This window comes from Glycine soja, unplaced genomic scaffold (assembly GCF_004193775.1).
Source record: "Glycine soja cultivar W05 unplaced genomic scaffold, ASM419377v2 tig00000120_1_pilon_1_83969, whole genome shotgun sequence".
Classification (NCBI taxonomy): Eukaryota; Viridiplantae; Streptophyta; class Magnoliopsida; order Fabales; family Fabaceae; genus Glycine; species Glycine soja.
Genome location: NW_021143578.1, coordinates 2,356 through 74,184, shown reverse-complemented (window position 1 = coordinate 74,184; position 71,829 = coordinate 2,356). Strand labels below are relative to the sequence as shown.

At 33.8% G+C, this 71,829-nt stretch overlaps 5 protein-coding genes and 1 pseudogene across 13 annotated transcripts; 2 read left to right on the top strand and 4 right to left on the bottom strand.

Moving 5' to 3' along the window:
* Positions 1-4,395: 4,395 nt before the first annotated feature.
* On the bottom strand, positions 4,396-10,990 carry LOC114404122 (splicing factor 3B subunit 4-like). Of its 2 annotated transcripts, none has more exons than XM_028367228.1 (17): positions 10,840-10,985; positions 10,592-10,731; positions 10,448-10,496; positions 10,283-10,371; positions 10,151-10,207; positions 9,394-9,456; positions 9,235-9,300; positions 8,846-8,932; positions 7,999-8,092; positions 7,370-7,896; positions 7,224-7,289; positions 7,086-7,128; positions 6,736-6,790; positions 6,445-6,493; positions 5,653-5,720; positions 5,349-5,457; positions 4,396-4,679 (listed from the first exon to the last, which is right to left on the bottom strand). In XM_028367228.1, the coding sequence occupies exons 2-17, from the start codon at positions 10,694-10,696 to the stop codon at positions 4,566-4,568; spliced, it is 1,641 nt and encodes a 546-aa protein (XP_028223029.1). In that variant the 5' UTR covers positions 10,697-10,731; positions 10,840-10,985; the 3' UTR covers positions 4,396-4,565. The 2 variants fall into 2 exon arrangements, 1 of the variants encoding a protein (XP_028223029.1); XR_003664823.1 differs by having other exon boundaries at positions 4,574-4,679; positions 5,653-5,731; positions 10,840-10,990.
* A 2,235-nt stretch (positions 10,991-13,225) lies between these two features.
* LOC114404120 (60S ribosomal protein L3-like) lies at positions 13,226-16,723 on the bottom strand. Its single transcript, XM_028367224.1, has 6 exons — positions 16,593-16,723; positions 16,382-16,482; positions 14,983-15,093; positions 14,270-14,574; positions 13,770-14,179; positions 13,226-13,689 (listed from the first exon to the last, which is right to left on the bottom strand). Exons 2-6 carry the CDS (start codon positions 16,464-16,466, stop codon positions 13,431-13,433), a joined length of 1,170 nt encoding a protein of 389 aa, XP_028223025.1. The 5' UTR covers positions 16,467-16,482; positions 16,593-16,723; the 3' UTR covers positions 13,226-13,430.
* Positions 16,724-23,508: 6,785 nt separating this feature from the next.
* LOC114404121 (zeaxanthin epoxidase, chloroplastic-like) lies at positions 23,509-32,147 on the bottom strand. Of its 6 annotated transcripts, XR_003664821.1 has the most exons (12): positions 31,530-32,145; positions 30,627-30,789; positions 30,462-30,536; positions 30,265-30,365; positions 30,060-30,175; positions 29,774-29,988; positions 29,405-29,487; positions 29,007-29,121; positions 28,621-28,724; positions 28,449-28,508; positions 24,068-24,181; positions 23,509-23,957 (listed from the first exon to the last, which is right to left on the bottom strand). XR_003664821.1 is itself a non-coding variant. In XM_028367225.1 (10 exons), the coding sequence occupies exons 1-10, from the start codon at positions 31,982-31,984 to the stop codon at positions 28,499-28,501; spliced, it is 1,437 nt and encodes a 478-aa protein (XP_028223026.1). In that variant the 5' UTR covers positions 31,985-32,145; the 3' UTR covers positions 28,262-28,498. The 6 variants fall into 6 exon arrangements, 3 of the variants coding, with proteins under 3 accessions (XP_028223026.1, XP_028223028.1, XP_028223027.1); XR_003664820.1 differs by having other exon boundaries at positions 23,509-24,181; XM_028367225.1 differs by lacking the exons at positions 23,509-23,957; positions 24,068-24,181 and having other exon boundaries at positions 28,262-28,508.
* A 12,036-nt stretch (positions 32,148-44,183) lies between these two features.
* Positions 44,184-51,080, bottom strand: LOC114404117 (protein EMSY-LIKE 3-like). 3 transcript variants are annotated; one of them, XM_028367220.1, is made up of 11 exons: positions 50,878-51,080; positions 49,837-50,051; positions 49,632-49,741; positions 49,250-49,502; positions 48,936-49,142; positions 48,784-48,852; positions 47,202-47,444; positions 46,722-46,790; positions 46,546-46,609; positions 45,945-46,043; positions 44,184-44,607 (listed from the first exon to the last, which is right to left on the bottom strand). In XM_028367220.1, exons 1-11 carry the CDS (start codon positions 50,903-50,905, stop codon positions 44,552-44,554), a joined length of 1,413 nt encoding a protein of 470 aa, XP_028223021.1. In that variant the 5' UTR covers positions 50,906-51,080; the 3' UTR covers positions 44,184-44,551. The 3 variants fall into 3 exon arrangements, with proteins under 3 accessions (XP_028223021.1, XP_028223020.1, XP_028223022.1); XM_028367219.1 differs by lacking the exon at positions 50,878-51,080 and having other exon boundaries at positions 49,837-50,142; XM_028367221.1 differs by lacking the exons at positions 45,945-46,043; positions 50,878-51,080 and having other exon boundaries at positions 49,837-50,142.
* Positions 51,081-51,235: 155 nt separating this feature from the next.
* Positions 51,236-57,962, top strand: LOC114404119 (probable protein arginine N-methyltransferase 6). The gene is made up of 7 exons (XM_028367222.1): positions 51,236-51,639; positions 52,126-52,191; positions 56,510-56,594; positions 56,809-57,005; positions 57,266-57,320; positions 57,351-57,414; positions 57,503-57,962. The coding sequence occupies exons 1-7, from the start codon at positions 51,586-51,588 to the stop codon at positions 57,543-57,545; spliced, it is 564 nt and encodes a 187-aa protein (XP_028223023.1). The 5' UTR covers positions 51,236-51,585; the 3' UTR covers positions 57,546-57,962.
* A 3,206-nt stretch (positions 57,963-61,168) lies between these two features.
* LOC114404116 overlaps positions 61,169-71,829 on the top strand; it is an 11,336-nt pseudogene continuing 675 nt past the window's right edge.

Here is a 71,829-nt window from a genome sequence, read left to right as displayed (position 1 = left end):
AGGTCCTCAACTTCATAGGTCGCTTGGAAATATTAATGCTGAACACGACTACTCATGCCAACATAGTAATATTCCCAAGATCCCTCCATTGAGCGGGGTTATCACATGTGCCACATCCGAAACTCACTCTCGGAAAGACACTATGATTATACCACCATCCTATCTTATGTTTCCCTCAAGTCCGGGTGTAGGACTTATCTCACCACTCACGTAAAAGATAAACACTTAAGCACGTATTTACAGTTTCAAATAATAACAAAGCATAAAGATGAAAAAAACAAGATAGGTTTAACCCACTTAGGAGTGTGGTCCCCAGTGGAGTCGCCATTTTTCTGTCGCGGTGATTTTTGGATATCAAGCTATTGATTAGCATTGACTCGCAATTTTTAAGATCACCACCGATCTTTTATTTTTCCGAAGAAAAGGGAGAAAGCTCGAAAAACCCTATTTTTTAAGAGATCAAAGGTCCGGGGGTTGGTTACGCAAAGGGAAGGTACTAGCACCCTAAACGTCTATAGTACTCTATAGGAACCTCTTGCTTATTTTATCTTTATGCTAAATTGATTATTTGTTTGGAAATAAATGCTTAAGTGTGAAAAGATTAAAGAGATAGGTTTGAAGGAAAAGAGAAGAAATGTTTTTGTTATTTTTATTGATTTGGAAAGACAAAGTCTTTTGCCTACATACCCGAATGGGATCAAAATCATGTAGTTCGGGGTAGAAAGTCGAGTGGTTGGTTTTGATTGATTTTAAAGTTCGAAAAAAGAAGAGTTTAGACAAGGTAAGAGGCCGAAAAGGCATAGAAGAAATAAAAGAAGTGAGTTCGATTGATTTTAAATTAGAAAAAATGTTTTGATTGATTAAAGATTGATTAAAGATTTGATTAAGAAAGAAAGAAAAAGATTGACCCCTTTTTTTGAAATTTTGATTATGGAAAGTTTTTGGTTTTTGACTTTTCTCTCTTTTTTTTTTTTTTTTTTTTTGATCTCTAGTTATGTAAAGATAAGTCTAAACGCGCCGGATCCTTAAAATGACGTTGGATCAAGTGAGGGTCCTTTTCCTCGGATGCGGTTCAAATTACATGATCGTCCTCGGCAGAAAACATAAAAATAAATGTGAGTGTCGGTGCAGATTCTCATTTTTTTTTTTTTTTATTTACATTTACATTGGACCTAGATACATTCTAATTGGCAATAATAAATAAAAATTGCAAATGCATTAAAATAAATATGCTAGAAGAAATAATAAAATGCATGAAATACAAAACAATAAATACATATGGTGCATAAAATAAATAAAGAAAATAAAATGCAAGACATAAAAATAAATATAATGCTGGAAATAAATAAAAAAAGGAAAATAAAAATGCAAGACATAAAATAAACATGATGCTAAAAATAAATAAAAAATGCAAGACATAAAATAAATATGATGCATAAAATAAAAAATAAACAAAATAAAATAAAAAATGCAAGACATAAAATAAGTATGATGCTGAAAATAAAATGGAACGAAAATAAAAATGCAATACAGAAAATAAATATGATGCTAAAAAAGAATGCGAGACATAAAAATAAAAATGCAAGGCAAAAATAAATAGGGTACATAAAATAAAGAAAATAAAAGTGCAAGACAAAAAAATAAATATGATACTGGAAAATAAAATGCAAGACGTAAAATAGATATGGTGCTGGAAAATAAATAAAGAAAATAAAAATGCGAGGCATAAAATTAAATATGATGCGTAAAAATAAAAATGCAAGACATAAAATAAATATGGTGCGTAAAAAAAAGAAAAAAAAAAAAAGGGGGTGCAGTAAGGAAAAGGGGGGGTGAGAGTAGGAATCGGAAAAGAAGAAAAAGAGAAAAAGAAACTGGGCCAGAGAGGAGTCCAACGGGCCAGAGGGGAGAACCGGACCGGTTTGGTTCAAGGGAAAAAACCAAACCGGTCCAGCCTCTATATAAGGGCTAGGGGGCCGGTTTTTTCATTTTTCAAAAGCTTTTTCTCTCTCTTCTCTTTTTCTCTCTTCTCTTTTTCTCTCTTCTCTCTCCTCCTTTCCGAGGTTCTCAGCGGCCTAGAACACCCTCCGGCGCGGCGGCCGCTGGCGGCGCCACCGTGCCGGAGTAGCTCAAGCCCCCCCTTTTTTTACCTCTCGAACCCTCTTCACTCACTCGTTATGAATCTGAGGTTCGTTTTCAAAAAACGCGACACAGCAAGCCTAGATCTAAACTTAAAGCGGGTAGAATCCTACCCTTTTCTTTCGTGTTTGGTTGGGTTGAAACGGTTTTGGGCTGGTAACCGGTGAGTTAGGACCGCGTAGTGTATGGTTCTGGGTTAGTATTATCTTGGTTTATGCCGGTTCGGCTTCCGTGGTCTGTGTGATGATTGGGGTACGAATAGTGTGATTTGTGGTTATGGAATACGAATCTGTGGTGTTGAATGTGTTTCGGATTTCGTTTCTGTTGGTTTTTTTTTATGGTTGATTTGTACGGATTTGTGAAAACGGTGGTGGGTGGTGGCCTGAGGGAGGCTGTGTTGGTGGTTTTCGGTGGCTTGAGGGAGGCTGTGTTGAGTGGTGGCTAGTGGTGGCTTGGCTGTTCCGGCGCTTTGACTGTCCGTATTCACTCCGCTCTCTGACACGCACAGTAATTAATGCAGCATTTAAAGGACATAATTAGGGTAAAAAACGAAGAGCCCCTCTGGGCCTGGACCAAAAAAAGAGACAGAAAAGAAGAAAAAGGAAAAAAAAGGAAAGGAAAAAAAAAAACAAAATATAAAACAGCAAAAATAAAATAAAATAAAATAAAATAAAAATAAAATAAAAACGAAAAAAGGATACTAATAAAGATATTAATAAAAAACGGAAATAATAAAAACACTTAATAAAAGGAAAAAAAAAGAAGAAAATAATAACTAAAAAAATAATAATAATAATAATAATAAAAAAGGTAAATAAATAAATAAAAAAAAGGGCGTCTTCAAAACAAAAATGAGGTATTTTAAAATACCTCCCTGCCGAAATTTCATCTGAAATGATGGAAATTTCCGGCTTAAAAGACGAGAAAAAAAAGAAATAAAACGGGTCAAAAATGGGGTATGACAAGCAGCATCTGACTATACTAATTGGTAAGTTACTTTACCAACAACTATTTTCTTTTTTTACTCAGTTGAAATCAAATGGAAAAGATAATTGAGGAGGAAGAGAAAAACAAGACAGTTAACAATAGTCTTAGATATTTCATCTATACATAGTGGTTTTTCTACAACTGTCAAATCTTAATTTTAAAGTGCATCACATTATTTTTTTTCTTTTGTATTGTGCTGCTAGTGGGTGAGATATAGAAGCATAATATCTTGATGAACTAAACATGGAAGATATCTTCTTTAGGACCTGTTTGTAGGCAATGGATAGTGATTTATGATGACAAAGGGAAAATTGGTGCTATAAAACTCTAGGCTCTCGCCATGACATGGTCGAGCATGGGGTTGAATTCATTATGGATCTATTGTAGACAGTATTACCTTGCATTTGTAAGAGGCTAATTTTGTATGCAAATATGTGACCTCCTAGTCACTTGGCTGCAAATCTAACTATTGTACCAAGGTTTTCTTTCAGTGATTTATGATGATAACGATTTATTTCTATTTTGTTTTAGTAATGTTCAAGAAGTATGCTTTTATTTTTGGATTTGCAAAATTTCAAGTATATAATTATTATTTTTAAATTTTATATACATGACACGTATGTATTTGTTAGATAACCCCATAAGTAGTTAGTGTGTATGGAAAATAGTTGAATCCAACATTATCGGACTTTCAGATGAAAGCTACGACATGGTTGTTTTGACATTTTTTTACTTCGGAAAGTGTATTTTCCAGTTCAACATGTTCCAATGCATATCCAAACACACCCTTAGTACTTCGTAGTTACCTATCTATGAGTTATATTAACAGCGGGTTAGTTGTGTCAGATAGTTTGATTAAGGCATGTTACCAATAAATAAGTATTGGATTGGGTGTTGAGAGGGAGGATATCCTGTCATTTTGTATTGTAACAGGATTGGGGCATTTTGGCTTTAGGGAGGTGTAAACCTGTGAAGTTCCACAAGTTTAAACTTTTTTCTTTCTGCAATTCTGTAGTCCTTTTATTATTCTTTGTCATCCCTTACAATATTTTGCACATATTGAATTCTAAATATTTTAAGAATAGTTTATTGAATTGGATATTGCATCCAATATGTATATTGTATGATTTGTGTGAGCATCATAAGTCTGGTAATTTATAAAATGATATAAAATGTATGGTAAAATCTAGCTATTAATACTTATATTTGTACAAACATTTTTTGCTAATGGAGTATAATTGGTCCAAGCTAGTACAGAAATTACTAATATCATATGTAGAAAATCTGAATATTATTGCTTGCACTGGAATACAATCATGAGTCTGCCTATATAGGCCATTGATAATCAAGAATAACAAGAAATAAAGAATAAAATCTTCCTAATTATTTCCAAATCTTCCTAATTATCATGAGTATTATTGTTTGCACTGAAATACAATTCATTCTCTTTTGATATGTTGTGATCTACCATAAGCAAGAACAAAGCCCAATGATGCAACCAATGCCACCAAATAACCAGCTATTGTCCCATAGCTCACAGAAATGGGCCATTCCTACAAATAATATGAAAACTATGTTAATGCTATAAAACAACACATCAAATGAACTATATCATTTGAAAATCAATTAGAGAAGCAGTCCATTAGTTTATACCACTATAACAATCTAACAGGTTTTGGGTTAGAGAACGAATGTTTTATACTTCAGAAAGATAAACAATGTCAAAACATAAAACAGATGAATCTAATTATCTTAAATTACAATCTTTTCACATTCTAGATTTGTGTATGATCTAACTTTCTGTTAGTAGTTTATACCAAAAACAAAAATGACAATAAAATTAACTAAGGGCAAAGTTCACAGGGCGATAAACAGCTATTGTCTGTCATGCTATTAAGAAAAATTTCCTTTCCAAAAAAAAACCTCAAAAGCATGGTAATGGTGTGAGAGAGGTATACTTCAGAAACATTTGATCATAAACTCATGAAGGAATATAAATTATTGAAACATGATCAGGGATTAATCAAGTAAAATAGGATTGATAAAACGCTAAAAATAATAATAATAATAACAATAATAATAATAACTAGTGAGAAAATGTATTGAGGCTTATGAAATAATAAAACTCTCGTGAGAACTGTTTCCTGTTTGCTCTGAACAATGGTCAATGAAATGAAATGATGAATTCAAAGACAAAGGATTAGAAAAGGGAAATCAATTACCTGCCATGGCCTCTCCCAGTCAAGAGGCATTGGCCAAGCCCCAAACCATGCTCCAATAACTGCTCCATGTGCTGGTAAACAAATCAGGTACTCTATAGATCCTTTTGGCCTAAAATAGTATCACAATAATAACAATATTGTAATTAAAAGTAACTAATTGAAGGTCCAAAATAAATATACAGAGCTATCAAAAAAGTAGTTCAACATACAGCATTAATATATATTTTCCAAAATCCCAATAAAAGAAACTTTACATAACCAAATATGTAATGAATTAAGAAATTATTTGCTAGAAGGATCATACTTTGTTTGTGCAAATATACGTCGCCAGTCAGCCCACGATGAACCAAGAACACATGACGCTGGAATTGTCTGCAATAACACTAGATGTGAATTTATAAAAGTATACATAAACATGGGGTCACAGTTTAAAAAATGTCCGTCCTGACAAAAGTTGTAAACTTGTAAATCATTAAGGAAAAAAAAGGAAGAGAACTGATAAGAAAACTCTGAAAATTAATTTCACAGCTAGAAAATATAGTTGTTAACAATAATTGAAAATGGTGTTTGAACTTTGAATTGACATTGGAAGTCTGAAAGTTATGATGATAAAACTCAATGACTTTCACTTCAACTGGCCGGCCGCTATACTTTTCTGAGGTGAGATGCTTAGGAGCAAGAACAGAAACAAAGGCTAAAATCTGGAACCTTCCACAGTCAAATCAAATGTAAGTTGTACATGATCAAGGGGACTAGCATCTGGCAAATTTATGGGGGTTTCGTTTTACCTTGTAAAAGATTAAGCTAATGCCTTAGTAGCTTATGAGCAAACACGTTTTCAAACAGACATGAAGTCCAAACTATCGTTTTTTAATTTTAACTTTAATAACTAATAAGACAAACATTTGTATAAATGGTCAATTTTTTTTTCAAATAGTAAAAAGTAAAGGAAAAGAATATGCAGACAAAATGCAAAGTATCAATAATCATATAAATCAAGAATATATATGAGAGACAAGTTCAATCAAAAACACCAAAACAATCTCCAAGGAGCTGTAACTATAAGCAAGAGAAGGGCAATGAAATAGTCACTCACTGTGAACACAGACATCATAAGAGCCCAATTTACAGTCTTGGGAAGATACCTGTCCCAAAAAGTCACAACATGCTCTAGTTATTCGTAGACATTTTCAAAGTCAAAACTGAAAATACATATTTGAAGACATAATAGAAGAGGGTAAACAGTTGCAGAAAAGATCACATATATAGCTTAAAAGAACAAATGAACAATAGTAATTACACTTAATCCTTTATCTCATCAACAACAAGCTCCATGTGGAGAGTTCTAAGAAAAAATACTACTCTACAAACAACTGATTTAACATACTGAAATGTAAGAGGCGCCCCTACGGCAACAGCTCCTAAAAAATTCAGTAGTGCCCCTGCAAATTGAAAAATACTACTATGTTTATCAAAATCTTACAAAATGGACTTCTAAGTTCAGGTCGCCAAGTTTGCAAGACTAGATAGATGCAGGTGATTCAATAACAGTCTGATAATGAGTGACCCAATGGGCCTAACAATAATAACTATGATAGACTCTGTTACAATGTAGGTTTGAGTTTAACACAACCAACTTATATTATACTATTTTAGTCATATAACTAGTTGATGTCTCTGTAACAATAAAAAGAAAAGTACCAGAAAATAAATAAATAAAACAATGTTTGAACTCACCAACAGGCACTCCTAGAACCCCTCTCCCAACCGCTCGCAAGTACTACAAAGAATAGAAGTCACACGACAAAAACTTTAGAATAACCCCAGAAATCATATAATTGCTTCATTTCGGAGAAATTAAGGAACACACATTACCGTGCATTGCTTTCGATTTTGTCGATATCGACTGTATAGAAGAATCACAATGGGGAGCTCTATAATCTAAACGACGTGGCAGAATGAGAAAATGAGAAAGGAACTAAGAAAAGTAGAAAACGAAAAGAAAATTGAATTGAGAGTACCCAGATGAAGAAGAGTGTGAGAGAAGAATGAGTAACGAGTTCGATGGAGTAGACAGTGTTCGCAATCCAGAAGGCGAAGGCCAAGCCAAGCGCGCATAATGCATTGACTATAAGGGCTTCTTGGGCTGAGATTGGTGGTGGTTGCAATTCCACGGTTGGTGGTGGAAGAGGCCTGGGAGGATCTTGTGGAGGTGGTGGCATCTGCTGCATACCAGGGTGAGCTGGCCTGAACTGCTGGACTTGAGGTGGAGGTGGCATTGCGGGTGGTAACAATGTTTGACCTGGCTGTTGCTGATGCCACGTTGGTTGTCCAGGAACGGGCATAGGCTGGAATGCAGCAGCTTGAGGGGGTTGTGGACGGAGGGCAGGAATTGCAGGAGGAGCAACCCCATTAGCAAAGGGTCGGGGAGGCACCGGAGCAACGCCATTAGCCTGAGGAACACTCGGAAGTGTTGGAGGTCCACTGGCAAATAAAGTATGAGGTCTGCTCTTCTGTGTAGTTGGGTTACTTGCAGCCAAAACTCTTTCTGCACCATAGAAATATTAGCGGATAGCCAGATAGTACAAAAACAGACTGCATTTATTAATCCCAAAAAGTAGTTAGTACTAGTAGCAAGAAAGGGCCTCACCAGCCGGGGTACCATGCCGTTCCCCCTCAGTGTCTTTCTTGTAAGCATATGACACTGTAATTTGACGATTGCAAAGATATTGTGCATTCATTGCCTACAAAATATAGAAAAATTCAATATATGTGGCGTGGGAATGCTTTTATAATCTATTGTTCCGTATGATTTGGATATCCAGACAACAAAATTGAAACAGATAACAAATTTATTTTCATGCATACATTAATATAAAAATAAAAGGGGCACTTTCATATCCCTGATTTATAACTTTGGTTGAATTTTGCATCCTAATTTATTAAATTCACTCTCTAATTTAACATTAATAATGTTAACTTCACCCCTTCCATCCAATTTAACCTTAAGAGTTAACATGAACAGAACAAAATAAGCATGCTTCCCACCAGTCTTCATTCTTTAGAAGGGGCATTACAGCATTTGAATATACTTTGGGCCATATTAGGCAAAAAAAAAAAAAAACAGAAGGCTCCATTAGCTTGGCTGAATTTTTTTATTGTTTTGGTTTCCTATAGTATTATCCCATGCGGTAAGAGAGACACAAATCTCTCAATGTACAGTCAAGCCCTAGAGGGCGAAACCCTCCCAACAATGCTCTCTATACATATGAATCCAAGACTACATACAACACAAGCTGGTCAATGAGTCTAACATTATATAAATGATTGCCAACCATGTATCCATATATATTTTTATTTGTTCTTGAGTGTTATATATTTTAGTGAGTTAGTTCCAATTCATGATCCACAAGTACTGAATAAGTATAACAAAAGAATGAAAGGTTGGCCTCACACTATATTCCTACAAATGATTCAAACACTAGACTGAGGCATACCTCAATGGCTGAATCAGATGCCTCAAATGAATCATAGCTAATGAAGCCAAAACCACGGGAATTTCCTGTGTCAGGATCTCTCATGATCTGCAACACAAAGCCTTGTATGTTAGATCATATACATAATGTTTGAATAAAATGAATCCTTTCAGGTATGGGGGGGTTGTGTTTAAAGAACAAGAGACTAAAAACAGGTGGTTATTTTAATTGTCATTGGCTTGATACCAAACGTTTTTAAACAAACAAAATGGTAAATGCTAACAAAGAGAGATAAGAAAATTGCAAAACATGAAAAGTATTAGCAACTGCTACTAGCTGGATACTGTTACATAAGTGACACAAACATGATGAAATTAGATATATAATGAAATATATTTGAAGAGAAAAACCTTTGGATTAGTAACAATAACTCCAAATGCACTGAAAGTGTCATACAAGAGCTTCTCATCTACATCCTGCAACAACATTAGGAACACTCATGTATAAGTCTTGAATTCAATGCATAACTGCATGAGTCTGTTTAACACTTCCATAATTTGGTGACTTACAGGATCTAGATTGCCAATGAAAAGATTTGCCCCAACATCCAAGCTGTTTTTATCTTGGGATGCCTGGAACCAAAAAATTGTAAAATCAATCAAGCAGCATGGAAACTAAATATTTTGTTAATCAAGTGACATGGGTGTTAATACAAGGAAGAAATATAGCAGGACTTGAATGGAGAGTACTACAAAGTTCGTACAAATAAAATACAGATATGAAAGAATAATCACTATGTAAAAAATAAGAGATTCAATTATATAGAATGATATCTAGCAATGGCATACAATAAAAGTTCAATACTACCTAGTAGTTAGTACTTAGCACCAAGGTTATCAAAGGCAGAATGCCAGAATTCTGTCACATAAACAGGCCATAGTTGGCCTCCATTCACAAATTGCCAATGGCAGAGGTGTTGAAAAACGCCACTTATAGTGTTATGGTGGCACTATAATGGTTATGTAACAAAATTGTTTAGCAGTTAGCACACATTCTCATTTAAAAGGCTATAAATAAGCCTAGAGTCCTGAGATACAAGAGAACTAACATCCCTCAAGAAGAAGTGGTCATGGAGATTCACGGAAATCCTGAATCAGTTAGTAAATGACTGTTTTTGTTTTGTTATTTGTTTTGCATTAATACTTTCAATCACACATACCAAACATTTTAGAATGGAAGAAAATAAAAACTTGAATTCAGAAGGGAAGCAAGCACAGGAACAAGAACATGAGAGTTGTACCCGTTGGTATAAGTAAGTATTCATACCTTATTGACACGGATGGGTTTTCCATTAAGCTTAATCATGTTAAGCACCTTGATGGCCTGCAATAGAAGAAGAGCATGTTAGGTAGGTTTGGAGAAGTGAGTTGGAAATAACAGAATAGAATAGTTACATACACAGTCAGCATCTTCTTCACTGCGGAATTCAACAAATCCATAACCCTGATGTTCGTTGGTGACTCTATCCTTTGGAACATAGACATTAACTGAAAGGAATGAAAAGGAGAATGAGTTAGAGTTTGTTTAAACCTAAAATTAAGAAAGAAAAGAAAAACATATTACCAACTGGACCAGCCTGAACAAACAATTCCCATAATAACTCCTCACTTATCTGCAGCAGAAAGAAGAAAAGGGATAAATAAACCCTAGAATAGAACTTAGAAGTGGTAATGAGTGAATGGAAGTGTGTGGAGAAAGAATAGTTACCTGCGGATCGAGATTGCCGACATAAACAGTAGCGTCTTGATTTCTCTCGGCCGCGTGTTGACCCAGCAAATTGGCTCCCACACCGGGCGCAATTCGAGTCGTCATCGAATCGAACAACCCTTACAACCCTTCTATTCTATCTGGATGGATAAAGTTACAAAATATAAGATGAAGAAGGACTCTAGTCATTACTAAAGCACGTGAATGAATGTCAAATAGGTTATGAGCAAACAAATAGTTACGCTTACAAATCTTGAGAAGAGAATAAGCACTGGACGGAAGAAGAAGAAGAAGAAGTGGGAGAATTAAGAAGTCAGGTAATAGGGACACCTGCGCTGCCGCAAGTTTATAACTTCGAGCTGGGCCGGAGCAAGATTTTACTTTTAAAAACATGGTTTGATTTCATGCTTCAAAATTGGAAATATTAAACATGTTTCTATTGAATTTTGTAAATTATTAAAATAGTTAGATACAGAATTATATACTTTAATATAATAAATATCAATTAAAATTAACTACGTATTTTGGTATAATAAATATAAATATCAATGACAACAAGAATATATAAGATTTGTTTAGTAATAAAGGAAAAAAAAAAGGAGAGATACTGGGAATTCGAATTTTCTTATTAACAAATCTATATTAATAATTAATATTTATCGATAATATATATATATATATATAATACATTAAAAAATTAATTTATATTTTTTATTAAATAAACTTAAAATAAAGAATGAACTTATTTCAACTTTATAAGCCTAAAAATATGTATTTAAGTTAACAAATAATATATATACACCAATAACACTAAAGACTTTTAGAAGAGTATATTTCTAGTACTCTTCTTTTTAGAATATTATATCATCAGAAATTTTATTATATTATAACCTTTTATTAAAAATGTATGATAAATTTATTAATTTTTATAATAATTATTTTATAAATCTAACTAAATTTTGTTTGAGTTTGGTACAGATTATATTGAAGCACCGGTTGAGGGGGAACGTAACCTTTTATAAAATAATATTTCTATTTATTTAATGCAAATATTATAATTAATTTTGTAAAATATAGAAATTAATATAGATATATGAAATTATCCAAACTAAAAAATAAAATTTCATGCAATTATAAAGACAAAAACATGCACACTTTTTTATCATTAAGTACTCATTTTAATATTTTTTTACAAAATATAATATTAATATAAATTTTATATTAGATAAAATAATGTTATAAAATTAATTTTTTTAATTTATTATATTTTTATAATCTTATATATTATATTTTAAAATATAATATATAAAATTAAAGTCTATTTTCCATATATTAAAATATATATATTTATATAAGTTTTATTTTATTTTATATATTATATTTATCTTTTAAAATAATATTTGTAATTTATTGATAATATTTTTATATCTATATTAAGATATTCGTGTTATTTATTATATTATAGATAAAGAATAATGTCAATAAAAAAAATAAAGTTAAATCATTTTATTTAATTACATATCTTTATTATATAATTTACTTCCTTTAGAAAATTTCTTACCTAATTAAATAAATTTAAATATAAATAAAATAATACTATTATAACAAATAATAAAAATATCTTAATATAGATAAAAAAAATATTATCATTAAATATTATATATAAATATTAAAAAATAATAAAATATTAATATTTTATGAAATTATAATTTATGTAAAAAAATATATTTTATATTATATATTTTTATTTAATAGAAATACATAAGATTATAAATATATATATATATATATATATATATATATATAATAAAACTCAGATAAATATACATATTTTAGTTTATGTGAATATAGAATTTAATCTTATATATTATATTTAAAAGAATAATATATAGAATTAAAAAAATAAAATAAATTAAAAAAATAAAATTTTTATTTATTTTATATAAAATTTATATTAATAAAATATTTTATATTAAATATTTAAATAAATATTTAAGTATAGTGATAAGATAATATATTTCTTATTTCAAATATCAGTTTTATTTTTTCTTTAAACATTAAATAGTAAATTAAAAAATAAAAACAAAAATTAGTAATTAAACCTTTTTTCTATTTGACTAAAGTAAGTGTTTTTTTAGAAGGATTATCCATGTAATTTAACATTTTTTTAAATTTTCGATCCTTAAAAAAATTATTTTAACTTTAGTTGTTGTAAAATATATTTATTTTATTTTTTTGTCCTTGAAGGATTTTAAAAAAATTAAAACAAAAATAAAACATACTAAATCATATAAACTAAAAATGCATTTAATTTTTTTAATCAGAAAATATAAGATATTTGGTTTAAAAATTAAATTATTTGACATTTATAACACTTTAAATGATAAAGCAATTTTAAAATCTATAAACAAATATTAAAATCGGCTTACAATTTAAAATCAATTTTAAAACTAGTTTTAAAAACACTGACTTCATAATGGTTCAAAAAATTTAAACCAATTTAAATAAAGATAAAAATTGGATTTTAAAGCTAAACAAATTTTAATGGTTTGATTGTTTAAATCATGGACACCAATGAAATCCCGTTAAATAGCTGTTACAATCGTACCACTCCACCATTCGACCAAAAAGAAATTTGAAAATTAATACGATATTAAGTACTAACCATAAAAATGTGGCTGATATTATAATAAAATAGGGAAAAAATGCAATTGTTGTTCAAAGCAACTAAAAGAAACAACTCTGAGAATAATAGGTCGGACTCAAATAAATAAAAAGACCACTAAATGTCTTATTTTGCAACAAAATTTTCATCACAAGTTGTCTCCAAAACAAAAATTTATGCCTTCAAGCGACCATAAAACTTTTGTTTCTCCTGAGTGGTCTGGAAGCGGCCATGTCCAGACTTGGACGAGGTGTCGATGAACTTGAGTTTGATCTCTTCCAGAGCCACCCGCGATGTCTGCTTGAGAAGAGACCGACGAAGAGTGATAACCCGCTTCTTCGGTCCAACACAGCATCCCTTCACCATAATATAATCATCCTTCACCACACCATAATGAGGGAACCCACCCATAGGAGTAATATCCTTCTCAGTCCTGTCATTAGGAAACAAGATGATCAAATACTGCACTCTGATATAAATAACCTAAAATAGAAACAAAAAACACAAATGTACCTGTCAAATTCAGTGATGGCTGAATGGGACTCATGATCTGCCTTGGCAACCTTGTAGATCTTTTTATTCAGCTCAGTGCGGTGATGATATCCATTCTGACCGGCCCTGGCAACAGTGAAAGAAACACGAGCAGGGTGCCAGGCACCAATACAAGCAACCTTCCTTAGACCCCTGTGAGTCTTTCGAGGAAGGCGAGTGACGCCCCACCGAGTTACGACACCTTCATAACCTTTACCCTTAGTCACTCCAACGATATCTATCATCTCATCTTTTTGGAAAACAGCATCCACTGGGATTTGCTTCTCGAAGAAGCTATATGCATAGTTCACCTTCTGGTCAACTGTCCCACCATTAACTTGGATCTCCATCAAATGTGCTTTCTTCTGTTTTAGACCCTTCAACTTCCTTATCTTCAGTAAACAAAAAAATACATCACATTACATTAGCCGGTTAAGCTTTCAATATGGAAAAAAACTTGACACAACAACCCATTCTATTACCTGAGTATGAGCCAGAACACGAATGACAGTTGCATACTTCTTCAATTTCTCAAGCTGAGATTCAATATCTTTCTTTCCTTCCTCAGTTTCATATTTTTTTGAATATTTGGTAAAAGCCTTCTTTTTAGATTTGCACCAGTTCTTATAAAATCGTCTCTTGACTTCTTCACTTAGATGCTGAGCCCAAACAGTATTCAGTGTGCGAAGGCCACGAGGTGTCTTCACATATCCCACAACTCCAACAACAACCAATGGAGGAGTTTCGATGATAGTGACAGCTTCACATGTCTCTTTCTTATGAAGCTCTACATTGGCATAAAATGTCATTAGGTACCAAGCAACAAGAAACATACAAGCCACAACGGTAACAAATAACAATACCCCAAAAATTGATCACATGATGATATTAAAAAGAATGTTAAAAACAGAAAATGAACAACTTTCTTATAAAAGGCATCCGGATATTATAGTGAATGATTAAAATCTAAATAGCAAAAACTTTGAGAAAAACCATTATAAGTGTTATCTGCTTCACTTATAACAGAAAAAATACAAAAAATTTAAATACCTTTAACTAGCCTGGTGATTAGACATTTAATGTTGAAGTAGAGCTACATTTGTAAATACTGGTTTTACAATGCTACAGTTTAACAATAAAAAATATTACCCTTCCCACATTCAGAATTTAAAATTAAAAAAAAAGTCACACTTACTTGATCCAGGTTTCTCAACCTCTCTAACAATGTGGGTCATTCCAGCCTTGTAGCCCACAAAAGCAGTCAACCCGCATGGTTGACTAGGATTGTCTTTTGGGAAAGCCTTCACTGCAGTGGCAATTCAAAAGTCATGTCACAAGAATTATCAATTACAACATATTGATGGAAGCTAATATCATGAAAAATAGGGTATACAGACTGAGGAAGTAGACAGCATGAATTTCTTTAAAGTAAAAGCCCATACAAGTACTTACCTTGTACTAATGTACATAAAAACAATGGTGTATTTTAGAGGGATAGTGTACCATCTACCATAAAATAATATTTGTAAAATTTAACAAACCACACCAAAAAAAATCAACAAAAATTATAATTGTTGCAATTACATAAATTTCATAGTAACGATGAATACAAATAAAGAGAACCCACAAACCCAAAACTTGACATACATAATACACAAATTGCAAAACCCTTCTCCAAAAGGAATAAAATCATAACTTGTTGCAATACTCACGGCATGTTTGGCATCTCATTAGATGATCTTGATTTAAGGTATATGTTCAAAAACATTTAATTCCACACTGATTCAACACTCAGATTGATTGAGTTGAATAAAAAAATTTATAGAAATTTTTTTATTACTAACTACTTTTAGAATTAAAACATCCAGCCATAAATCACCACTTGAATCGATTTCAACCAAAACCAATATCGCAAACAAACATCCAAAACTTAAAAACTCAAATCACTAATATCATAAAAAAAAATCTATAGTTTATGAAGTGTACTTAAAACATGTATCAATCCTACTACAAAATTCAATTAAAAATTTTGAACATCAAAATTGTTTATTTTCAACGTGTCAATGCATAAATCATTAACTCAAGTCAAACTAATTCAAAATCAATATTCCAAGCGAACACCGAAAACTCAAAAACCTCACTAATATGAAAAAATATATAGTATATGATGAATACTTCAAACATGTATCCATCCTGCTACAAAACTAAAAAAAATCCTTTTAATTTCTACGTGTCAGTGCCAAATCCCCGTAGTGATGAAGAAATGCTTCCAAACCAAAGGCCTATGGCAAAATGTATGCCAATTCTCGAGCTCATCTGTTTTCCATTCCAAAACCCGTTGACAGGATTTTGGCAAGAGCCGTTTCTGAGACTCCAGCCTTGATTAGTCACTTATTTTACGGAAGCAATTTCATTCACTCATCACAAGGAAGTGGCAATAACACAAATATAAAATAATCCCCTAACACAAACAAAATAATTTCAAACGCTTCAAGTTATTTTAGATCTGAAAACCCTTTGCAACATCATTTATAAATGTCGAGATGAAGAACAGTATCAAACATCCAAAGGTACAAACAAAAAATGTAGATCACCCTTTCCGCGATGACGAGAAGCTCGCTTCCTTGGGAGAAAGCCAAGGGAACCATGTCTCGGGTGCTCGAACTTCCGGTGAGACATCTTTTTCCAAATTCAACTGTCAAATATAAGACTTCATTCATAAGAAAAAACAAAACGGAAGATAAAACACTAACAGATCTATCGTAAACGAACAGAACAGATCGCAGGAAATGGTTGAAAACATACCCGCTGGCTGCGGCGCTACAACGACAAATAGAGAGAACGTTGAATGATGGTCATGCTTATACCCTCTGTCGTAATATATAAGCCACTCGCCGCGCCGCACTGCATTTTTTCGCACCCTAAAACAACTGGGCTTCAAGATGCGAAAACATTTCTTATGGGCTATTGGACTCTCCCTCTAATTGGCCCAAAACTAGTACACTCTTTCTCTTTTACTTTTTCTTATTTTTGAACGGATTAACTTCTTTGTTAATGTTAGGTAATTATTATTTATACCTTTCTTTTTAATAATATACTTTCTTTTATTTTTATTTTTCCAAAGATACCCTTCATCCATTAGAAACTTCCCAACGGCAACAACTTCAAACTACTAGCCTTGAACAAGTTCAAATCATCCACCCCAATATCACAACCTCCCCTCAAACAACTCCATCGACTCCACTCTAAACACAGTTTGCAACAAACAATAACATTGACTTCAACAGCCTGGTGGAAATCTTTGTGAGGAAGATCTTAATAACCATGGTCCAACCATGACATGCAAAATTGAAAATTACAATAAAATTGTGAATTTTCTAAAATATCAAAACTAAAATTGTAGGAAAAAATATAAAACTAAATTAAGAATCAGAAATTAAAATAGGACTAAAGTTACAATTTAGCCTAAATATTAAGATAAAAAAACATGAGTAACAAGGACTTGCAAAAATCATAGCAATGAAGGAACACAATACTTGGCAAAATTTTAGTTTTAAGTTTTTAAAATTTTAAAAGCTAAAATCATTTTTTACTTTGGTTTAATTCTACTTTTAGTTTTGTAAGTATCATAATTATGTCATTTTGATCACAAGTTCAAATTAGGCCATCAAGGTATCATAATTGTATAATTTTGGTCTCTCTTTAAGATTTTTATTAAAGAGTTAATAAATTTTTTTGACATGGGACTGTATGATAATGATGTGATGGTTAATGTGTTGCACCTCAAATACACTAACATGTCTCACATTTTTTTATCCTCACAATTATGATATCATATGAATTATAAAGTATAATTAAGTCATGTTAATACAAGTGTTAACAACACATTAGTTATTATGTCATTAAGATGACATCTAGTGTTATATCAACAATAATTTATTCAATATTTAATGGAATATTGATGAAGAGACCCAAATTACATAATTGTAATAACTGATATATCTAATTTGTGTAATTATAATCTAGATTGTAACAATTGCATAATTATGATACCTTTGACAAAGTATACCTAAAGGGGATAAATGCTTTGAGAAGAATGAGCTTTTGAGGAAAAATGGATCTTATGGATGAGATTTTGCATTAAATCTACTACAACATCATTCCTTGTGAATGGATCTCCTACAATTAAATTTTTGGTGGAAAATGATCTTAAGCAAGGTCACCTCATTGCACCTTTATTTTTCCTTAGTGGCGGAAGGTCTGGGGGGTCTTATGATGGATGCAAAAAGGAAATGACTCTAAGAAGGGGTACAAGTGGGCAGAGGTGGCTTGCAAGTATATATTTTACAATTAGTAGATCATACCCTATTCTTTGGGAATCCATCTTTGAGAAACATTTTAACCTTAAAGAGAATTTTAAGGTGTTTTGAAATTGTGTCTAGCACGAATATTAACTTTTTCAAAAGCATGGTTTGAAGGGTGGCTTTGGAGGAGAATTTGGTGTCAAGGATAGCCATGGTCTTGAATTATAGAATCATGAAGATCCCTTTCTCTTAACTTGGCCTTACAGTAGGGGCAAATCCATGGAAGGTGGAAACATAGAAGTCAATCACCTTAAAGATTAAAATAAAAAAGGATGACAAAACAAACATTTATCCTTTGGTGGGAGAGTATGTATCATTTGGTCGATTCTCTCCTCTTTACCTATTTATTTCTTGTCTTTATTTTGAGTACCTAAGAGTGTCGTTTGTATTTTTGAGAGTTTGTTTAGGAGGTTAGGATGAGAGGAAAAAGTTGCTTTGGGTTAGTTGAGACAATGTATGCAAACATAAAAAGGAGGGAGGTGGCGGTGGGCCGGCAGTTGCAGTATTGACCTGAACCTGTCCAGTGTGAGCCGGAGAGTTACGAGGTGGCGGTGAGACACTAGGATGCTGCTGCTGGAAGGTTTTGCACTGAGAGAGAACATGACCTTTGATGTTGCACCACTGACAGCGGCCGAGAAAAGGTTTGCGAGATGCTTTGGCATAGGTGTTTTTGAGAAGGATCCAGAGATCATGCGAGGTCTTGGTGTGAGACACCAGGGAGGCCACTTCATTAGAGAGAGTGGTGAGGAGAGCACCATATATAAGGCGGTCCTGTCGACGCCAGGTTTGGAAAACAGGATTCTGAGTTGTTACCGGAAGTGATGCAGTGGTGGGGTCGTTTCCGACGGAGTCGGCGTCGAAGATGTTGGAGCGGTGAGGATCGTTTCTGACGGCGCAGGAAAAGATCTATCTGGATATTGGAGGAGATCATAGCCATCAAGGAGAGCTTCAACTTGTTGTTTCCAATTAGGATAATTGTTGGGAAGAAGTTTGGTGACATTTGTGAAAGTGATGCAAGCAAGGGGTTTGGATGGCTCATGGGGGTTGGTAATAAAGGAGTTGTTGTCGGCCATGGGAGGCAAGGGTGGGGAACGACGTCCTTAATTGAAGAAATAGGGAATGGGTGGATTGTTTAGGCTGATACCATATAGAGGAATAAGTTTGTAACTTTTATTCATAAATTTGATATTAGTTTACAGTGATATATATACAAGTAAACAGCCCTAATATGTAGTGAATCAAGCTATCAATCTCCTAATAATTCTCAACAAATCAGAATTGGAAATAACAGATTTGCACAGATTTGCACGACTAAATAATTAAAGGAATTGAAGACTAATTATTATTATTGATAGGTCTAAGAATTAAAAATATCAAAGAATTTAAAGAGGAAGATTGGGGGAGGGGATGAAATAAAATTAGAGGAGGGTTGATGGGAGGGTGAAAGGACATTAAAAAAGGAATTTCCTAAACTTTGTGTTATGTCCTACAAAAACACGACATTTTAAGACATGGGAGTTTGGGAGGATAACTCGTTGGTGTGGAGGCTTAATTAGAGGAGATAGTTGTTTGTGCGGGAGAAGGAATTAAGGGAACATTTGTTGCAGTTGATAGACCAAGTTAAACTGTCACGTGCTCGTGGACTATGACATAATGAAATGCTTGTGGACGCTCCGAACACAGCTCCCACAAATTAACTAGCATGCCACTTGTCACTAAGCCAACTATTGTTAATTGTTATACTACTATCAAATTTGATATATATAAATATTTAACAGTGAAAGGAAAAATAATATAATATAATAAACAAAATAATAATTAAATAACAAATAGATTATAATAAACCACTTAAAACATAGCAATTAATATAATAAACTAACTAATAATAATAAAATAAATTAAAACATGTAATAATATAATAAACTAAAGAACAAGAAGAAACATTAAACTAATATGTTTTGGAGTGAAATTATATTAATTTATGATATGATTTTTTTACCTCTTTCAAGTAGGTTATGAAATTTTAATTTTATATATATATATATATATATCATACCAGTGATTTACCGATTCAAACATCCACTACCTCCATCCAGCCGATTTTCACAACATTGGATTGGTGGGAAACTTGGGTAACAACTATAACATCCAAAAAGGTAATCCAATAATTATTTAGGTAAAGATATCTAAATATATCTTTTAGTAAAAGAAAAGATAGATTAAATTGTTTTAATATATTAGATCGTTTAAAGATAATTATAATTAAACATAATATAAATAATAGATAAAGAAAGATCGGTTAAATAAATTGTAAATTACGTATCATTCTTATGTAAGGGTAGACAGTTCATTCTCCTAGAATCACATCCATAAATGATTTTTCTTGATATTAGTGGGTTGCTCAAGGACTGAGAAAAAGAAAGAAAGCAGATAAATTCTTTCGATGCAATTGGTAGAGGAGAAGAAGAATAACAAAGAGCACAATTTTTTTGTTTTAAGGGGTGGGTAAAACAACTTTTTCTAAATTTGTATGATATGAATTCTTAAGAATGTGTTTTCTTTATATATATATATTGATATTATCTAAAGAGTTTTATCATTGAATTAATGAATATATAATTTAACCTTTAAGATCAGGACTAATTTGTACATGTGTGTGTTATGTTCAAGCTATTACAAATATTATATGCCTTAGTTATTATATTACTATATAATTGTTGTTATATATGTAGTTTTATATTATTAGTTGATTATATTATTGTTGTGGTATGATTATGAGAATTATTGTGGAATACATGAAATTAAGGAGTTTGTTGGTCATTTTTTTTAGAATGATATTTTTGTAATTTTGTGAGTTGATCATCGTCTTTTCGAAAAGGATGATGATATATACTTTATTATGGGAATATATGATAGAAATGATGTGAAAAGACAATAAGACATCATTGTATGAGATATGATAGATCCTTTCAAGAATATGAAATTTATTCTATTTTTGGGAACCAAAAAATTGAAACTTGTGATTATGAAAATCACTAAGTTGTATCTAGTATATTTATTTGGATGCTTTGAGGTATTTTCATTTATTGAAATATTTTATTTATTTAAAATTTCACGAATTGTGATTGTTTAATATAATTTTTATTGTAATTGGTGTGTAAATATATGCATATATAATCTTATATTAAATTCATTGTGAATAATATGGTTGCCTTTTCGGATTAATGAGTTGGTTGAGAATAACACTGTTTGTAAACTCTTATTAATTGTTTTATTCACTCACATTATCATCTTATTATAAGTGTTATGAAAGAAATGATGAGTTTGAGGAAACTTGAAAACATAGTTTTCATATTTACATTTTTTAGTTTAGTTAGTATTTCAGAATAAAATGTCGGATGCAATCACTTTTTGTTATATTTTTAATTTTCATTTAGTTTAGATACTTATATTTTGAGGACAATATTTTAATTTTTGTAAAGACTTATTTATTTGACTTTATTTATTATAAAAAATATATTTTTATAATTTTAAAATTTTATATTCTTTTAGTATGAATTGTTTTTTTTAATGAAGCAGGGTGATACAACAACTATGTGGAGGTATCTGGAAGCTCAAGAACGATATAATTTTTAACAGTACGCTGCCTCTTGGACCATTTAATTAATCAAATAAAATTGGCTTCATGGAATGGGTTGAAAGCAAGGATCCCAGGCTTAAAACTCAGTTTTTATAGCTGGCGTATTAATCATGTGGTGTGTCTAGCATCCCTTCATCATCAACAACGATCAAATTTGAATGGTATTATAGCAGTGGGAAATTAAATTCGGGATTTGCTTAGCGGGGGGTGGTGAGATTTTGTAGATTGTACTTTATACAGGGTCGAGTGTGCCAGTCTGGTAGGTGGTTTGGGTGAGAATTAATTTGCAGGCATGTGTTGGATGCCTAGATTTACTGTAATTCCTTTGCTCAATTGGAGGCTTTTTCTGTCATGGGAACGCCTCACTCATATTCTTTTGCTGGATCTGGTTCTCTCTTTATTATGTACATCATGAATCTTTGTCTATGCATTGAATATTTGGATATATTAAGATTCATGTTTTTCTTGTATTTTTGGAACTCTTTGTTGTTTTTCTAAGGCACAACTTGTGCTCCCGTTCTTATTTATATATACATTTTGTTTGGCGATGAAAAAATGATAAAGTGCACGTAATGGACTAAAGTTGCATAATTACCATACATAAGACTTAATTTATTTTATTAAAACCTAAGGTATTAAAATCATATAATTATGATACCTACGGAAAAATACACCTAATGGACAAATAAACCAAAAGGGTAAGCCTTTCACATTTAGATTATTTAAAAAAAAAAATTAAAAACCAATAAAGTTGTCAACAACTAGATAATTTTCTTTTAAATAGTTGTTGACAACAATTGTTTCATAAATTGTGCATTTATTAGTTACACAAGCAATTTTGATAAAATTAAAATAAAATTATTATTATTAATAATAATTACAATAACAATAATAATAATTTTTTGTGTATAAACACATTATAGCATCTTTCAATCACATTTCCAAAAACTACTTCAATAATTAAAAAATTATCATAATTTTTTTAAGACGTAATCATAAATATAAATTAAGTAGTTGCGAAAAAAAAATTGTGTTTGATCAAAAAGTTAAAAATTTGATGTATAAACTTACATTGCCCTAAAATATCGGAATATTTACTTTACGATGGATAAAATCTTATTTGTTCTGATAAATTTTATCCGTTCTATATCCCCTCCCTGATGATGTAAGCTAGGAATCATCATCATATGCAGTCAGTCACTAGGAACGCTTGTTCTATGAAAGGGGCTCTCTTTTATACGTTTAAAATTGCACCTACATGAGTTTTCTTCTTTTATTTAGAAGTTAACTGCATCACATTTGTCTCTCTTATTCTCTATCTATGTATCTGAGATTCTGGCTCAAATATTCACTTGTCTCTCTCACTTTCCCTTTTTCGAATAAACACCATAAAACCACTTTTCAAACCATTTTTTTTACTATTGCCTTGCTGTTTTCACGTGAAGCACCCACAATCGGAACTCAAGCCTCATGCTAAGGGGGGGGGGGGGGAGTGAAGTGGTTCTATATGTTTGTTGTTATAAGCTGAGAATCAGCTCAAGGGGTCCTAGGCTTCAAGAGCTAGGTTCCTCCAAGACGAGAGAAGAAGGAAAGTGATTTATTATTTTCTATGCCTTTCTTTTACATGATTCATGACTTATATAGCACTCGTGGCTTGTTGATTTAGAGTTATTAACTAAAATTCTATCAATTATGGTAACAGGTACATGGCTACCACTAACAGAAAGAAGATTCTAGCATCTTGATAAATAACCGTAAAGGAGAAATGACAAACAGAATGTGCTTGAGGGCCAATAGAATTCTGCCAGGTTAGCACCCCTTGTCGGGGTTAGTTACATGAAATCATTCAGGTATTGTGGCTTGGTCACCAACCTCTTTGGCCTTTGATTCGTGTTTGCTAGCTGTGATTCTGTTTTTTGTGCTTCTGGTGAAGGTTGTTTAGTTCCTTCCCTAACATTATCATGTCCTTCGAAAAGCACCTTGTCCTCAAGGTGATACTTGGCTTTGAGATCATCCCATGATTCTCACAAGGCATCATCAGGGGCAATCCTTTCCACTAAATCAAGACCAATAGCTTAGGTGCTCCATTTGAGGACTCCAATTTAGTGTTGAGGATTGCTAAAGGCGATACAATGGGTTCATTGTTGACTGATGAAGGTGGTAGCTCTACAATTAGACTAGGCGTATTAGGTGGGATGGCTTGAGAAGAGAGTGGTGGAACACTAGATGAATGTGGGAGTTAGGTGGTAGTTGAAGTTGGTAACCAAGGGACTCACCTTCCGCAGTATTTGAAATGGCCCAAAAAATCTTTTAGTCAACTTAGAATATGAAGCTCTCGTTACTGATGCTTGACGACACGGTCTTAACTTCACAAACACTCAATCGCCCACCTGAAAGTTGACATCATGTCTTTTATCATCAACAAAGTACTCCATAGTTTGAACATCAAAGAATAATAATAAAAAAATATCGTGCACCAATTCCATGGAAAACCACCTCAAAATATATTGGACCAAGGCCTACTACTTCTGTTATTCTGCATATGTATTCTGCATATGCTGTCAATTTTATTTTAACCACTTTTTGTTATTTAGTTAATTCTGTTACAATAATTATGTTTACTATGTTTAGTAGTTTCGTATTGTTTTTCCTATATATTTGTGTATAGCTGGTGACTAAGAGAGACAACTTTTGTAAACTTTCTTGCAAGTCTATCAATATACTGATTCTGAGTTTTCCCTCAGCATTCTTTTGTTTCTTTCTTCCTTCTTGTTTTTTTTCATTCCAAGTTATTACAGGGCTAATAACTTCAATATGGTATCAGATGAGCAACAACCTTTATGATCCTCTTCCTGAATGGGCCTATGATATTCTCCTTTGTCCCCTCTCCCATCAGCTTTTCCTTTTGGATCCATGGCAGCACCAATTAAAGATTTCAGTCAAGATCCTTCTCACCCACTGTTTCTACATCATTCGGATGGCCCATGACTCATCTTTACCTCCCAGCCTCTCGACCACAAGAACTACACCACATGGAGCCGCGCAATGATGGTAGCTCTTTCGGTGAAGAACAAGGTGGCCTTCATCGATGGATCCCTCCCGATGACACCCACAGTTGATCCTACATATGCTTCATGGACTCGTGGTAACAATCTTGTCATTTCCTAGCTTTACAATTCTGTTTCTAAAGATATCATTAGCAGCATCTTGGTCGCCAACACGACTAAGGAAATTTGGGAAGATTTGAAAACACGGTTTTCCCGAAAGAATGACCCAAGAATTTTCCAGTTAAGAAGGCAGCTAATGTCATTACAACAAGGAAGTGATGATGTTAATACCTACTATACCAAATTAAAATCAGTTTGGGAAGAACTCTCAGGCTATAAACCAACCTTCCAATGCAAATGTGGTGAGTTACAAACTCTACAAGATTACACTAAATCTGAATATGTCATGTCCTTTTTAATGGGCCTAAACGACAACTTTGCTCAGGTTCAGGGTCAGATTCTCTTATCTGATCCCCTTCCCCCCATTGGTAATGTCTTTTCTCTTGTTCTTCAAGAAAAAGCACAAAGAGAAATTGTTGTAAACCACTTACCTTCTCTAAACTCTAATACTATGGCCTTTACTGTCAACTCTACAACCAAGAACCCTACTAATGGTAAGAGTAGGAATGCCAAGAAAGAGAGACCTCAATGTGCTCATTGCAACCTGCTAGGTCATACCAAAGACAAGTGTTACAAACTTGTTGGCTATCCTCCAAATTACTTCAAGAATAAGTCTCAACAAACTACAAATCAGGTAACTGATCATGATGAGTTCCCGAGTCATGGTGCCACAAACACTTTGTCCACTGCTCAATGTCAACAGTTGATCGGCTTCCTGACAAAACAATTGAACACAGAGAACAATGCTGATACTCTTGCCACAAATGTTTTAGGTATCTGCATGAACACTAGCTTTGATTCCAATGAATCTTGCCATTATTGGATTCTTGACTCAGGAGAAACCTCACATATATGTTGCTCAAAAGAACAATTTAATTCTTTTAAATCTTTACATGTTTCTCATGTTTTATTACCTAATTCCACCAAGGTAAAGGTTGAAGGGATAGGAAGGATAAAACTGAATGATGACATCTTCCTGCACAATGTGTTATTCATTCCAACCTTTAGATTTAACTTGTTGTCCCTTGTGTCTTTGATAAATGACAATTCTTTCCAATTTATTATGCAACCTAACAGCTTTGTTCTTCAGGACCTCAAGACATTGAGGAGGATTGACACTGCTAGACAACATCAAGGACTTCTTCTTTTCAATTTCCCTAAGTCTCCTTTTCATGATACTAGTATACAATCTTGTAATGTTGTTACCTATGAAACTTGGCACCAAAGATTGGGCCACATACCTATACTTGTGTACAAACTCATTTGCAATAAAGTTCCTCTATTGATTCCAAATTTCATTGTGAAGTTTGCCCTATTGCCAAACAAAACATATTAGCTTTCACTAACCAAAACAACTTTAGTGTTGAATTGTTTGATTTAATACATGCTGATATATGGGGACCTTAGGGAAGCTACCTTTGATGGATTCAAATATTTTTTAACTTTAGTAGATGATAAAATTAGGTTCACTTGGATTTACCTTCTTAGAACTAAATCTGATTGTCTCTCTATTGTACTACAATTTTTCTCATATGTGGAAAACCAATTTCAAACCACCATAAGAGGTTCCGATCTGACAATGCAAAAGAGCTTACCTTTTAAGATTTCTTTTCAAAGAAAGGTGTCCTACACCAATTTTCCTGTGTGGAATGCCCACAACAAAACGATGTTGTAGAAAGGAAACGCCTCCATATTTTAAATCTTGCTCGTGCCCTGCTGTTTCAATCTTATTTACCATTAAAATTTTGGGGTGAATATGTTAAGACGACAGTTTTCTTGATGAACAGGACCCCTAGCCCCATTCTGAAAGCCAAGTCACCTTTTGAGATTTTATATGCTAAACTTCCTAACTATGTTTATTTCAGGACCTTTGGCACATTATGCTATGCCTTCACTCTAATATCAAATAGACACAAATTTTCACTTAGAGCTGTGGCAGCTGTGTTCCTTGGCTACCCTCAAGGATATAAAGGCTACAAGCTTCTCAACCTGTTTACTAAGCAAATCTTCATTTCCATAGATGTCAAATTCTTTAAGCATATATTCCCTTTCAAAAACCAGTAGTCCAACAACAGTGACAAAGAGTTGCTTGACCCCTATGTCACCCCTAATCTCATAACCTTCGCTAACTCAGATGATACAAATGTCCCATCCATCACAGACACACCACCACATACTCCTCAACCTGCTCAGTTAGATCCTGCTACCACCACAAAGCTTGACATTCCTATTCAAGAACCCCTGTGAAGGTCTACCAGAATTTCAAACACTCCAAAACATCTCACTGATTTCCACTGCTACAATGTAACCAACACAGACAAAGTCACCTACCCTATACAACATTACTTAGATTACTCAACTTTTTGATTCACATAAACACTACATCTGCCAAATCTCAGAAAACCATGAACCACAAACTTACAGCCAAGCCATCCAACATAAACCATGGTAAGAGACCATATCTGCCGAATTGATTGCCATGAAGCTCAATAACACTTGGACCATTGTCCCATTGCCTCAAGGGAAGAAACCTATCAGTTGCAAATGGATTTTTAAGTTGAAACTGAATTCGGATGGGATAGTAGCAAGACATAAAGCTCGATTAGTTGCAAAAGGTTTTACACAACAATATGGGTTAGATTTTCAAGAAACCTTTTCACCTGTGGCAAAAATAACTGCCTTAAGGTTGTTGATATCTCTGGCAGCATCAAATGACTGGCATCTAGCTCAGCTAGACATCAACAATGCCTTCTTCAATGGGACTCTTTCAGAAGAGATATTCATGAATATTCCACAAGCTATCAACATAGTGTCCCCAAGGGACCCAATCCACCTTTAGTTTGCAAGCTGAACAGATCTATATATGGATTGAAGCAGGCTTCAAGATCTTGGTTCAATGCTTTTAGCAATGCTTTACTTAGAAGTGGATTCAAACAATCTAAGTATGATTACGGAATGGTTATTCCAGAAGTCCCTATTCCTGAATATGAAGAGGTCAGTGCAGTTGGTTCAATCTCACAGAATGTCGCTGCAACTTGGGACACATATATCTTTCTATTCAGTATGCAACTTGGGACACGAAAAACATCAACAACATAACAACAACATGGGACACAAACATTTGACATAGGGAATATGGAAGTAGGGTGTTAGCATATTGGAGGCCATGGTTTGGAATCACAACTTTTTCCAACTAATCGACCTGCTGATGCTTTTCCATCGCCTCGCGCTGAAAGCAATGACCCATGTTTATTCGGGTTTGTTTGTCTGTTTTGATTGATTGAAGGGAAGAACAACGTAAACATTCTAAATTTAAAATAAAATAATAAGATCAAAATCTAAATTTAGAAAATTCTAATTACTACAAATCATTTTTTTAAAGTATAAGAACCAAGACTCTATTTGAAATATACAACGGGGATTAAATTATGGCACGTTTATTCCGAAAGAAAAGTTCCTACATAGCCCAATAAAATTAACTTTTAACTACCATCATGTTAAAATTGTTGAGCCCTTTTTATTTTCAAGTTGCATGAGTGTTCACCACAACCTGTAAAAGAGACCAAAATTAATATTGAAAACTTAAAATGCCAAAAAAGAGGGGAAGAGGGTTCAACAAAAAGTCTGATAAATTGGTATATGAAAACAATAGTGAAAGATACCCATGGCCAGCAATCATCCAAGTAACAAATTGTGGAAAAGTGAACTTGAAAAGGGCTTGAGCTACATGAATGCCAGGGTGCTTTATCTGCATAGTTGTTACATTCTGCTTAAGAACAAAGGATCAAGTGTTACAACATTTTTTGTTCTGGCGAGTAGATAGAATCAAAGATTTGCCACATTTTAATGGACAAAACTTAGATGTAATTTCTTAGGCACTTCTGGTGGTGTTTTCTGATCAGAATTAGAGTTTTACCTTGAGAATCAATGCTAAACTTTAATGTAAACGTTTATTACAATGGTAATCATCAAGGTGAAACTCTAATTCCAATTGTAGGACAACATTGAAAGCACCTAAGTAGGAATGAAGGTGGAGAGAGGAACATACTGATAGAGGCCAAAATTTAAATTCAATATAAGGCCGGTAGTTGACTAGCATTTGCGATGCCATCCTGCTAGCTGTGTGTAACACCCTAACTCGGGGGATTCTTTTCTTCTCATATCTAAAAAAAAAATGAAGCCAGAAAAGTTCAATCAATTGTGTTAGATTAGTATAGCCTTATCAGAATATCAGTTTGAGGGCCATGAATTAAGGTGACACATTTAGGAGTTGTAAGAGATTGTGATGCTATTCGCATTTAGGTGGTCTCAAAATATTATAACAGGACATGTTACATGAAAAAAATTTCCAATAGAAGGGGGAGCCATTATTTCTGTTGAAGATAACAAATAGCATACCTCATACCGAAACATAAACCAAAACAAAATAAAAGACAAATAAGATACCTTCTAAGAGCTGAGATAACTTCAGACCCGTCAGAGCCATGTTTAGCAACCTTGTCTAGCTCAAGTATCAGTTGGTAACAATCCTGAAAATGTGATTGCCAAAAAAGAAGTGAAGTTAAGAACATAAACCTATACATACCTTTGGTTCCTTTACTTGTTTTATTCCTGAGAAGTTTAACTACTAAGGTATGGCTAAAGTTTGATTAGAGGAATAAAATTGAAATTAAGGCAGATTAATGAAAATAAATAAAGATTTTAGGTATTAGATAATGTTTATCCATGTAGCACTATATATATTAATGCTGCCTGAATTGTATATACTCAAGGAAATACATTTTATTTGGAAGTTGAAACCTACAAATGACCAACCTCTATTGCCATACACCCTCCTTGACCAAGATTTGGTTGCATTGGATGTGCTGCATCACCTAACAAAGTCACTCTCCCAATTCCCCAAGTGTTGATCATGTCTCTGTCATATATATCCCTCTGTATAATCATATGTTCTGGTGTTTCTGATATGAGTGCAATCACTTCATCGCACCAATTACCAAAGAGATCCAAAAGCCTCTTCTTCTTACCTGCTGTAACTCAGACAAATGAATTTGTTTCAATTACAATAACAATTGATACACACAACAAAAGGTAAACATACCTTCTGGGAAAGGGTCACTTGAAGGGGGTTCCCCATGGAAAGCATACCACTGCATCTTCCCATGGCCAACATCTGAAGCAACAAAGTACTGGTTCAAGCCCAAGAACACCCGATACCTTCATGTAATCACCAAAACAGAAACTTTAAATAGTAGAACAGTTTATAACATTGTCCTAACATTTTATTTGGGAATGAAGTACCCTACCCAACGGTATCAATATATGGGGGCACATAGCTTGTTAATCCACTGTAGCATGTGAAACCCGAGTAATTTGCTTCTTGCTGCCCAAAGAGTTTTGAACGCACCTAAGAAAAAAAACAGAATAGATTGAATGGTAAAAGCTAGGAAAAGAAGAAACTCATTTGTAAATAAAGCTAGAAGGGAAGGATTGTATATTTTACTTCTGACCATATTCCATCTGCTCCTATTAAAATATCACCATCATGTTGCTCTCCATTTTCAAGGATCACTCTAACCTGATGTGAATGAAAAGATTATTCAAAATTGTTAAACCACTAACATAAGTCTTAAGCAATCAGAAATTAGTTGTGCAGAGCAACTTAAACCTTGTTAGGTTCCTGAATAAAATCCACGACTTTAGATTTGTTTCTAATTATGTTGGAACCAACTTTATTCACTAATATATCTTGCAGTGCCATTCTACATATGACTAGGGTAAGAGGAAGCCTTTTCCTTGAAGCAGGAGTGAAAAGATCAAACACACTGAACCTGAAGTGAAAAAATAATAAGGGAGAGTGACAATCCAAACACAATTTATATTGAAAATTGTAATAATCTAAGACCTCACAAAAGACTTCTTCAACTACAAGACTTCAGAAGGCTCAGTTAACATAACAACTAACAAGTCCCCATAATTAATGTTACAGTACAATAGTTTCTTTCATTCATATTTAAACACACAATAATTATAATGAAAAATTTTAGTAACAAACTCTTTCACATACTCTTCTGAACACAGTTTTTCCTATTGGCCGAAATTTATTAGAAATCACAAGTATTTGTGGATACCACTTCTTATTTCATGAGTCCCTATCTTAATTTTGTAGTTTTCAATACATTTTAACTAATAATAGAGGGTGAGTGTGTTAGAAGGAGTGCATTAAAGAGTGTGCTTCTAGCCCTCATCAATCAGAATAGTATATGACAAAACTTGGGTACAATTCTTTAGGAGCTTTTAGTGTTGTTCTCCAATTAAAATTGAAGTTTCACATAGTTGATCTGTGTAATCTTTTAGTTTATACCTTTATAATGGGGATCACTGAGATAAAACTCCAATTTTAGTTGAAGAACAATACCAACTGCAATTAAAGAACAATATCCAAGTTTTGTCCTATATTATGTAGTATATAGTATATACCATTTTTCTTGTCTTTTTGAAGTTTCTTGTTCTGCTTAAGACAAAGAATACCAATAAGAGACAAAAAAAAAAAAGCATAAGAATAACATACCAGTCCCCAGATAGACCATCAGCAAGGCCATTAGTCCTATTGGCAGTAACACAGCCAGCCTCCATTATCTGCCTTGCAACACTCTGATCGATGGTTTCCAACACAGCAAGAGCACCACTCAATAGTTGAATTGGGCCACGGTGCCTACCTTCTCCTCTAACAGCACTCAAATCCTTCTCAAACACCTTCACTTCATACCCTCTATGCTTTGCAGCCAGAGCCAACACAAGGCCACCAATTCCTCCACCAGCCACCAACACTCTCAAATTCCTTTTCTCTTCCTCTAAATTTGAAAGAACCATCTCATTCCCACTATCAACTACTCTGATAGAATAATACCTGTGCTTACTGATCTTGTCATGGTGATGGGGGTAACCATAATCATATCTATATCTAATGGAACCCTGGAGTTGAACCTGACAAGTGCATGCACACAGGATTTGCACAGAAGCCATTGATCAATAATAGATTGCTTCTGGTGGGACTTGTGTGATTGGAATTTGGCTGACCCAAGTAGGATCTTTCATGTCAACCTCCAACAACAAAGTACGCTAATATTATATTAACAGACAGAGTGTGGTGTGGTGTGCCACTGCCAGTGGTCTTTTCGAAGGTCAAGAATAAATTAGGCCAACTTTAAAAGTTGATTCCAATAAAAAGAATGAGAGTGCATTTACTAACCAGTTAAATTAAGAATCGTCTCCACTCGTTAAGAAATCAATACATTATAAATTATTGAAAGGGTAAATCCTTATTTTCGTGGGTTAAGGTGTGAAGCAGTAATAAATTAATTTCTGAAAAATAAAAAAATTAAATTTAGTCGTAGATTGTACACAAAATGAGACAAATGGATTTTTAGTTAAATATGTGAAATTATTTTATTATTAGGTTATAATATTTAAGGAGTAATTTGACAATAAATTATATTTTTGAACACCAATTTAACATTAAATTATAAAATTTAAGGATCAACTTATTAGTGATAAATTAATTTATGAAAGAAGGGAAAATTAAATTTAGTCCATAAATTTATCACTGTCTTATATGTGCTTGTTATTCATTTATTGATTTGTTACTTGTTGATTTACTTTCCCACTAATTAACAAAGATAAAAATATGGAAAGGAGGAGATAGTATCAAATAATAATTAAATAACAATAAGTGAATTTAAATTTGTAACTTCATATATTTATATTTATTTATTGTATTTCATCATAAATAAATACTCTTTCAACATATTTAGTAGAAAAAATCCTTAAATATATAAAGATATGGAAAGAAGATAGTATCCAATATTAATAAATATATATAAATTTGTAGCATCATATGATTTGTAAGTATTTATGATATTTCATGGTGTAAATATAAATATATGACAATAAATTATTAATTTTGTGTTATCATTCATTTGATGAGACTATTATTGTTGTCATCTCTACCCTCAATAGTAATAATAATAATGATGGTGAGGATGATGGTAAAAGTAATGATGATAAGACTAATATATAATGATAAGATAATAATAGAGATGACGATAGTATTAATCTCATAAGAGGTGAAATGTCACTATGAGTGATAATGACAACTATTATAGTAATATTGGTGATGGTTATTAATTTAATTGATTAGTTATTTAATAAATTATTATCATATAAATGTGTATGTATACATTATTTTTTAATTAAGGAGGAAATAAAATTAAATTATTTTTTATATAAGTTGTATTATTAGAATAAGATAAAAAACAACTTATGATATGAAAAAAAAAGAAATTATAAATATATTATAAGTTATTCTCATTAAGTTATATCAAATGATATATAATAATATAAGTCACGGTGACATTAAGTTATAAAATTTTTAAATTTAAATTTAATGAATAAAAAAAATTCCAAAGATGAAATCTTATTAAAAATGATAATTAATTAAATTTTTTTACCATGATTAATCACTGGTAAATACAATTCCTAAGAATAACATGATTATTTAAAAAAAAAAAGACTTAAATGAATATTTGTATCACAATCATAAGATAAACACACGTACATAAATTGTAAATAAACAATTTCAAATCACCAGAAAATTTACTATAAAAAAGATTCATTCCCCTTTTACGTAATTTGCTTCAAAGGAAAGAGAAAACCAACAAGAAAGAATTTAACTCCACAAATATTATTAATGAAAGGAAACAACATGATGGTGTCGGGTTAAATTGCTCTAAGGTAGGGCCGGGGCCCAGTAACGAGAATTGAGGATTGGCAAGACAGGTAGAAGTGTAGAACTAGAACACCATTATTAATGACCAAAGCAACTGGAACACAATTATAATTGAGAAAATAAAAAAGACAAACAGGAACAAGATAATTATGTTTTTTTTCCGTATGAATTCGAGATAATTCTAACCTGTCCCAAGAACTCCATGCATATTTTTGTGTCATAAATTTTAGCTTAATTTTCGTACATGTGTTTTGGTTCAATAAATGGGAAATTGACACGAATCGAACATGGACAAATTCGGTGACTATAGTATCTACGCCAAACTAACATTTAGGACTACAATGCCAAACACGTGGTCCCAAACAGCCAACACATATATTAACTTTACAGAAATACTTGATTTTAAATAAACTATCTTATCTAGAACTAACTATTCATTGGTTAATGATGGAAAAATGACAAAAACTTTTGCCACCAATAGTTGTGAAGACTACAATTTTTATCCCTAAACTATCATTAAGAGTATATGTTTGATTAAACAATTTAATTAAGCACTTGCTTAATAAACTATTATAACATGAAAATTTTTGTCATAAAATTGAGTGCAATATTTATTGAAATGAGCTTTTTTTATTCTAATAAATAAATTTCAACAAAATATTTATTGAAATAAAGTAAAAATAATTTATAAAAATTATAGGTTAGTTTTGTAAGTCCAAATAATTTTCTTATACAATTTTCATTGATAATAATTCTAATTGTTTTAGCAAAAAAATTATAATATATATAGGGGTGATTAAAATGAAAAGGTTCTTATAACAAGAGAATGAGAACAAACAATAGTAATAACTAAATCATTATTTCCCTAAAAAAAACTAAATCATAATTAAAAATAATAGATAATTTAAATTAAAATTTAATTATAAATACTTCTTAAGAGATCAATGCTACATTGCCTCCTCTATCATTATTAACGTCATCAACATCACTGCTTAATTATAGTTGTAATAACCGCTATACCATTGTCTCCACATATTTATAATTGAGTTTTAATCTTTTATCTATTATTTTTAATTTTAATTTAAAGATTGTTATTAATATATTAGCATCACTTATGTATAAATATTTTAAGATTTTGTGAATAAGAGTTAATTGTGAATAAGAGTTAATTGTGTTGATTCATTCATAGGTTGGACAATCCATACAAAAGCGTGATTTAGACCTTGTCTTATTATTTCTTACAGGAAATTAAAGCATAATATGTGCTTATATTCCTTGATCATTTGCTCCCATATATATATATATATATATATATATATATATATATATATATATATATATATATATATATATATATATATATATATATATATATATATATACTAGTGTCTAACCTGTTCATACACATAGGTCGTTCGTAATTTATTTAGCATGCATGCTTAATTATTTTGCAAGACAGAAGCAAAATGAGAGATAGTGTGGAACTTAAAATAGATTTAGTATTGATAATAAGTTTGATGTTCAAAGTCATCAGCCATGCATACCCACGAAAAATATAGGAACGAAGACAGTTATTATAACAATATAATTATCGGGGGTTAGGGCTATAGCTTATTTCCAATATTCAGCGGCTTGATATCATTAAAAATAGGAATCTGTGTGATCAAAAGATTTCCTGCTATTTTTTCTAGTATGGAATGAGTCAATCAACCACTTTGGTATCCATTCACTCGGGTAGCTAATAAGTTTTTCTACTCATTTTTTTTTTATTTTTTTTCTATCTTTTCTTACTGTTTTATTTTTAATTTTATAGTTATTCCACTATTCAAACGCATCAACTTGTTATGAAATCACATTGATAGTCTCGACTCGTGTCCAGTTTGTCTAAGAGCTAGATTTGCCTCAATTGTTCTAATTTGTGGTCTAATTCAAAAACATTTTGCTTCAAACATTGGAATTGCTAAGAGTAAAATTCGGAAAAAAGAATCGATTGTATTAGAAATAATTAAGAAAAAAAGAACACGTCAATGAAATGTTGATTGATAATTATTGAGAACTTGAGTAAAGAGTAAACCTTTTTCTTTTAGATTAGAGTTTTTTTTATAGATATATAATTTGTATTAACATGAGAAAAGCATAACAAACTTTGTTTGTAAATTAAAGGAACAATAACCAAATGTAAAATAAGGGTTTTTTTTTGTTTTAATTTTTTTGCTGTTAAAATTTTCAAAAATAACATGAACACACAAAAGGTAGAATAAATAAATTGATAAAATTTGAAAATAATTGAAAATGAAATGAATATCGGAGAAAAAGTTGAGAAAAACATATACTAAAATGAAATATATATTGGAGAGTTTATGATATTGAATCTTTATGTATCTTCTCTAAATAATTGAATCTCCTAAAATTGAAGAACCATACCTTACTTTAGTTAAAGAATACAAAGTTATAACAGAACAAAAACAACTTAAGCTCATGAACTTGGATGTTATTTACATTAGTCACGATGCATCAGTATATCTACCTTGTCAGGTTTTTTGAATTTGCCTAACAGTGACATGTAGGAATTAATTTAAAAACATCTCCTGAAGAGAAAAACATTTTCCTTCATCAAGAATTATCTAAGATTCACACAACACGTATGATTATTTTTTCATAAATATATGTCAAGCCACTTACCACTGTGAATATTTGGGTAGTATGTATTTCTGTTAAGTTCCTTTAGGATTGAAATATTTAGTGGATTATACTTATAGACGATAAAATGATTATATATGGTAAAATTCTTTCTCTAAATATTTAGTATGATTATATATTTAAGATTTAAATTTAAAGACATGTAGTTAAATTAAAATTATTTTATCTAACTTAATCAACATGTTTGATAGTACATGAGGAAAGCGTGTATTACCACCTACACACACCAGACACCTCAAAGAAAAATTACATTGTTCACCCCGATCGTTACAATGTAAAAAAGGATCTTCAGCTAGAGCCTACATAATAATAATAATAATAATAATAATAATATTATTATTATTATTATTATTATTATTACAGAAAGAGACAAAATTAAATAGGCACAAAATACATCTACAAAAAGAAGAAAACAAACTAATTTAAAATTATAAATTTATTTACAACATTATCCCAAATTAAGTGTTTGACATTCTGAATTAATCATAATGATGAGTTGTGTTTCTAATAGAAAATATCGTCTGGGTATATCCTTTGTAGTGAATGAAATAGTTGTCAATGATCTTGCCAACAAACATGCATGACAGCAAAACAAAATTAAGAAATAGGAAATATCAGTATTAACTCCTGTCATCACTACCTAAAAAAGATCTTAAGCTAGAGCCTGCATAATAATAATAACAACAACAACAACAAAGAAAACATGCATGACAAAAAAAAATTAAGAGATAGGAAATATAAGCGTTAACTCCTCTCATCACAAAGCAAAAAAGGCCAGTTAGCTAGCACCTACATAATTTATAATAATAATAATAATAATAATAATAATAATAAAAACAATAAAATTAAATAGAATTCTAAAGCAATACTTAGGACAACCTTGAAGAAAGAGTGGCAAAGAAAACAAAAAATGAAATGCCCTGGGCGACACACATGCTACAATGGACGGGACAAAGGATTGCGATCATGCGAGCGTGAGCTAACTTCAAAAACCCGTGCTCAATTCAGATTAATAATAATAATGAAAACATACATGACAACAAAAAAAATTAAGAGATAGGAAATATCAGTGTTAACTCCTATTATCACACCATAAAAAATGACCTTCAGCTAGAGCCTACATAATAATAATAACAACAACAACAACAACAACAATAATAATAATAGTAACAACAATAAAATATAATAGATTGCACAGGCAAACTAGGCATTTCTCAATTTTTTTTTATATATATATACATATATAAATTCATCAGGATTAAAAAATTCTGATAGTTTAGCCTTGAGCTAGCCACCGTGGCATTATGATTTCATATGTGGGAATTCGTTTGATTATTTAGAGCTGCTTGTGGCACATAAAATTAAAATAAAAAAGAAACTAATACATTCAAGTCTTAGTATCGTCTCTTAAAAAATGTTAACTAATATGGTACACATGGCTCTGACGAGTCTCAAGTTATCTCAGCCCTTAGTTAACATATATTGGATCAATAATTTTGTTTTGCAATCAATGGGGATGCAACTTGCAAAGTATGATTTGGCTAAGTTTGTTTTGGACCATTTGAAAATGTACAGTCTATTTTTGCAAAACAATACTAGTTGGAAATTGATATTCTAGCTCTTAAGCAGAGTAACATGAGCATTTAGAATTCTATTATGCTATGTCTAATTTGTCGGATCATTTGGCTCTTAATGAACCCGCATAATTGCAAGATCTCAAAACGTATACTGACTTTAGAGAGCAACAACACTTGGTTCAGTTTTTTATGGCACTTTGGGATGATTTTGAGGGGCTTCGTGGGATGATATTACATCGTCATCCTCTTCTAGTGTTGATGTTGTAGTTGATGAAGTTGGACTTTGGTTTTGACAAAGGAGTTCTCTCTGCTTCTTCAATGGTCTTTGCTACTCCGTCTTCCAATATTGTCACTATTCTTGGTGTTGGGCACAAATACACTTTTGATGCCACCTCTCAAGTAGCTGATCTTGTAGAACAATTTAAAAAATTTCTTGTTACCCAGTCATATGCCATATCGCCATCGGCCTTTTCCTTAAATGGTTTTGCTTCCTCTAATTTGTCAGCTATGTCTTCATCCATTTGGATTCTTGATTTTGGAGTGTCACATCATATATCATATGATCCTAAGTATTTTGTGTCTTTAAATCCTGGCATGATTGTTGATGGTACCCCAATGCCATTAGCAGTCACTCCATCATCGGTAACTCATAGAATAAAATTTTCACTGCATTCATCAATGCTAGATCTCTATTGGTAATAATTACTCCAGGGAATACATCACATTTGAGGAAAAAACCTCAAAACCTTTGTAGAACCCAAACAATAGACTTTCTCCCTCCAAACAACAACTTGTCCCTATTTGTTTTGTATGTAATGCCTATCAAAAATACCAAATTACAAGCATTGGTTAAATTGACTGACTCCAAAATATGTCACCTACAACATCTTTATCTTTCAATCTATGTCAATGAATATACTGATCTCGTTGAAGAAACTTTATTAGTTGTTGCATTTTAGTATTATTGTCTCTTATGGAAGAATGATAAACATGTCTTACATTGTAAATTTGTTTGTTGTATAACTATTGACATTGTGCTCCTTCAATAAATTCTTTTCACATTAATATCACTTTCAAACTATACGAGTTGTAACTTTCAAATGAGTATTTTAAATATATCTATTTAAAAGGTTTTTGAATTAACAATTCTAATTTTTTCTAATTAAACAATAAAATAAATTTATAAAAATAATAAATAAATTTAAAAAAAAATTACGGATTGCTAATCTGTATGAAGCTTACGGATTGTCAATCTATAAGTTTTTTTACATATTGTCAATACTTAAGTTATATAAAACTTACATATTATTAATCCGTAAATTTAATATAACTTAAGGATTATCAATCTGTAAGTATTACGCGAAAAAAATAATCAAATCAACAACTAACCTTTGTCGTTGATGGCCAAACTAACCACTATCACAACCACCACTTGTCGACGAACCACCATAAACAATGCACCTCGACCAAAAAGGACACAAGAATAAACGACAAACTCTCATGGAACACCTCTCACGAGAATGACGATGAAGGAAAAATAAAAACAAGGTCGCATGAACAAAAGTGAAGAAGAAAAACACTACTTATAAGGGAGGGATATAATGCAAATCTTAAAAAATTTGTCGGGTGTACCAACAAATCTATTGATACCCAAAGCAACTCCATATATTCGATTCTCATATATAAAAAATATTTTAATATATTTTTAATTACAAATAAATTTTTTTATTAGAGAGTAAATATAAAATTTATCAACTTATCAAAGATTAAAAAATATTACTGATCATAAATAAAATTATTATGTTATTAGAGATTTAACGTAAAATAATAATTTATTAGAAAATAAACATAAAAATTGAATATTTGCTTAGATAAAATAACATATTTAAGTAAAAAAAAAATTACCAGGTTTCAATTCAATAATACAAGATAATGCAATAATGAACAAGTTTTTTTTTGCCTGGTGCGCCCATATGCTAAAAGAAGAAACCAAAATTGACTATTATGTTCGTTGGAAGTATTTTACTCCACCCACTAGAGACGACGTTAATGTGATGTAGTCGGTGGAACCATCCACCTCACCCTCATCTTCTCTTTATCTTTCTCTTCACTGCATCGCACCTTCTCGTGGAGGCGACGAGTCTGAGCATGAGGCCAACGTAGTGTGGGAGCTTGGCGAAAAGGAGACGCATGATGGAAGGAGTCGAAGAGCATGACCATTGTGAAATGGAAATAGTGATCAAATTCGAATACCATAATACTAGATTGAGTAATCCAAAATACATTTGTATGAATTATGGATTATTTTATTAACAATACATTTGCATGTATTACCGATGGGCAATTATCATATTCAATGGCTCTAAGCGGATCTAAAAAGCGGAGGTCCGATCCTTTGGAGTAAATATCTTACTTTAGAGAAAAGAAAAAAAATACTACGTAATTGATATATACCACAAAAGTATTAAAATATCAAGCATTGACTTTCTAATTAATGACTGCATATGACCTATTTTTTTATTTTTTTTAAAAGAACATATGACTAACTTTAGTTTTATATTCCCTCCATTCTCATTTATATATATATATATATATATATATATATATATATATATATATATATATAAATTAATTTCACACTTGTTAAGAAAATTAACTTAAATCATGCCATTTTTAATTTAAAACATCTTATTCTAAATTATCCTTCGGTAGAACTTAATATAAATTATAAATCTTATATTGAAGAATATTTTTAAAATAATATCATCAAATAAGACAAATAATTATAATTTACTTATATTTTAGAAAAAAAATTGTATTTTAAATAATCCCCTTATTGAATTTTTTTCTTCTAAAAGAGAATTAGAATAGTCAAATCAACAAAGTGAAATGTGAAGACTTAAGAGGGACTTTGATGATCCTCTGTAGTTACAAGTGGAACGGCATAAATCCTGGCCATTCAATTTATTTTCTTACAACAACAACAACAACAACGCCTTATCCCACTAGGTGGGGTCGGCTACATGGATCAACTTCCGCCCTAATGTTCTATCAAGTACCATACTTCTATCCAAACCATTAATTTCGAGATCCTTTTTGATAACCTCTCTTATAGTCTTTTTGGGTCTTCCTCTGTCTCGAATTGTTTGTCTTCTCTCCATCTGGTCTACTCTCCTCACTACAGAGTCTACCGGTCTTCTCTTTACATGCCCAAACCACCTAAGTCTATTTTCCACCATCTTCTCTACAATAGGCGCTACTCCAACCCTCTCTCTAATAGCTTCGTTTCTAATTTTATCCTGTCGAGTCTTACCACACATCCACCACAACATCCTCATCTCCGCTACACCTACTTTATTCTCATGTTGGCTTTTGACCGCCCAACATTCTGTTCCGTACAAAATCGCCGGTCTTACCGCAGTCCGATAAAACTTTCCCTTTAGCTTGATCGGTACCTTTGCATCACATAACACCCCCGATGCTTTTCTCCATTTCATCCATCCTGCTTGAATGCGATGATTCACATCCCCTTCAATTTCCCCATCATCCTGTATTACAGACCCAAGATATTTAAACCGTGTGACTTGAGGGATAATATGGTCTCCTATTTTCACCTCTGAGTTAGAAACCCTCCTTCTTTTGTTGAACTTACATTCCATATACTCCGATTTGCTTCTTCTTAGGCGAAAGCCATGTGTTTCTAGAGCTCGTCTCCAAGTTTCCAACCTCTCATTCAACTCCTCCCTCGACTCTCCAAGGAGGACTATGTCATCTGCAAAAAGCATGCATCTCGGCGCTATCTCTTGGATTTGTTCCGTGAGGACATCCAGAATTAAGGTAAAAAGGTAGGGGCTAAGGGTTGACCCTTGATGTAAACCAATTGTGATGGGAAAATCGTCTGACTTTCCATCCTGTGTCCTAACACTAGTCAATACGCTATCATACATATCTTGGATAGCTCGAATATATGCAACCCTAACCCCTTTCTTCTCTAGAGCTTTCCACAAAATCTCTCTAGGCACTCTATCATACGCTTTCTCCAAGTCAATAAAAATCAAGTGCAAGTCTTGTTGGGCCATGCGATATTGCTCCATCACCCGCCGTAATAAATAAATCGCTTCCATGGTCGACCTTCCCGGCATGAAACCAAATTGATTCTCAGTAACTTGAGTCTCCTTTCTTAATCTCCGTTCGATCACTCTTTCCCATAATTTCATGGTATGACTCATGAGCTTGATTCCCCTATAATTTGCACAATTTTGTATATCCCCCTTGTTCTTATAGATTGGCACTAACGTGCTTCTCCTCCATTCCTCCGGCATGCGTTTTGACCTCATAATTTCGTTAAAGAGTTCGGTGAGCCACTCAAGACCTCTATCTCCAAGAGTTTTCCACACTTCAATAGGTATGTTGTCTGGCCCCACCGCCTTACCATTACTCATTCTTTTCAACGCTTCCTTTACTTCCTGTTTCTGAATCCGACGATAGTACTTATAGTTCCGGTCCTCTTCTCTTGTGTCTAGACTGCTAGAGTCATATCCATATCCATCATTAAATAAGTTGTGGAAATACGCCTTTCACCTTTCCTTGATATCTTTTTCATGCACTAAGACTTTGCCTTCTTCATCCTTAACACACTTTACTTGATCCAAATCTCTAGTCTTCCTCTCTCTACCCTTAGCAAGCCTATATATAGATCTTTCTCCGTCCCTGGTTCCTAGAGCTTGGTATAGTCCGTCAAAAGCTTGGGCTCTTGCCTCACTCATCGCCTTTTTGGTTTCATTTCTAGCTATCTTATACTTATCCCAAGTTTCAGAATTTCTACACCTAGACCACTCCTTGAAACACTCCTTTTTTACTCTAACTTTGCTCTGAACATTTTCATTCCACCACCACGATTCTTTACCCCTAGGTCCAAAACCTCTAGATTCACCCAATGTCTCTTTAGCCACTTTAATAATCTCTTGGGACATCTTGTTCCACATATCATTTGCACTTCCTTGTGATTGTCCACACCAACCCTCCCATATCTTTTGTTGGAAGATTCCTTGTTTCTCACCCTTCAAGTGCCACCATTTGATCCTTGGTGCTACCAGAGGACTTCTTCTCTTTGCCCTATCTCTAATTCTTACATCCATAACCAAAACTCTATGTTGGGTAGTCAAGCTCTCTCCCGGGATAACTTTACAGTTCAAGCAATACTTCCTATCAGACTTCCTGATAAGGAAGAAATCTATCTGAGAACATGTCCCTCCACTTTTGTAAGTGATAAGATGTTCCTCTCTTTTCTTAAACCATGTATTGGCTATAGAAAGATCCAAAGCCTCCGAAAACTCCAAGATGGATTTACCCTCCCCATTCATCTCCCCTAGGCCAAAACCCCCATGCACCCCCTCAAAACCTCTAGCCACGCTACCTACATGTCCATTGAGATCCCCTCCTAGGAAAACTTTCTCTCCTTGGGTATATCCTGAAGTACCCCTTCTAGATCCTCCCAAAATTTTACCTTAAAGTGTTCTGCTAACCCAACTTGAGGTGCGTACCCACTAATAACATTAAAGGTGTCATGTCCCACTACCAATTTTAAGACTATGATACGATCTCCTACTCTTCTTACATCCACGACATCCTTCTTCCACTCCTTGTCCACAATAATCCCTACCCCATTTCTTGATCTGATTTTTCCCGTATACCACAACTTAAATCCCAAGCTGTCTAATTCTTTCGCTTTTTCACCTGTCCACTTAGTTTCTTGTAGACACATAAAATTGATCTTCCTCCTCACCATAACATCCACTATTTCCATAGATTTTCCAGTAAGTGTGCCTATATTCCATGTACCAAAACGAATCCTCCTGTCATGAACTAGCTTCTTTACCCACACCCGTTCACGAAAATGTGGGAACCCTTGCTTACTTTTCACTACATCCGGACGGCGATGCAGCGGCCCTTGCTCTTTTGACACTGTACTCGAGCCATACAGCGCGTTGCTTCCGGGCAACGACCTAGCTTATTTTCTTACATACTTTTATATTTAGAATTAAATTTTATAAAATTTGATGGTTAGATTTATTTGCAACTGCACCAGCCACCATGGGAATGTAGAGGATCCGGATCCGACTAAGAGTCACCCTACTACTAAGAAAATAACGACAGTTTCAACATTAGGATTCACATGTCAATTAGAAACAAACTTAAAAGGACGAGTAAACTTGAGGACTGGACACCAATTTGAGACATCAAATACAAGAATTTATACACTACCACACACTAATCACTAATGAAACAGAATTATACAAGTATCATCAGCTGGTCCTAGGTCAACTTTCAAACTGAAATAAATAATTATTACCAAACTACAATATTTGCCATCCTACATAATGCCTAATCCACAAGAACCATGCCTACAGCTATAAACTGTTAGAGGGTAATAATCTTTATGTGATAATACAATAGAAATACACCCTTTTCCAGAATTATGCTATCTTAATGCCTCCTCTGCTCATTGTACAAATTAACAGGTGCTCATCACTCTCGATCCATTGATTGAGCATGTGAGAAATGGTGGGCAGCCCCAGCCCCATCTGTAAAAACAATAAGAACATCAAGATTGGTTTGATAAACGAGAAATGGTTCGAGAATTAATCACTCTGTTTAATTTGAATAGTACAGAATGTGGTAAAATGCATTTATGTTTCATTGTTTTATTGACATTACTTTTATTTAATTTTTAAAAGAACCAACCATCCTAAGAAACATCGATACTGCAAAACGGTGGATGTCTATGTATCATCCCCGTAATGATTGTGTATACCGAAATGGTGGAAAAATTGGATGTAGTATGCCATACTTCCATTTCCATCCTGCATCATACTTGTATTACAATACCATTTCATATCCTCACCTCAACTTTATTACCACTGAGCCATGCTTGTTTGAGATGGCTCTTGGGAAGGAGGGAAGTTTGAAATGAAAATAACCACATTGATGTAGAATGGAGGGTGAAGTGAAATGCGTTTACAAATCCAGAAATAAATTTTGGGCACTCGTACATAATGAAGGGAACATAAAAAACTTTACATCGCACTACATTACCACTGGCCTTCCTATTTTCATGTTGTCACTTGTCAGTCGATACATCCTTAGACATATATTAACAAACTAGTTTTATAGTTGTCAACATCTCTAACAGGACAGACTACCATTCTAAGTGAAAATCAAATCAAATTGCATGCTCAGAAATGTAGTGTTGTACTTGTACCTTCCAATTTATTTATGAATGGGAAATCAAATAGACCTTTATTCAATACCAAAATAATGTCCCCTCTATTTAATTTAGAGCAGTGATTAATTGCAATGATTCACGATGCTATGGCACATTATGACACATTGCACCATGGCCTCTGGAAGCTACAGGTGAGGCATCATATATTTGCCATCATGGCATAAGCAATAAGATGTCCAGGATCTTATAAACAAACAAACAAAAAATGCAGCTATGCAGCCATTACAACAACCGGGCAAAATCTATGCCCTCTGATAGGAGAAACCCCACAGCCCAGACATCTTTTAACCAAGCCCATCTACCCTTTTTCCAGCCATACCACCTCTTCTCCGGCTAAGTCCCACTATGGCTGTTTAGCTCTGTTTTGACAGCAGGTTCATGAAAAAGCCGTATCCCTCTTCCAATTGAAGTGCTCATAACCCATAAGGCACCCAAATGTGCCCTATCTTGTTTAATAAAGTATTTGGTGGAAACTAAGACGTCTATTACATAGAAATAGGGATAAAGCTCAACTACAGAGGTGAGAATCATTCACAAAACAATGAAACAAAAGAGTGCAGAACTTTGAGGGTTTGCAAATCTCCCTGCCCAAAGCCCCCAAAAGCACTAATCACTGGATGGATGTTCTCTCCCTACCTTTCAAGCTTTTCCTCCATTTTGTTTTTGCTTCTACAGTTTCCTCTATGCTACAACCCCAAATCCATCTTCTGCCCTTAAGATAATTACAAACATGATCTACACAGGAATGCCAAACATCACATTTTTTGAATTAAAAATTTATTCAAGAAAGAAAAGGGCATCACATTTTTGGAAATTCACGTTTGGTATTGCTTTTTTGGGGTTTTTCATTTTCTTCAAAAGCTGCTTAGGAAGCTTGGAAAAAATATATATTATTTCATCAAAATAAGTTAATCTAAACAGTCACTGATTTGGTTATGATAACATGATGGGTTTTTTTGGAGTATTGAAATTTCATTATTGTTGTTCATTTGTTTATGGTACTAAATTTAAAACTATTAGGATTCTTAGTTGTGTTTTTCACATTTTTCTAAGTATTCTCATTCTAAAAGCTGCCTTCAGTGGAGCGGCCACTCTACGATCTGCTATACCACTGTAGCAATTTTGGAGTTGACTGCTCCACACAGCTACCCACAATTAAATACTACCATTAACAGGGCTATTTAGGATAAAACAAAAAGCAGAAGTACTGCAATGAGATACTGAAACTGAGATGTACCACTTTCACCATCAGAAAGATCATTAAGTCTTGCAATTGCATCAATAAGAGCTTGCTCATGATCCTGCATTAAATGAAATAAAGATCAGACATATCCACTCCATTTGCAAAAAAAATAAATAAGTCAATAGCTTTCCGTACATATAATAGCAAAGAAAATCTAATTGTCCCCTTACCTTCAATACTTTCTTTGCTTTCTCAACTTCAAGGGGATCAGGGTGATTTGCACTGAATACCTTCTCCACCTGTAAAGTTTGCCAGAAACTTAATATATTGAATAAAGGATTGAAAGGAACTAATAAATAACTCTAATGAGCAGTTGTGTATTTTTAGAATGTGATAGAAAATAACTTATCTTGCATTAACTGTTCCATATTAGTTATATATTAGAATAAAAACTGTCTCTTTGAAGTTATTCATAGAAAATAACTGATAGCAGATATGTATTAGGGTATATTTGTAATTAGGCAGAAGGAGTTGCAGTATGCAGAAAGAGAATACTCTGGGAAACTTTTGTTTGACACAGCAAGTGAAAAGCTATATTGTATGTGATTAGGGCTCAGCATTATATTTTAATTAATGCTTTATCAATTTAAGCTATCAAAGATCAAACTATATAAATCAAAGAATTTTTTGATTGAATTGTTTTCTATTACCTCCTTGATTAGTGTGTCTGTGTGAAGTATTTGTATATCATCAGGTGCCTTCTTTCCTATGCCATTCTGTGATGACAAAAAATCTTTTCTGGATTGCCCCTTTGCTGCTCCTCTACCTCTTCCAGCTCCTGGAACACCATCTCGTCCAACAGACCTATTCATCCCATGACCAGGGCCCCCAAAACCCCCACGATGATTGATTCCAGGATCCTCACCTACCCACTGAATATCTTCAGGAGATATCTGCAGTTAAAATACTGCATCTGAATTAGCAAAAACAATATATTAACAAGTGTTAAACATATCAACAGCAAGACTAAAATTTTTAAAACCATGTTCTAGATTTTATCAAACATTGAAAATACATAGGAAGATCAATCCATCCATCTTACCAAAATCAAACCAAATCAAAATATTGTTTGTTTCTCTCTGTACTCAGCATTTAGTATATTCCTGTTTCCTATTTATTATATTAACTGCTCATAATTTCCTTCAAACACAATTTCGGCATTTAAAATGAAAATATTTCTAACGTTTACAAATTCAGTGCTTAATATGTTTTTATATCTTCAGTATAAATTCAGCACTGAATTAAGTACTGGAATTTCAGTTTATCCAAACACACCTGAACTGCCAAATTAAAGATAGAGAAGTCTTGATAAGAAAAGAAAAATACTATAAAAAAGCAGAGTCCTCTATCCTAGATGAATGTCTCATGCCGTTTCAGTGTAGCACCCATCACGTATGAAGAATAGCTGCTATAGCAGACGTGTTGATGAATAAATGGATGGAAACCCTTAATTTGTTTCCGTGTAAGGAATTCCCTAAATTATCCCATTAAAGGCTAAAGTGCACCTGGAAGATCTAAATTAGGTGTTTTAAGTCTCTATAGCTCATGTTTGAATTGATGGAAAAAAATGAAATGAAGTGCTAGGATGAAATGTTAGGATGAGTGGTATGGAATGATATTTGAAATGTTAGGATGAAATGAAATGGAACCTGATGGAATGTACTGCATTCTCACTACATCCAATCCTCCTATTTTTCTTTCACCCAATTTGAGGGTAAGGGATGGTATAATAATAGTAATAATAGTAATAATACTACTAATAATAAAAATAAGGATTACTATTCCATTCACTTCCCAAACAATGAAATAGAAACTTTTACTCCACTTTATCATAACAATGGTATAGAAATTTTAGTTCATAAGTTCATTCCATTCCACCAGTCATTAGCTATCCACAGTCCAAAACATAGCCTTGGGATTTTCACAAATCTTTTTCAATACAGTGCAGCTACCCTCTAATTTTGCTCTCTATGCGTTATCATTAAGTTTTCAACCTACTGCAGCCAACCAGCATATTTACACTCTTTAACTATACAGTATAGCAGCCACAATAGCAAGGAATAAAAATACTCAAATGTTTAAAACACAAAAAAGAGTACTCCAATTATGTAATATTCATCATCCATCTTATATCAAGTGTTATAAAAAAAACTTAAAAATTACCAACAAGTGTTAAAAGAATAATCAATAGGCAGATTAAATGAGTTACCACCAATAGGAGGACAGATATACCTCTGATAGATTAACCCATTCCCATGTTTCATTTGCACTCCCCATGTCATAGACCAGATTATGTCGTCCCTGAAAAGTTAGGAACACAAGTAAACGTTTAAGCTACATATTAATGGAAAACAAACTCCCAAGTATTTCAGGGCAGTAAATACATCAGCTGGATTGTAGTTCGTGATAACAGCTTCATAGAAGTTATTGTCGTCAGGCCACTTTGTCCGCACTCTCCTACCAACCAACGAATCAAATGATGCTCCCTCGGCATGCTCACCCATGGCAGCTCTATTAGGTACCTGATTCCTTCCACCTGGTCCTGACGAAGGATACTGCTTCATTGAAGATACACCAGGTAATATTTGACCCTGCAAATGAAAGAACAAAACACAATAAGGTTGCCAAACCTAAACTCAGAGAACATATTAACAAAGAAAATAAGAGCTCTCTAAAGTATATAATACAGCCAACTTACAGGTTTGTGCTTCTTTCCCTTTGACCCAGGAGCAGATCCACGCTTTGCTGCAGAAGATGGTTGGTGGGGCGCAGTCAGTGTTTGGGGGTGAAATGGAGGAGAAGGTCCGCCAAAAGATCGTGATGGTGGTACAGATGGTGTAATCTTCTGCTTTTTGCGAGAAGCAGAGACTGTGGGACTGGGAATTGAATCATGAAGTCCTTGACCAGTGCTAAGTACACCAGGCTGATGGCCACCTGCCTGTCTCCATTCCCTGTTGTCAGTATCCAGCAAAGCATTTATTACTAACATAATAACAGTGCACAAATGGAAAGTCATGACAAACTCATTTTGAAAATATAGATAGACCAACAAAAAACCTTGCTTCATTATTTTATCAGACCTTATCCTCCGTATCACATCATCAGCATTAACTCGACCTAGAAGTTCTCTGTGCTCCTCATTTGACAATCTCAGTTCTTTTCTCAGCTCTGTAATCAAACTTTCTTTCTCCTGAAGAAAACACATGTGAAGTAGCAGCAGTCACTTACACCTATTAAAAAATTCAAAAAATGCTATATTCGATGAAACAAGATAATAAAACATACCCAAGTAATGGCATCGGCTTGAGCTTTAAAGGCTCTTAGAACTGAACTGTATGCTTCTTGCTCAAGCTGATGAATTTGGGTCTCCATATCAATTTCACCATACATCCTTGGGTAAGGAATTGAACCAACAGCAGATCTCCCATTCCCAGCGAGACGTCCTCCTCCTCCCCTGGAAATTCTATTTTGATGGGTTGGTGGAAGGTCATCATCAGTTCCTGCAATTGTCACAACCAAGTCAAGAGACATAACAACCAAGTCCAAATCTTGAATCCATGAAGCAAATATCAACATTCAACAACCCCCATATTTTTCAGCACCGGAGAAAAATAAAACTCATGCACAGGAAACGCATTGCAACTAACACTTCTCTGCATACGGAGAGTCACAGTAGTAACAGCACAACACAACACAACACACACAACGACACAACACAACATACACAACAACACAACACAACACAACACACACAACAAAACAATCAACTAGATGCTGTTGCTTTTGCTAAGGGGAAAACTTAATAGCAGAAACCACCAATCTCACTATGTACGAATTATTCCAATGCATTAATTCAAGCAGTTGACCCATTAAAAACCGCATTCATACAGCATACCATGCCGAGCTTGAATTCAAAGTTGGTCAATATCACAGTAAACCATTCAAAATAACAGCGCGAAAAAGAGACAAGCGATGATCTTGTGTGCAAAAAAAAATCCAATTCATAGAAGTCAAAACCTCAAAGCACAATTAAGCCCCCCCTTTTCCCCCAAATTTTAGGTCACACCAGCAAACGAGCAAGAACCAAAAAGCAAGAGCTTATCTCAGTAGCGATTTATCGAAGAAAACCGAACACACAGAAAAAAAGAAAGAACGAAAGAAAATCGTGGAACGAATCGACGGCAGTAATTGTTGGGGTTTCGTTAATTTCTCCAAAGGAGTTTCGATTCGGAAGAAACAGAAAGAAAAACCTAATGAAGAGAGAGAGAAACCTAACCCTAAGTGGAAGTGAAAAGGGGGAAAATAGTAGAGAGAGAGAGACGTTACCGCTACTGTCGTAGGGTTCGTAGTCCATAGCCAGCTTGCAGATCTCAGCAATGAGATGAGGGATTGATTGATTCCGCTTTCGAAGAGAACACAACAAAACAAAAAAAACAGGTTTAATTTAATGGGTCGGAGAGAATGAACGAATGAGATGTATGAGATCGCGGCGAGTCGACTCGGACTCCGACTCGGACTCCGACTCGGACACTATCAGCCACCGTCACACGGATTTAAATCACCAGTCACACTTCATATCTCAATTCCTGCCCCCACCAATAAAAAGCTGACACGTGTGCAATGATAACATGAATTTTTACTTCAATTCACAAACTACCCCTGGTAAATCCCTAATGCAAATCCCATGAAAGAGAGAAAAAAAAACAGAAACTCACAGCATTTTCACTCTGTATCCCTAATGTGGCTTCTTCTCTGACAACACCACAACTGACGGCACACGTCTTCCTCGTCTTGTTCTCTCTGTATCACGTGCCCCCTGTGTGCTTTTCTCTGGCAACACCACGGCGACACAGTGAGGGTTCTTCTCTGGAGCGTCCCATTCTCCAGGGTGTGGTTGTTGTGTTTCTTGGTTTTCTTTCTCCAAAAGAACTCCAACCTTCCTCTGCGTCTTTCTCTGCCAGCAACCCCACACGACACTCCTCCGTCCTCCTCAGGAGCATCCCATTTCTCCGATTGCCGCTCTACAGAGATGTCATGGCCGACAACGTCGTATGCTTCACTAATTCAAAGACCGTCGACAATAAATATGTACGCAATTTTCTGCTTCATTCTCCCTTTCCCCCTTCACTGAAGATCAATTATTGGAAGCTTTTTAGCTTTAGGTTCATGTTGTTGTTGTGAATTAATGAAGTTAAAGGAACTTGGGTGATTGTTTTGTTTTGTTGTTAGTGTGATAAGATGCATAATGATACTATGAAATGACCTTAGTGTAGGGAAGGCTACTACTGTAGTTGCTAAAACTGGAGATTACTGTGTGAATATTAGTAACATTAGTAATTTTTCAAGGTGATGGTTTGGTAGTCGCACTGGGTTCTATTATTCTATGAAGTATGGATCATGGTGGGGTTTCATCTTTTCTTTTTGTGGGATTTAGAGAGCAAAGAGTTATGTAGTTGTTCTATAAGTTTAAAGGTTGAGGTTATGAATTTTGAATTGTGAATAAGTTGGTTAAGTAGCACTTTTTTTGACCTTGACCTACTTGGTTTCAACTAGCTATTTTTTTTTTGCAACCAGGCAAATGAAGTCATGAAAGCAAATAACTTGTCTGATGTCGTTGTTGTATTGCATGGGCGAGTTGAGGTAGACTCCTTTGACCAATATATGATTTTCATTTTTCATAGATGCTATACTTTATACCATAGTTACTTAGTGCATGGTACTCTTCAAGTATGTGTATGGGTGCATGTTATGTAGCATATCATATGTCGGGGGTATATTTCATTTTGATATATTATTTAAATTTGTAATATGTTTTACAATATTAATTAGTATCTATTAATATAATTTTTTGTTTTTTTAAAATTTACAATATCTAGGCACACAGATATATAATTAATTTAAATTAATTTTTCTTATATTTTAATAACTTTAATCATTATTTTAGGTTAATATATTTTGGGCTTTTTTCCTTAACAAGGTGTTGATCCAATTATTAGCCAACAAGGGTAATAGGCGAAGCTGCAGAACAGAATGAAAAAACACTTGTCCGTGCTTCCCATTGAAATCATGAATATGCGAGTAAGGAACCTCACAAAATCAAATGTCTTACATGCAACTGTCTCAGAAGTTTTACGATGCTTTCAAGCTGTGTGGGTCCCCACCCATTGCTCGCAAACTTCATGCCCAACTCATACTCTCTGGTTTGGACGCTTCCCTTTTCTTACTCAACAATCTATTGCACATGTACTCCAACTGCGGCATGGTAGACGATGCTTTTTGCGTTTTCCGTGAGGCCAACCATGCCAATATCTTCACTTGGAACACCATGCTCCATGCCTTTTTTGATTCGGGTCGAATGAGGGAAGCAGAGAACTTGTTTGATGAAATGCCCCATATAGTGAGAGACTCCGTTTCATGGACCACCATGATATCCGGCTATTGTCAAAACGGCCTCCCTGCTCATAGCATCAAAACTTTTATGTCAATGCTCCGGGACTCCAATCATGACATTCAAAACTGTGACCCCTTTTCCTATACTTGTACTATGAAGGCTTGTGGCTGCCTTGCCTCCACTCGGTTTGCTCTTCAGTTGCATGCCCATGTCATCAAGTTACATTTGGGAGCCCAAACCTGCATTCAGAACTCCCTTGTTGATATGTATATTAAGTGTGGAGCAATCACTTTGGCTGAGACTGTTTTCCTTAACATTGAAAGCCCAAGTTTGTTCTGTTGGAACAGTATGATTTATGGATATTCTCAATTATATGGACCCTATGAAGCTCTCCACGTGTTCACCCGAATGCCTAAACATGACCATGTTTCTTGGAACACGCTGATCTCAGTGTTCTCTCAATACGGCCATGGGATCCGCTGTCTTAGTACGTTTGTGGAGATGTGCAATCTGGGGTTTAAGCCCAATTTCATGACTTATGGCAGTGTACTCAGTGCATGTGCCAGCATTTCTGATCTGAAATGGGGTGCCCATTTGCATGCTCGGATTCTTCGCATGGAACATAGCCTGGATGCGTTTTTGGGAAGTGGTCTCATAGACATGTATGCCAAATGTGGATGCTTAGCACTGGCGAGGCGTGTGTTTAACAGTTTAGGGGAACAGAATCAAGTTTCTTGGACTTGCTTGATTTCAGGGGTTGCACAGTTTGGACTTGGTGATGATGCTTTGGCACTATTTAACCAAATGAGACAGGCTTCTGTGGTGTTGGATGAATTCACCCTTGTGACAATTCTTGGGGTTTGTTCAGGTCAAAATTATGCTGCCACTGGGGAACTACTTCATGGATATGCAATCAAAAATGGGATGGATTCCTCTGTTCCTGTGGGGAATGCAATCATTACAATGTATGCAAGGTGTGGTGATACTGAGAAAGCTAGTCTTGCATTTTGATCAATGCCACTAAGAGATACCATATCATGGACGGCCATGATCACTGCATTCTCTCAGAATGGAGATATTGACAGGGCCCGCCAATGTTTTGATATGACGCCTGAGCGTAATGTCATAACTTGGAACTCCATGTTAAGCACATATATTCAACATGGCTTCTCGGAAGAAGGGATGAAGTTGTATGTTTTGATGAGAAGCAAAGCAGTCAAACCGGATTGGGTCACTTTTGCAACATCTATCCGGGCCTGCGTTGATTTGGCTACTATAAAACTTGGGACACAAGTCGTATCTCATGTGACAAAGTTTGGACTTAGTTCGGATGTTTCAGTTGCAAACAGTATTGTCACCATGTATTCAAGATGTAGACAAATCAAAGAAGCACGGAAAGTTTTTGACTCAATACATGTGAAAAACCTGATTTCCTGGAATGCCATGATGGCAACATTTGCTCAAAATGGTTTAGGCAATAAAGCAATCGAAACATATGAGGATATGTTAAGGACAGAATGCAAACCTGACCATATAAGCTATGTTGCTGTTTTATCTGGTTGCAGCCACATGGGGCTTGTAGTTGAAGGGAAACATTATTTTGATTCCATGACTCAAGTGTTTGGCATTTCTCCAACAAATGAGCACTTTGCTTGTATGGTAGATCTGCTTGGCCGAGCAGGGTTACTAGACCAGGCCAAGAATTTAATAGACGGAATGCCTTTTAAGCCAAATGCCACTGTTTGGGGTGCTCTACTAGGAGCATGCCGAATCCATCACGATTCAATACTAGCAAAAACTGCCGCAAAGAAGTTGATGGAATTAAATGTTGAAGATTCTGGAGGTTATGTTCTTCTAGCAAATATATATGCAGAGTCTGGGGAACTAGAAAATGTTGCTGATATGAGAAAGTTAATGAAAGTGAAAGGAATTCGAAAGAGTCCAGGTTGTAGCTGGATAGAGGTTGATAACAGGCTACATGTGTTTACTGTAGATGAAACCAGTCATCCACAGATAAACGAGGTTTATGTAAAACTGGAGGAGATGATGAAGAAGATAGAAGATACAGGAAGATACGTTAGTATCGTCTCTTGTGCCCATAGGAGTCAGAAATACCATAGTGAAAAGCTTGCTTTTGCTTTTGGGTTGCTTAGTTTGCCACCTTGGATGCCTATACAAGTAACGAAGAATCTCCACGTCTGCAATGATTGTCACTTGGTAATAAAGTTGTTGTCCATGGTCGCCTCAAGGGAACTTATCATGAGAGATGGATTTCGATTTCATCATTTCAAGGATGGGTTTTGCTCCTGTCGAGACTACTGGTAGTCTGGTGTACACATTATTCTTTTCTATATTTTCTTAGTGCTTCCTCTCCCATTGCTTCTGCTTTATACCTTTTTCCTTATGAAAAGCCAACAATCATTATTTTTAAAAAGTATGTTATCTGTACTATAGTTGTTACATAAATTATTATCTAAACTAAATAGGAATTTTGTATATAATTGCTACTTTGCTAGCAATTTGACAGAAGTCATATATATACAAATTCCAAACATCCACAGAAGAGAGGGAGAAGGTTGACAGAGAGTGACGACCAATGTCTTCACCTTGAGACTAATCCAGTCCCTAATTTTTTGGTTATAGCAATTTGAAATTCAGAGGACTGGTTGAAATGGACTGTAGCCAAACTGATATTGAAATCTAAATGAATGTAATCAAATCAACATGCATAAGTAGCGATCTTTCTCGTATTGCCAAATGGACTGAAAAAAAATCATTCAATGAATCAAAAGGCTTGAGGAGGACCACAGGCAATGCCTCTAGGAAATTGGTGTTTGCAGTATTTTGGTGCAAATGTTTGAAGAGAAATTTCTGAATTTTCAAGTATAATTCCTTTAACTGGTTTGCACTATTAGACAATACAGTATTTTTTCATCTTTATAATATGTGGGTGGAGTTTTGCTTAGCTTTGCACTCTATCTTTTTCTTAAGCTTTTGTTATCCTTTACTTTTTTAGGAAAAGAAAGTTCAAGGGAGGGAAAGTTTCCCCCTTTCAAAGCTGGGCATGCCATATGCTTCAGTGATGGCTCACAGTAGTACTTGCTGATGTCCTTCCCATAAAGGACAACTAGTAGGAAGAGAACCGAAGATCTTTTGGTCAAAGAAGTTTGACCCTGCTAATTGAGCCAACCCTCGGGGATTTTAGTTTTTGTTATCTTATTTATTGAGAGGATGCATTATTCAATGCCTTTGTACTTTTTTTTTACTGATTTACTATTATTAAAGGGAGAAGAAAAATTATCTGATTAAACATTATTGGTTAGCATCAGTTAGTAATGTTTCTAACTTGACACCATTTATTTGATTATTGTAGAATCTTTAGATTACAATATGCACTATTTGATCGAAATGTCTTGGAGTCTTCGTTGTAATTTGTAAATACTTTTGTACAATAACATGTCAGTTTGTGCCTGTATATATGACGCATGCTTGTTTCTTTAGTTCAAACTTTCCTTTTAATAAGTATGTAGTATCATTTCTGAAAAAATTGTTCATTCACTATTATAGGTAAAATATATTGATAGTTATTCTGTTACCATCCAAGAGTTAGAATCTGTAACCGCCAAATTTAAGTTCAATTCTATGATGCGAGGTAACCTCCTTTTATTTTTTCTTCCTTTTCACTGGTGTATTGACCTCTTAATCTTTACCTTGCTGCTAATGTTTGAGCCTCATGCAGTCATCATAATGTTTGGTCGTTTGTTTTGACAGTGCTCTGTTCTTATCCAATTTACTGACAAATTATTGTTTAATGAGGTCCTGTATTATCACAGCATTAATTGAAATCTATTTCTTGTTTTCTCCAGCACCATTACATGGTTTTGCATTTTGGTTTGACGTTGAATTTAATGGGCATGCAATATCATCAACCAATTATCAATCAACTACTTCATTTGTTGACAATCATCAGATGAATGGTAGTCAGAGAAAAAGGCGAACAAACCCAAATGAAGCACTGGTCTTGTCCACTGCGCCTGAGGACCCTCCAACACATTGGCAGCAGGTGCAGTATTTATTTTTTCAATTTTCAGTTTAAATATATGGTGCTAGTTTTTTTGTTCGATATGAACTGGGGGTGGACCTTGAACACTGTTCCCATCTATTCCCGTTAGAGATATAAACACAATACCCAAAGCTTAAGCTTTTGTAATATAGTTAGTTAGGTTTTTATTATTATGCTTATTTTGACTACTGGAATATTATGTTCAAAATTACATTTCTTTTATTATTTTGGTGTCTTGATCTTATTGATGTATTTTGCAGACATTGATATACTTTTATGACCCTATAGAGCTGGAACAAGATCAACTAATTGAAGGTTCGCTGATAAAAAAAAAACTAATTGAAGGTTCAGTGACATTGTCACAAAGCAAAGAAAATGCTCGATTTATGAATAGTCACCTTGAATATACGTGAGTGAGAACAATTTCTTTCACCAAAATATGCCTTTAGGGTAAATTTTTAATGGATTTCTGACTTTGTTCCCTGCCATTATTGCAGTTCAGGTGGTCGATCGTATGTGAAAGAGTCTGTTATGAGATGATGATCTTTTCACTTGCACGACATCCTCGGACTGCAGCTTATATCTTTTCTGACTTCGTTTCTCCTATAGAACTGAGGTAGCAGTTTGGTTCTTGAGAATCACTAATCTCTGCTTGCTAGATTAGAATGGAGCAACTGACGAACTTGTTAGCATAGAGTTAGGTAAATCACATGAAACTTGTTGTAATTTATTTGATACCAAATACATCATTGAGGCGGATTATTTATGTCATAATTTGTCCTTTCTAAAGCCTTTATTGTGGGGCCGACTCGTTTCAATTTTTTCTTGGAGTCTTAGTGTAGCATAGGAGCTGTTTTGAACCCGATTTTATTTTATGTTCGTTAAAAATTGGTAGCATCGGCCATTTTCCTGTATATTGCGTGTATTGATAGATTTCAGTTATCATCGTTGAGCATCGATCCCTTGCTTTATCGGCCATTTTATTGAGAATCACTAATTTATATTGCAAAATATATATTGAGTTTAGGGTTTAGGGTTTAGGGGTTAGGGGTTTAGGGGTTGGGGTTAGGGGTTTAGGGGTTTAGGGGTTAGGGGTTAGGGGTTTGGGATTTGGGGTTTAGGGGTTTGGGGTTTGGGATTTGGGGTTTGGGGCTTGGGGCTTGGGGCTTCGGGTTTAGGATGCCATCAACACCACGACTTCTCTGCCGCCTAAATTCAAAAACAACACTCCACACTCTGATATTTAGAAGAAGATTTGTCGAGTCGAATGATTAGACATTTTTATCCAATTGTCTGGGAAAGAAAAGTGCAATTCGTAAGCCAAAAGGTCCATTCTCAATTTCACACTTTGAAACCATTTGCATTGTTTGACTATTTTATCTACTTGTTCATGTGTTGATTTAGATGCCTTAGTTGTATAATAGAATCTAGGCTTTAGATGTTTTCGAGTGACTTTTTTTGGGGGTTTTCAAGTGATTTTTAGGCTTTTAGCTGCTTTTTATTGACCAAGTACTTTTGAGCGGTTTTTTTTGTTGGTTTTGAATGAAGTTATGTTGTAGTTTTTGGATGATTTTGAGTGCTTTTAGCAGTTTCCACCTATTTTAGAATGCTTTTGAGTTATTTTTAAATGCTTTGGCAATTTTTATGATTCGAAGTGGTTTTAACATTTTGTTGTTATTTTTAAGGGATTTTTTTGTTGTTGTTTTGGTTGACTTCAAGTTGATTTTTTGGGGTTTCAAGTGATTTTTTTAATGTTTTTAAGTGATTTTTATTGATATCAAAGATGAAACTAATAATTCGGGATGAAGCTCCAATGACTCATAGACATTGCTTTGAAGTAGTTGATAGATCATTCAGGGATGTACTTTATTTTGTATTTCACCATTTTTTATCTGTCTATGGTGGAAGAATTTTCAATGTTTGTCATCGTTGCATCCACATTGTTTGAAAGTTGGAGTAAATATACCCATGTGTGTTTTGTCAAGTTCACTAACCAACAATTTTGAAATACATAACTTGCAATGAAAAAAAATAAAAATCTCCCCTTCACAAGGAAAATCGAGGAGGGGATGGGGGGATAATACAACACTCAATGTTAAAAAGTGAAGCACTAGCAGTGTGATCTCAAGTTTTCAGGTTCCTACTCCCAATTGTAGTTGTATTAGACTGAGACTGGTTATGGAGGCCATTTTCCAACTTCTAACTAAGATCTTTATTTATACAAAAATACACAAATAATAAGATACGAACACATCAAGAGTAACATACACAACCAATCATTATGAGGAACATAAAAGTAAAAAGGAATTTACAAGAAACATAATTCAAATAATATGCGAATTGTTCGAAACAAGCAAAACCATGGTCATTATGCAGAGCCTTCCTTTTTCATTAGCAAAATAAGTTAAAGGAAGCATGATTCGATAATGTTTATATTATAGGAATTAGAAAACTTAACAAAATAAGAACTAAAATAAGTTGAATATAATTCAAGAAATAAACCACACATCATGTTTTCCAACCAGAATATTCTCAAATATACATCAATATATCATGTAGTTGTCTACCACTATAATCCAAAAATAAGTCATGCAAGTTTGACTAAATTTTGACATCATAATTATCCATAATAATTTAACATAAATCTTTCCTCAAGTTACATAAACTGAGACCATATTTCCATAGATAAAGTATCTCATTTTCATATAAAATCAATAAGCAATCATCATTAACTCATTAAATGCATCAGTGTCAATGCAATATATGTGGATTCAATCCATCAATCCTAGTTGTCGCATAGACACATACATATATTCCCCTTTAAGGTGCGTCTAAACCAGCAAGAGTAAATCATTAGAGCCTAATTTCCTGGATATTCCTTTACCACCTATTAGAGTAGAAGACTAGAATTACTCATTTTTTGTTTTTTAACGACTTTGCATATGCAAAGAGACTGTTTCCGGATTCGAACCCATGACCAACAAGTCACCAAGGCACAACTTTACCGCTGCACCAGGGCTCGCCCTCTTTTTCTTCGCACCCCATTTTTAACGACTAATAATTAACTTTGTTAGTTCATTCAATTATTGTAAAATAAGTTGATAGTTACTAATGTTAGTTGTAATAATTGTTTAATTATAGTATAAATACTAGAGATGTAACTCCTTTATGTTATATGATATTTTATAGTAAATTATTTTCATAAACAGTTTTTGTTAAGTGTTTAAGAGAGTTTATGAAAATTATTATAATTTATTTATTCATAAATAATTTTAAACTTATTTCAACAAGCTTTTTAAAATAACTTATCAAAATATTTTACTGTTATTTGTAAATGGAAAACAATCCCGCTCTCATTTTCGCCACTCCCTCCAACGGTAAGACCTAGTACAATATACCTGGATCTAAAAACAATCTCGTTCTCCCTCACCAGTCACCACGCAACACCCCGTCATTCCCTTCACTGCGCCAACCGTGGTTCTCAGCAGCATCGCCATCCGCTCTTCCCCCTCAGCACGTCGTGAATCCACGAATCCGAACCTTGGTTGCCATCGTCGTTTGTCGTTGCAGGTTCACACGCAGGAGACGAGGCTCTCGTTGTGGGTTCCCGTGATAACTGCCACTGGTTAGCGTGAACATCCATGGTAAGTAATTTTTCCTCTTTCATTTTTCTTCAACTCACACTCACACTCTTCCACATCCATAGGTTTCTCGTACGGGCACTCTCCGTCCGCTTCTTCACTGGCGGCTCCATGCCCCTCCGCATCTTCTGCTCTCATATCCTTTCTTGTTTCCTTGAACTTATTCACTGCTTAGTCAGAAACTCATGTCTTCCGACGAAGACAACATGGCGGCGATAGAGTGGAAGTGATAGCAACAGAGATCAGAACATACCTGAGGCCCAAGCTATGGATGAAGACAAACCCGAGACCCACGATGGAAGGCCCAAGAGAAGTACCAAGCGATCTGAGTATCTAGACAATTACGCATAACAGTTATTGGGGAAGAATTAAGGGAGTTATTTACAACTGTTTTTCCATTTCAGAATTCTGTTAGAAAAGCTGCTAGGAACTCGTTATTGCAATCATGCTTTGTAAATTTTATTACACAGAATCACCCCACGATATGTATTTAAATAAGATTGCAATGAATTAAATGGTAAGAAGAATTCCAGCTCATCACCTTTAGTGTAGAGCGGAGGTTCCCTTGCCCTCGAAATGAAGGACCATTGTCCTCTGCTTGTATCAGGAAGCCATCAGAGCTGAAGCCCAATGTTTCGCTGTCTGGTGTTAAGGTCGTGACTGATTTGGTAGTGGTCTTTGATGATGGTGATATCCCTTAAATTTTGACTATATATATATATATTTTTTTTCTTTTTTCTTTTTTCTTTTACTTTTGATACTTCCTTAATATACTAATGTGAGGATGAAAATCTATAAGACTGTATAATTGTAAGAGTTTTGTGACTTCTATCCCCTTCTATTTATGTTTTGTATGGTAGTGATACACTAGGGTGAATTGTTTAATGTGGTTGTTTTAATCATCTATTATTTTTGAATTGGGAGACGATTTGTTTGATTTTGTTTGTATTTGCTTCAATTCTGGTTTGCCTTCTATCCTTCAAGAAAAAAAAATGTTAGGTGATGAAGAAATTTGTTGGTGGCTGGTGTGATTTTAGATGCTTTAATTTTTAAATATGAGAGTGGAGCCATGTCTGATTGGCTCTGTCCGATTTCTTGGAACAAAATTCGTTGATAGTGATAGTGATGTCCTAGTAAGCATGGTTGAATTGGACAATTGAAGCTACTTTGCCGAGACTGTAAAAATAATTTGCTTTTGAATAGTCACCTAATTAATCATGTTTTACTTGAATCAGGTTATTGATAAGTCATTTGGTTTTGACACTGCTGTTGAAGAGGCACAAGGAGCCATAAACTTTGCTCATGTGGAAGCAGAAAGCACTGAGAATGGTAACGATATTGTCAAGCTTATCGGTCGTTACAGTGGTAAGTATCATTTACATTATGGTAGTTTACAATTTTAGTCAGTTGGTATAGAGTTCAGGATTTGAATAATCTGGCTAGGAAAAAGATTTACGTTTTGTTTTGTATTATTGGTACTTCATAAATTTCAGTTTTTATCACTTAAGCTACACAAGAAAATTGGTTTATGTGAGGAAAGTAAACAATATAAATCCAAAACATTTTTTTTCTCTCTTTCCTTTTTCGACTTCCAGTCTAACAACAGAAAATGGGACATTAAATATCTTTTACTATGCAAGGTTTTTACTATAAAAAAGTGAGACAATTTTGATGAATAAAAACTGACGGCGATTTGGTCAACAAGGAAATAAAAGGAGACTAGGAATATTCTTTATCCAATTTATGACAGATGCTTTTATCAGAAAGACATTAAAAAAAAATAGCTTTTGAGTTATACCCGTGTTTATTCGGTGTTGGGTATCATTCTCAAGAGGTGGGGGAAGGCCAATCTTCTTTGACCTTTTCCTTTTCTAATTCAACTTGAATCAGTTAAGGAATTTTCTTAAAAGTTGGATATGAGATGGGGGGAGGTTTGGTGAGGATGAAAGAAATTGGAATTTAATAAGTTGTAATTTAAATACAATGTGTAAGATATCTTAAGATATATTAAAATATATCAATTTAGGTAGGGAAAGAAAAGAAGGTCGGGAATTTAATTTTTTAAAAGAGTTTTGAAGAAAATTGTTAAATGATTTGTGTAAAAGCTATTTGAGTTAATCAAGAGAAATTGAACTTGTTATTGGACAAAAATAAATTCAGTTTTTAGAAGTAAAAGTGGTAATTTGAAGTTAATTTATATAATAAAGCTTACTTTTAATTTTTTACTCCCTTAGAATTGTAATGGGAGAATGTTAGGAGGAACAAAACAAACCAGCAAAAGCACCACTAAGGGCACAAACCCTTGGTGGATTCCCTTTAACAGAACCTGTTAGAAGGTGCTGAGCTGTCAGGAGGATACTGGTTCATAGGAAATATGCTGTTGGCATGTTGCTTACCATCGTGCAACACTGCATTGTCATCATTTTCCACTTTTCTGTTATTTTCTTTTCGCATTCTAGCACCTTCTGTTTTCGTAGCGGCACCCTTGGCTAATGCCTCTATATAAGGGATGCTTAGTATGTAATAGAGGACAGCAGAAAAATAATACAAGTTTTCTTCCTTATCCTTCTCTCTTATGGAGGTTCCTAGTCCTCGAAGCTAGGCTGTTCTTTTCCGTGCTTCTGTGCATGACAGAGAAGGTTGCCAATGTTAGATAAACTAAACCAAAATAATTGGGAACCTCTTAGCTTTTTAACAGTCTTGACTTACTTGCCAGTTTTAAAAAAAATGTATTGAATTTTCCAGAATAGTGTTTTTTTGCCTTTTTTGTTGTTGTTTGGTGAGTCCAATTAAGTTAACGAGTTTTTTGTTGAGCTGAAAAAGAAATCTGATTACTAGTTTCCAACTTTGGAAGAAGCTTGCTCAAGTGTGGAATCACAGTGATAGATCATGATCTTTTCATTTTGTAGAACATCCAACCCCTGATGTTGATATGGTTTCCAAAATAGAATGTATAAGGAGTTTTGTTTCAATTTTTTTTTTGGTATTTTATTTTTATTTCCCCCCTTCTGTTTCAGTTTTATGTCATTTAAAGTTTGGGAAAATGGTGGGTATGAAGCATATGTATGCTAAAGGGTGTTGTTTGTTTGTGTTTTTTTTTTGTATGGCTTCTCCTTTATTTTGAACTCCAACCTGAGAAGTATTTGAAGCAAATGAGTGATTTTTAATTTTACGATTTTTTTCATAATTATTTTAGCCAAGTGTGGATTGTTTTTAATTTTTTTTAAACTATACTAATTTACTAATTTGTTTTTATTTTGCTTTTTTATTATTTTTATGTGTCTCATCTCTTGTTAGGAGGCTAGTTTTTGGTTCTTGTGTTTGAAACTAAGTACCCAATTTTCTGAGATGAGAAAAAAGACCAAAAATTTTTTTTTTATCAGCAAAGACTAAAAAACTTTGATAGAAAATAAATGCATTTGTTGTTATGATTCTATTTTCTTAACCCGAAGTGTTGAAATCTTTTATAATTTCCCCCCCATTGTATAGCTAAGTTTCGTTAGGTGTTGGTTTTGTGACATATGTTTGGTAGTGAAATTTAAATATTTGCATGGAAGCCAAAGAATGTATTAGATCCGGGCATACAATGATAGAGGCAGAATCCCCCATCATTTTACCAGGTGGCACTGAGGAGTAAAGCTCTAAACTTGGTTCATGTCCTTGATAGTGCTGTTGCTACTACTACAACTGCACCTGTTGTTGTCTCACCTATGAGACTTTGGATTCATGTCCTTCTCTAACAATACAAATTTAAGTTGTACGAGGGAAGAGGCTCTGGATTTCGGTGCCTTGAGCGTTTCTGATGGAGGGAAGCAGTTACTTGATAACATATTGTGCATTAATATGAGTGGGTTGACTGGACCTATTCAATTTGGTTTAGATAGATCTCCTCTAAATCCATCATATGACATTCTTAATGTAATTGCTACAGGTTATAGGAGAATCGGCTACTGGTCTAGTTCTCTGACCTTTCTGTAATAACCCCTGAGAAACTTCATGCAGAGCCTGCCAATCGTTCAATTTCAAGCCAACATCTAAACTGTGTCATATGGCCAGGAAATACAACAGAAAAGCCTCATGGATGGGTTTTCCCAAATAACGGGAGGTAACTGAGAATTGGAATTCCCAATAGAGTTAGCTATTAAGATATGATCTCCCAAATAAATGGCACCAATGCAATTCAACGATATTGCATAGATATATTCCTAGTTGCCTTTAAATTGCTTCCCTATGCAGTTCAATACAAGTTCATTATGTTTGGAGATGGACACAAGAACCCAAGCTACTGTGATCTTGTCAACATGATTACTTCTGATGTAAGTAATACTCACTGCATAGAACAAACATAATGTAGTAATATCTTGTTTTTATATATCAATTTTTTGTGCTTGCATCTACAGGTTTTTGATGCTGCCGTAGGTGACATTGCGATTGTCTCTGTCCGAACAAAGATTGTGGATTTTACTCGACCATATATAGAGTCGGGGCTAGTTGTGGTTGCTCCAGTAAAAAAAATTAAAGTCAAATGCTTGGGCTTTCTTGCGACCATTTACTCCACATATGTGGGGTGTCACTGCATTTTTTTTCCTCTTTGTTGGAGCAGTGGTGTGGATTCTTGAACATAGAACAAACAATGAGTTTTGAGGGTCACTGAGGGAACATATAGTTACAGTTCTTTGGTAAATACTCTTGTTGTAGCTTGTGCACATAGCTAGTTAGTCATAACTCATCTTTGTATGCTGTTGCAGGTTTAGTTTGTCAACCATGTTGTTTGCGCACAGTAAGTCATCCACCTATTTTGACAGTTCATGTCCTATTCTTGTTTGTGGCTAGAAACAAATAAGCTTCTTTATTATTCTTTCAAGAGAAAACACACTTAGTCCACTTGGTTGAGTTGTGTCCATCCATGTCCTGCATTTACATACTCACTTCCCTCACATGCATCTCACCCCCGAAAGTGACAGACATGTTGAATTCGGCCACATTTGTCGTTGATCCCCCTCTTCGTCGCTCTACCGGCACCACTCTCACACTCGATGTGTTTAGCATGCAATTTCCTTAAGAATCCACCATTATCCAACTTAACCTCAAATCCTCATCAAGAATCTCTCACTCTTCCTTGCTCTGTGGATACTCCATCATCGTCGTCACTACCTCATTTTGATCAAGAACTTTGATTCTAAATGACGAGCACCGAAAGCACTTGGACTTTGTCTCCATATTTGTCTCTTCCTTCTCTCCCTCATTGTTGTCATCACCTACCTCTAATACCACCACCACCAACTAGATTCACTTCAAAAATCATGAACCAAATTCGCCCATAAAATATCATCTTTGTCCATATCTGAACCCAAAACGCCTAAATCCAACTTTTTCTCCTCGTTGTTCGTTTCTCCCTCACTCCCCCATGTAGCATTGTGCCTCTATTGCCAGTCGTGTCACCATTTTAGTTCTTTAAGGGATTTTATTTTAGATCTCATTATGTTTTTAATTCATGTCAAATTTGGTTGTTTTATTGATTTTTTTTTAAAAAACTTTGATTCATTTTGTTGTTGTTGACCTTGATATATGCTTTAATTTGTTTTGATTCTTGCATTTTAAAATATTTTTTCTATGATATATGATGATTTTTAACCTTTGAAAATTACATTTTAAAATTTTAATTAAAAAAATGTCACAGGTTCGTAATCTAAACATAATTTTTGATGAAAAATTAGTAAATAAGAATTTTATAAGAGTGAAAAACAAAAAAAATTATAAAAAATAAATCCAAACTTTAGTAATTTTAGAAGGATGAAAAAATATTTTAACATTTTATTTATAAAATAAAATTATCAAAAATGAATAAAGTCAATATTTTCAATGAATTTAATATATATTTATATTTATAATTGACTATAAAAAATGTTTAAATATGTAAAGTAAGAAAAATATTTTTTAAGAAAGTATTTTTTGAATTATCTAAAAATTTGTAAAAATATTCATAATGGTTGGTAACTATTTCAAATAATATAAATGTTAATTACACTTAATTGATAAGGCACTCTTTTTAACATTCTCTATACCACACTCTTTTTAACATTCTTTGTATAATTATTAAAATTTATTGAAAATTAATAATTTTGATAAGACCTATCTTTACTAATATTCTTAGTATATATCAATGAATGTAATTTTGATAAAACTAACTTGAAAACATCATTGACAAGTAAATTTATATGATTATTTTATTTTGTTTTAATTTAGTGGTCTATTGAAAGTTTCCAAAATTTAAAATTTTAAAAAATATAAATTACTAATAAAATAACAAAACTCAAGCTTTAAAGTAAAAGTGAATGTTTTGTAAACCAGTAACTTAGGTGCTTAATCGTATTCAGAAACCTGATTTCCCGGTTCAATTTAGGGTTTAGGGTTTGAGGTTTAGGAATCCGTTCCTACTTCAAAAGAGTTTGTTCGGTATGTATCATTGTGGAATAGCCAGTCCGAAAAACGCTATAGTGGGATGACCCATGTTTTAATGTTATTTATAATAAATAATTTGCTATTAGTTTTATATATTAATTAAATATTAGGATTTGGAAAACTTTAACAGATTTTACAATGTTTTAGGATATATTTTATGATAAAAAGATTTAAACATTTATTAAAATAGGAAAGATATCACATCATTTGAATATTTTTTATTTGATACTAAACAATAATTAGAAAATATCTCTATTTAAATTCGATTAGAAAATAAAACTTGATTATAATGCATCTAAATTTGAATTTTGAGTAAAAGCGGTAAGAAAGTTATATGAATAAGGGTCTAATAGTTAAAATTGACAGTCCAAAAAGTAATTTTAAAATTGACGATCCAAGTCCAAATAAAATTCGTGTTGGAAATAAAACACTAGAGTGAAAATAGCCAAAAAATAAAGATGGTGTCGTTTAGAGTTAGAGTTGTGAATTGGGTATCTATCTTTTCTGACCCACTAACAGTGAGCGTAGCCATGAGAGCAAACAATCAATAGAAGTTGCAGAACTGCATTACAGCACGCTTTGTCCACTCTGGCCATCATTTTGGCTATGAAAAGCATTGTTCCAGTCACAACGGCCAGGTGGGATATGATGATGCTTGGAGGAGAAGTAGGGTGCCATGTGTGATGCTCGGGCACAATAGCACCAATATTGTGCACAATTAACTACCATGCTATGTAATAAATTAAAAAATCTTGCTTCTATGTTTTTTATGATATATCACAGTCCTAATAATTGTGGTCCTTATGAAATTATGATAACGAATAAGACTTAATATATATTTGTTTTTTGATAGAGCAATTCCCTTAGCTTATGCTTATGTCCATAAGGCCCATAATATTGATACTTGTTTGATCTTGGCACCCTCACCTTTATTTTTTTGATAAAAATGTCTTTAACGGAAACTGTTATATAAAATTAAACAACGAAATTTACGGAAACTAATTTTACAAAAAGCTAACGAAGTAGAGGGTGAGAAGAAGAAGAAAATGTATGTTAGACATGGGTCTGTCTATATGGGTTATATTTTCAGCCCACATCCCACAGCAGCCCAACTCAGCTGACTCAATTATCAAACAACCTAACCCGGTTTACCAATTACAACCCCGAATGCTAGCATCCCAAGTTTTAGAATCAATCAAACAAACCTCAGTACCAAGAACCCTATGCCTTGACAAACCCTAACGTCGATTTAAATCGTTTGTTCGCACTTCAATCTCCAAGTCATAAATACACTCTTCTCTCCCCATTCACTCGCATTGGCTTTTGGTAGTTGAAGTCTTTCATTGTTGTCAAATTCAGATCAGGTTTTCCTTTTCCCTCTCTTTTTATATTATCGATTTTGGTTCATGCCATGCCTCTGTAACTTTCTTTCTTTGTTTCTTTCTTTGTTTCTTTCTTTGTTTGTTTGTTTCTTGCTTTCTTCGTGTAATCCCTGCAGCAAGAATTTGTTTTCTGTACTTTATAAACCACCCATTAAAACTTGCAAGTCATCTGTACAAGTAATTAAAACGGGTCAATTGATATATCCCGGGAGTAACTTTTTACATTATCACTTGTATTATTAAATTTTCTCTGGTGCATCTACTGTGAACACCTTAAAAAATGACAATGTATTTGAGATTGTACTAAGCACTACATTTTAGCCAAATGCGCCATACATGTTTAGCAAACTTCTTCCTCATACATGCTGGTTTTTTCTTTCTCTTTTAAACTTGAGTCTGTCTATTATTGTATAAGCACTTAGATATCATATCATCTATTTTTATAATTGAAAAAATCAGTTTAAACTATTTTCACATTAGATATAAGTTGTTTTCATCATTTATCCTAGAATGCTTGTTGAAATAAGTTGAAAACAACTTATGGACATATCATAAGCTTATTGAGAAGTTTTCTTTAATCTCACGAAGCTTTTAGTATCTTAAAGGCCGTGGCATCTTTTAAAGAAGAGTATAGACTTAATTTGGGTTGGTAAAATAATAACTAAAGTTTAGGTTGGCGAAGAAGTTAGAACATTGTGATAAAGACAGACTAATACATTTTAGCTTTATACATATCTTACAGGGTGGACTTGGGTACATCTGATTATTTTGCAATTGATGTGCTCCTCAACTGCCTAACTGTCCTGAGCTCGGAGTAAGTTCGAATACCAAACTTCATGTTACAAAGTAGAGATGCTTGTCTTGTTAGTTATTTTGGAAAAGCAATTGTGATTGAACTCTATCTGAAATGGCGGCAGATATCTTGGAATCCAACAAGTTGTTTTTGGTTCTTCTGCTATGATTTATGATTTGATGTATTTTGTAAAAAATGATATTTTTATAAAAGTATATATTTTTTTAACACTAAATAAAATTTCTGATTGGTAGCCGAATGTAACAGTATAATATTTTTACTGCTAATATAGCAGTGTTGAATCTAATAAAAATAAATTGTCCATTGGATATGTTAGTATTTGAAAAATAGACAAGAAGAGCAAGAGAGTAAAGCAGCAGAAGGGGTGAAGATAGGGATGGCGGGCATGTTTGGATGTAGTTGCCATTGGCAGTGGGCGGAGGCAAAATCCATGGGAATGGGCTGTTGGTTCTATACCCATCCATGCAGTGAGGCATTTTAGGAGTAGCAGCCTCTGTTGTTTATTACACAAACTCATCACACATTGTGAGCCATAGGAATTTCAAGCCTACTCTTCTCATAAACACAAGGAAATTGCATAGCCCACCCCCTGCTACAGCATATTGCCACTACTTCACCCTTGTTTTTGCATCGTGAAGACGCATATGCATGTTTCTCACTCTCTGCACTTTGCACTCTCAAGTTTCCAGCAGCCAAACACTTGTTCATGCTTTATTGGTCTCTGTACCCTCTGCATTTTCCTGTCCCTCAGCCTCTCTTTCATCCTTTTCCAACCAAGCCCAACATTGTTTCTCCAGTTTTGATTTGAGTACTTTAGTTTTGAGCATGTTATATAGAAACTATTTGCTTTGGTGTAGTAGCTGCTTTGCTGTACCATTATAGCATATAGGGGTCAGGTACTGCACTATAATGTGGGGTTATTTAACTACTTTGACTACATGACCAAGGTATTTAGCTTTTACATCCAAAACAACACTAGTTTTGACAACAGGAAATAAAAATCTGTGTGCTATTTTTAGAGGTTATTGGGATTTGGGATTTTAGTACCTTTGTGAATGCTGCTGGTAGTGGTTGATAGGTTGCAACTAGCAAGCTTGAGTCATCCTTAAGTTCAACTTTGCGAGGCTGATAATAGTTGTATTGATTTAGTGGTTCCAGTTTTCAAAATTAAGTTGAAGGTTTATAATTTGTAGTTTCTAAAGTAAGCATTAGAAATTAGAAAAAAACTGTCTTTATCTGTTTTAATCCCAGTTGTTGTAGTTGAATAAATTGGTTAAACTGTTGTATTCCATGATATGTCTTTGCAGTTCCCATTTTTGCATTTAGGTGATAAAGAATTTATTCATTTGAGTTGCACAACTTTACCAGTACCAACAGTCCAACACCATCAGGCCCTACTAACCTGGAAGGTGTGCATTTGTTCTTTTTATTATTGTTGTTGGAGACAAGTGATTTGGTTATCTCCATTTCTTGGTTAGTTAGGAAATGTGGGAATATGTGAATTAGGGATTGAGAAACGTTTTATGATAGTTTTGGTTTGCCTGGTATGTTTCCTAAAGACAAATGATACTATTTAACCAATCAGATAGGAGCCTTGCTAAAGTATATTTCATTTACAATATCTCTATATGCCCCATGTAGTTCCTTTTGGACTATGGTGGTGTAAATTCTATTCTGATTGGATCGTCCAATTAGGCGAAGGGTTTTATTTACGCTTTACAACATAATTTGTGTCTGTACAATGCAAAGTTGTAAACTAATTTTTATTTTTATTTTTTTGGTTTTGCTTAGTTCTTTACCATGGTTACTGATGGAACCAAAAAGCCTCAAGTTTCAGTACCTACTTCACCACCACCTTGGAAAATCAATTTGCAGAAATATGCTGAATCCCGTGCTCTCGAACTCCATAGTCTTCAATCTATCATAGAAAATAGAGTAAACAGTGATTATAGGTCTCAAAAGAACAAGAGAAGAAGGACAACTGTGTTTGATAACCAAATTGCAAGAAAAGGGTGCAGAAGAAAGAGGCAGAAACTGGGAATAATTGATAAAGCCCTTGCCAAATTAGGTTTGGAGGAGAATCACCAAAAGAAGCTTCCTCGGTGTGTTCATCGGAGATATGAACTAAAGAAAAACCCAGAGAATGGTTTTTGCACTTCTGGGGATGTAACCAAGAGGCTGAGAACTCATGTTTGGCATGCAAAGTGGTTTGCTATGACCAAGCTTTGGGGTTACCACCTTCCTTTGTGTCTTCAAGGAAGGTAGGTCTTTTTGGGTAAAATTAAAAGCTTATGAAAGAGTATATGGGGGAAGTTGAAGCAACAAGCTTGTGAATGTTTTAACATTCCCTTGGAAACACTAACAAGGATTGTGCATGTGCTTACGCAGGGGTAAAGGTTCGAGGGCGCTCTTGAAAAAGGCTCAAACAAGAGGTGCTTGTACATGATGCAAGCTATTATACTGCCCTCCAATTGGAGGGTCCAGAGGTAGTTTATTTTAGTTTTAGTTTTAGCTTTTTTGTTGGA

Coding starts and splice junctions, on each gene's coding strand:
- LOC114404120 (XM_028367224.1), bottom strand. CDS start 16,466: ATGTCTCACCGGAAGTTCGAGCACCCGAGACATGGTTCCCTTGGCTTT. Junction 14,180..14,269: donor GTGTTCTGGCTCATACTCAG/GTAATAGAATGG, acceptor TGTTTACTGAAG/ATAAGGAAGTTGAAGGGTCT. Junction 13,690..13,769: donor GCCATCACTGAATTTGACAG/GTACATTTGTGT, acceptor TCCTAATGACAG/GACTGAGAAGGATATTACTC.
- LOC114404121 (XM_028367225.1), bottom strand. CDS start 31,984: ATGGCTTCTGTGCAAATCCTGTGTGCATGCACTTGTCAGGTTCAACTC. Junction 30,790..31,529: donor GATGGTCTATCTGGGGACTG/GTATGTTATTCT, acceptor TTTTCACTTCAG/GTTCAGTGTGTTTGATCTTT. Junction 29,989..30,059: donor AAGTGACCCTTTCCCAGAAG/GTATGTTTACCT, acceptor TCTGAGTTACAG/CAGGTAAGAAGAAGAGGCTT.
- LOC114404117 (XM_028367219.1), bottom strand. CDS start 50,127: ATGTTGATATTTGCTTCATGGATTCAAGATTTGGACTTGGTTGTTATG. Junction 46,791..47,201: donor CAGACACACTAATCAAGGAG/GTAATAGAAAAC, acceptor CAAACTTTACAG/GTGGAGAAGGTATTCAGTGC. Junction 46,044..46,545: donor TCTTTCTGATGGTGAAAGTG/GTACATCTCAGT, acceptor ATTCCTGTGTAG/ATCATGTTTGTAATTATCTT.
- LOC114404119 (XM_028367222.1), top strand. CDS start 51,586: ATGGCCGACAACGTCGTATGCTTCACTAATTCAAAGACCGTCGACAAT. Junction 52,192..56,509: donor TATTGCATGGGCGAGTTGAG/GTAGACTCCTTT, acceptor TCACTATTATAG/GTAAAATATATTGATAGTTA. Junction 57,321..57,350: donor ACAAGATCAACTAATTGAAG/GTTCGCTGATAA, acceptor AACTAATTGAAG/GTTCAGTGACATTGTCACAA.
- LOC114404122 (XM_028367228.1), bottom strand. CDS start 10,696: ATGACGACTCGAATTGCGCCCGGTGTGGGAGCCAATTTGCTGGGTCAA. Junction 10,208..10,282: donor GTGAAGAAGATGCTGACTGT/GTATGTAACTAT, acceptor CTTCTATTGCAG/GCCATCAAGGTGCTTAACAT. Junction 7,897..7,998: donor ACGGCATGGTACCCCGGCTG/GTGAGGCCCTTT, acceptor TCTATGGTGCAG/AAAGAGTTTTGGCTGCAAGT.